The following is a 67,491-nucleotide window of genomic DNA, read 5'->3' as shown; positions in this document are numbered from 1 at the left end:
ATCCAAATTGGCAAAGAAGAAGTCAAACTCTCACTCTTTGCAGATGATATGATACTTTATGTGGAAAATCCCAAAGACTCCACCCCAAAACTGCTAGAACGCATACAGGAATTCAGTAAAGTGGCAGGATATAAAATCAATGCACAGAAGTCAGTGGCATTCCTATACACCAACAACAAGTCAGAAGAAAGAGAAATTAAGGAGTCGATCCCATTTACAATTGCACCCAAAACCATAAGATACCTAGGAATAAATCTAACCAAAGAGGCAAAGGATCTGTACTCAGAAAACTATAAAATACTCATGAAAGAAATTGAGGAAGACACAAAGAAACGGAAAAACGTTCCATGCTCATGGATTGGAAGAACAAATATTGTGAAGATGTCAATCCTACCTAGAGCAATCTACACATTCAATGCAATCCCCATCAAAATACCATCCACTTTCTTCAAAGAAATGGAACAAATAATCCTAAAATTTGTATGGAACCAGAAAAGACCCCGCATAGCCTGAGGAATGTTGAAAAAGAAAAGCAAAGCTGGCGGCATCACAATTCCGGACTTCCAGCTCTACTACAAAGCTGTCATCATCAAGACAGTATGGTACTGGCACAAAAACAGGCACATAGATCAATGGAACAGAATAGAGAGCCCAGAAATGGACCCTCAACTCTATGGGCAACTAATCTTTGACAAAGCAGGAAAGAATGTCCAATGGAAAAAAGACAGTCTCTTCAACAAATGGTGTTGGGAAAATTGCACAGCCACATGCAGAAGAATGAAACTGGACCATTTCCTTACACCACACACAAAAATCGACTCCAAATGGTTGAAAGACCTCAATGTGAGACAGGAGTCCATCAAAATCCTAAAGGAGAACAGAGGCAGCAACCTCTTCGACCTCAGCCGCAGCAACTTCTTCCTAGAAACATCACCAAAACCAAGGGAAGCAAGGGCAAAAATGAACTATTGGGATTTCATCAAGATAAAAAGCTTTTGCAAAGCAAAGGAAACAGTCAACAAAACCAAAAGACAACTGACAGAATGGGAGAAGATATTTGCAAATGACATATCAGATAAAGGGCTAGTATCCAAAATCTATAAAGAACTCATCAAACTCAACACCAAAAGAACAAAGAATCCAATCAAGAAATGGGCAGAAGACATGAACAGACATTTTTCCAAAGAAGACATCCAAACGGCCAACAGACACATGAAAAAGTGTTCAATATCGCTCGGCATCAGGGAAATCCAAATCAAAACCTCAATGAGATACCACCTCACACCAGTCAGAATGGCTAAAATTAACAAGTCAGGAAATGACAGATGTTGGCGGGGATGCAGAGAAAGGGGAACCCTCCTACACTGTTGGTGGGAATGCAAGCTGGTGCAGCCACTCTGGAAAACAGTATGGAGGTTCCTCAAAAAGTTGAAAATAGAGCTACCATATGATCCAGCAATTGCACTCCTGGGTATTTACCCCAAAGATACAAAAGTAGGGACCCGAAAGGGTACGTGCACCCCGATGTTTATAGCAGCAATGTCCACAATAGCCAAACTGTGGAAAGAGCCAAGATGTCCATCAACAGATGAATGGATAAAGAAGATGTGGTATATATATACAATGGAATATTATGCAGCCATCAAAAGGAATAAGATCTTGCCATTTGCAACGACGTGGATGGAACTGGAGGGTATTATGCTGAGCGAAATAAGTCAAACAGAGAAAGACATGTATCATATGACCTCACTGATATGAGGAATTCTTAATCTCAGGAAACAAACTGAGGCTTGCTGGAGTGGGGGGTGGGGTGGGAGGGTTGGGGTGACTGGGTGATGGACACTGGGGAGGGTAGGTGTTCTGGTAAGCGCTGTGAATTGTGCAAGACTGTTGAATCTCAGATCTGTACCTCTGAAACAAATAATGCAATATATGTTAAGAAAGAAAAAAAGAAGAAGAAGAATGTAGCAGGAGGGGAAGAATGAAGGGGGGGAAATCAGAGGGGGAGAAGAACCATGAGAGACGATGGACTCTGAAAAACAAACTGAGGGTTCTAGAGGGGAGGGAGGTGGGAGGATGGGTTAGCCTGGTGATGGGTATTGAGGAGGGCACGTTCTGCATGGAGCACTGGGTGTTATGCACAAACAATGAATCATGGAACACTGTATCTAAAACTAATGATGTAATGTATGGGGATTAACATAACAATAAAAAATTTTAAAAAAAAGGAAAAATAAATAAATAAATAAAACATCAGCATATTTTTGCAATAGATCAATCTCCAATTGGATTTAGGTGATCAGTTCTCTATCTTACATGCCTATAAATGGAAAGAAAAATTTCTCTGGTGAGTAATAATAGTGAGGCATGACGGAAAGAAGTTTCGGGAGACAGGTTGACCAAAGTAATCCCATTTTGGTCTTAGGCTGACTCTTAACTTAAAGGTCAGCAGGTCATAAACAAATTCATAAGATTTGGCTCATGAAAAACTGTAAGACTCCACTCCCTCTGGCAGTAGAGGCCAGATAGGCTGGACATTCTTGAAATTGCTCCCTGTGGGTAATTACACAATGCTAAGAGATTGGAAAAACTAACCACCTAATGTAAATGATAAACTTCAAATTAAAGAGTAAGTCCCTCCCTGTATGGTTAGCTAATTTTTAAAAACTTATAAAACCCTGTATTAGAAGCAAAGTAGGGGGGTGCTCTTCCTCACCTAGGAAGAGAGAGTGATACATTCTATGAAGTAGCTCCTGTCTTACCTCCATACTCAATAAATCTTTGTCCCTTACTCTAAATGGCTTGCTCTTGAATTCTTTCTCATGCAAAGCCAAGAACCCTCCTGGTGCTGGGCCTGGGGGTCCTCCGGGGGCATCAACCGCATCTATAACCTCTAGTTTTCTTTACTACACAATATCTAGAATAAAATTTTTAAAGTTACTAGATACTTAGAGACAAGAAAAAAATCAGTAAAAGTCAAGAGGTGAGACAGTAGAAGTAGGCACAAGGATAACCTAAGTATCACAGTAGAAGATGAGGACTATGCACTGACTAGGATTCATATGTTTCAAAAAGCGGAAGATAAAACAGAATATCTGAAAAATGGAGAATTTCAAAAGATAAATAGAATCCAATTTTTAAATGGACATTGTAGAAATGAAAAATTGAATATCTGAAATTGAGAATTCATTAGGTGAGTTTAAAAGCTGAGTGGAACAATGGACTACATGATTAAATAATTGGAGGGATGCCTGGATGGCTCAGTAGGTTAAGCGTGTGACTCTTGATATCCTCTCAGGTATTGATCTCAGGGTGGGGAGTTCAAGACCCGAGTTGGGCTCCACACTGGGTGTAGAGTTTATTTAAGAACAATAAATTAATTAATTAATTAATTAATTGGAAAAGAGATCAACAGAAAATAGAAAATATCCATGATGAAACAGAGATTAAAAACAAAACAAACAAAATACACACACACAAAACAAGGAGAAGAAATCAAGAAAGAACATGAGAGACTTATGTGGGACAGTCAAGATTTATCAGCTAGGATAAATATGAATGAAGGTGATAGAGGAATATGACGGAAGCAGTATTTGAGGAAATGATGGCTGGAACATGTCCAAGATTAAAGAGACAGCTCAGAGATTCAAGAAGCTCAGCATATTCTAGGCAGAAAAAAACCCACACAGGGGTGCCTGGGTGGCTCAGTCGTTAAGCATCTGCCTTCGGCTCAGGTCATGATCCCAGGGTCCTGGGATCAAGCCCTGCATCGGGCTCTCTGCTCTGCGGGAAGCCTGCTTCTCCCTCTCCCACTCCCCCTGCTTGTGTTCCCTCTCTCGCTGTGTCTTTCTCTGTCAAATAAATAAATAAAATCTTTAAAAAAAAAAAAAGAAAGAAAAAAACCCACACATATACAAACTTCATAATGAAACTCTTAAGAACCAAAGATCTAAAGAAAAGAAGCCTTACTAGCAGCCACAGAAAAGAAAGGAGGGGGGGAGGAAGCACACATTACCTTCAAAAGAGGAGCAATAAATTTATAAATGACTTATCTAGAAACTAGAAGCCAGACATAATGGAACTACATAAACAAAATGCTGGAAGAAAATGGCAACCTAGGATTTTATATTATAGGCAATGAAATGTTATTCAAAAATGAAGTTTATAAAACCATAGAATTTGATATAAGACAATAATACCAAAATATGTGAGAAGGGAAAAAAGAAATTAATTTATTGTAAAGTTTCTTGCACAGTTTAAAAAGTGGCTTTAAAAAAGAAAGGATATAGAAGATTTGAACAATATTTACCAACTTTACCTAATTGACATTTATCAGAGATTCCATAAAAAAGTACAGATTATAATTTTTTTTCAAGTGCATATGGAAATTTACTGGAAATGAAAACATACCCAGGGTCATAAATCAGGCCTACACAAATTTTATAAGACTAAAATCATATAGAGTATGTCTTATGACCACAAGGAGAAATGAAAATATTTGGATTTAGATGAATTGGAGAAAATGAAAAATACAACTTTAGAAGTGACAAAAAAAAATACAAAATCTGAATAATAATATAACTTTTTAAAGAAACTCAATTTATAATTAAAAATCCTCCACAAGAAAAATCTGAGCCTCAGGTGAATTTTAATATATCCCAGCACCTCCTTGAGAGAAGAGAGGGGACACTGTGCATTTTATGAAGCCACTATAAGACTGACACAAAAACCTGACAAGGATATGAAAATAAAAGAACATAACAGGTAAACCTATCTCGTGAACATGTATACAAAAAAAATTCCTAAACAAAATATTAGCAGAAGAAATCTACTGATATACAATAAGTAAATATGTAGTGAGTTTATCTAATAAAAGCGAAGTTGATTTAGTTTTAGAAAATAAATCAATGTAATTCACAGTAACAGAGTAGAGGTGAAAATCCACATAATAACTTAAAAGATTCTAAAAGATTCAACTTCCTTTTATGATCTTAAAAATTGTTGGTAAGGGCATCTGGGTGGCTCAGTTGGTTAAGCATCTGACTCTTGATTTCCACTAAATCTCATGATCATGATCTCAGGGTCATGAGACTGAGTCCCAGGTCAGGTTCTGAGCTCAGCTCAGAATCTGCTTGAGATCCTCTCCCTCTCGCCCCCCCCCCCACTCATGCTCTCTCTCTCTCTCAAATAAATAAATAAAATAAAATTTTTAAAAAGTCTCAGTAAATTAGTGATAGAAAAGAATTCCCTTAATTTGATTAAGGGCATCTACTAAAAAAATCTACAAGTAACATTATAATTATTAGTGAAATATTGAATATTTCCACCTGCATTTAAGAACAAGACAAAGATGCCTACCATCACCACTTCCAGTCACACTGTGTTGGAGGGGCTTATCAATGCAGTACAGCTAGAAAAAAGAAATAAAAGGTAAGGAGTTTGAAAAGAAGAACTAAAATTGACTTTGTACATGTAAATTGCATTTTTATATACCAGAGACAAAACATAAAAAAGAAATTTTAAAATGTCATTTAAAATCCCATCACTACATATAAAATATCTATCAATAAAAATAATGAAAGATATATAAGGCTATTAAACTAATAATCACAAACATGGAAAAATTAAAGACCTAAATAAATGGAAGGTATATGGAGCGAACTCCATATAATGCTTGCATGAGTCTAAATTTGTGCATTCTCAAATAAGGAAGATGTTGTATATATACAACGAATTATTATACAGCCATAAAAAATGATGAGATCATGCTATTTGAGACAACATGGATGGACCTGAAGGGTATTATGCTAAGTGAAATAAGTCAGACTGAGAAAAACTAATACCATATGATTTTACTCACACGTAGAACATAAAAAAAAAAAAAGAACAAACAAAAAAAAACAATCAGATCTATAAATACAGAGAACAAACTGATGATTGTCAGAGGGGAGGGAAGAGGGGTATGGCCAAAATAGGTGAAGAGGAGTGAGAGATACAGGCTTCCAGTTATGGAATGAATAAGTCACAAGAATAAAAGGCACAACTTAAGGAATATAGTCAATGATATTGTAATACTGATGTATTAGGACAGTTGGTTCACACTTGTGGTGAACACAGTACAATGTATAAACTAGTTGAATCACTATGTTGTACACCTGAAACTAAGGTAACATTGTGTCAACTATATCAAATAAAAAAATTTTAAATACAATAAATTTGTACATTCTCCTAGGAAAAACTTAGCAATAACTATTAACTCTGTAAGGCACATAATCTATAACCAAGCAATTGCACTTTGAAGTAAATACCCAAGAGAAATGCAAACTTTTGTGCATCAAATATAATACATAAAATGTTCATTCATACCAGTGTATTTGTAATAGCCCCAAACTGGAAATAATACAAATGCCCATTTAAGTTGAATTAACTAATAAACTGTGAAATGTATTTGTATATAATTATTTATTATATATAGATATAACAAAGAATAGAACTTCTGCTACACAAAACAACATGGATGAATCTCAAAGACATGCTGGGTGAAGGAGTTCAGAATAGTCTTTAGCTAGAGAGGCATATTAGCTGGAAGGAGGCATGTGGGGGCCTTCAAGGTCTGCTGGAAATGTTGTATATATGGCTGTAGATAGTTGTTACATAGGTGAGTATCTATCTATGTTTTCAGTTCTTGATTATTCACTCCATGAGACTAGAGCACCAGATCTTAAGATCCTACTGTTGTATCCTTAGTATCTGACTCATTGCCTGCCATGTAATATATATACAACAATAAACTTAAAAGATGATTGTGAGAAATAAATGTTATAACATTGATTATGAATATATAACCTAGTACAGTGTCAGGAAATAGCATGTTTTTAAAAATACTATTTTCATAGCAACACAAGCTAATTGTATGTTTAACATGCAGGGATTTACAGCAAACTGCCTCTTTCATTCTATAACAGAATTCTCTGGAGAAACGCACTGTGGTATATAATCCCTTTTAATAACATGACTTCCTTGTAAAGTATGATTCAAGGGTATAAAAGAATTACTGTGCTAGTGGTCAAATAGCAAAAGCTTGAACCATGATGAGCTTTCCATTAAGGTGAACCAGGACGATCTGTTTTAATCGTTGCAATACAATAATATCTGGGGCATAACAGTTGATTTTTTTTACTTTGTTTTTTAAATAAATATAGTTAAACAACAATAGCTAAAATATATAATAGAAAGTATTTCCAAACAGTTTAGGAGTGATGGAAGTCTAACTGGATTAGGCAATTCAATCCTGAAAGGATCGAAAAATGAATTTGTGAGTTGGAGACTAATGTTCTCAAGCCATTACTAAGATTCTTTCTGTTTCTATTATAATTACTTCTAGGGATAAACTTTGTCTTCTTTGCCTGGATCTAGGGCAAGGGAAGGTTACATTTAAAAGAGATAAGACAATTAACATTAAAAGTAGGAGAAATAGGAGAGGCTCTTGTATTTCCCAATCAGAAGTAAATGGCATGATTCCAATATAAGCCTTAAATTGTAATTCACAAGGACAGACAGAAAATTACTAGCATTGATTTGTAATTAACCTGCTGCTCACATGAGCAACTCGATGAAGTATATTTCTCTAGTGAGTAGCATCAGGAATATATTCATTTTATGATGGGAAATTATTTTCCTCCGAAATGGCTGGAGAGGTCAGCTAATCAAACATAAATTCAAATGGCTAATAAAAGAGTTGAGGGGTTTATAATTGTGTTATGGGAAAGAGCCATTCTCAAGGGTTTAGCCATCTATGAACACGACACTGTGTTGTTGGGTCACTTTTTAATAATATACAATGACTGGTCTTTAAAAAAAAAATTAACTGGACTTCAAAACACATGTAGCACAGAGATCTTATAACAACCACAATAGCTTGCCTAGATTATCCACATAATTTCACTAACTCTCTGGTTTACATTGAGCAAGTTGTCACATGTATGTGTATCTTCCAAAGACACCTATTTTACATATGTCATATAAGAATGTAGAGGTGAGCCCCCTGTTTGACACATCTCCACATATTTTTCTTCTTTTGAGATTTTTTACATCTTTATTTATTTTATTAATAAACCAGAGATAAACTAAGCCAAAACATAATCTGGGAAAGTTATTGCTACTGCCCAAAGAAAGAAAATAGTATGTGTTTTCATAAGAGAACTAATTGCTAAATTTTTAAAAAAGAGTTTTCTCATTTGCAATGGTCAGAATATCTTACCTGTAGTAGAATCTATGGAAAAAAGTAAATACCTTAAAACCATTTTCAAAAGGTATATAGCCTCTCTAGCCAGCTACAATTCAAAGGCGGAAGGAGTGAGAACCTTCTTAGCAGATGGGATGGTGTAATGTGTCTGGGGCTGGAGATTTGCATGAATATGAATTACAAATAGCACAGATAATATGGTGTTCAAGAGCTGTTACAAATCTTGAATGTCAAAGTCATTTAGCTGACATTTGGAGGGACATAATTACCTTAAGAACATGGAAATGGGTTGGTCTAAATTGCATGGGCAGAGAATCACAGGACACACAATGGCATTGCTTTGGCAATAATTGTGACAAGTGGGCATGGCCAAGGAAGCCAAGAATGGCACACATTAATGCAGTGACATTTTTTCAATGCATGCTGCCCTTTCAGAAATATGCATATGAGGACCAAGTAACCTCTGACCCATTATAAAATAACAGGAGACAAAAAAAAAAAAAATCTACCATAAGCTCTATCACTAGCGGTCCAAAGAAAAGAGTTCATTCACGTTTTATACACACAGTTTTACATATTTCAAACATTTAAAATGTATGTAATATTACTAGACTTCAAAGTTTCATCATTTGTAGTAGGTTTACTTGTAAGTCACTAATGGTACCTGGAGAATTTGCCTTGAAAAGACTGACAGTTCCTGATTGTAGAATATGATGCTAAAATAGTTTCCTATATTAACATAATTAACATAAATTATCAATCAAAAATTAAATATGCAGTTCTAAAGGAAAAATGTTTTCCATCAGTTTCTCATTTACTTAAGTATATATTTTTTAAAAAGATGTTTGAAAAGTGAGGCTCTGTGAGATCCTAAGAAAGTGTACCAGACAGTATATGCAATAACGTCAGTTCATGGTTCCCTGGAGGAGGTAATTTACTACGTGTGGAAGGGACCCACAAGACAGCATATTTTACTTTCGAATTTTTGCCATCGGTGCTAGAACTTCAGTATCAGCTATGATACCAGAGGACACTGCAAGAAAGTAATGCTCCATTAAAATTCCATCAGAAAATTCACATACCATTTCTGAACTACTGATTAAAATTCAACGCTAGTGATGTAATGAACATTTTAGTATCTACCCACTAAAAGGATATTTGTGAAATCTAATTAATATTTCATTTTCAAAAGTGAATGAGACACTTAATTTCTTTAACAATCAATATCCCAGGCTGTAATAACACTTGGAGCCCAGCAAGTAGACTTCAATTTACACTTCTATTTACCTCCATTCTGAGGGCAGCCCTGATGAATGCCAGCCTCCTCGATCACCAATTCCTCCTATCTTCAATGACACTTGTGTTCTATTCCATGCCATTTAACACTTATTCATGCCTATATTGTTTGCTAATCTTTCATATACAACAGTAGTTCCTCCTTAGTGGAGATATATAAATTATTTATGGAATAATTAGTATTATATTAAGGATATAATAGTTACTGATAGAATTTGTTGATAGGTTAGAAAAACACTGCTGTTTGGTGATGAAAACGACAAACAACTAGCCTATTGTATGCTACAGATCATGTTAAAATGTGGCATTAAAAGACAAATAATAGGTAGTCCCTTCTACCATGAAGAACACAGGCTGTAGAGAAGTCAGAAAGCAGATAGATGGCTACAAAGAAGTCAGAGTGATTGATGGACAGACTTGATGACAATTATCACAACAGAAAAATATTGTGAGAGCAAGCAATGTGGAAGATCCAAGGAGATTCCGGTTAATGAAAGGAATAAAACCACTCCTCATAGAGAAGCCTATTTGTTAATCATAAAATATGTCAAGGTCAAATTTCAAGAATAATTTAGCATCTCACAAAATTAAATTGATAAAACATCTGAAGGGATGATGTAAATAAAATCAACATGAGGTTAGTATATAATTCGAGTTGACACAATACTAAATTCATTGTAAGATATTTATTTGTAAGGTATTCTGGCCTAAAGAAGTTGATTCTGAAATATGATCATCAGAATCAAAGCTGGTTCTTTCAGTCAATGAACGAATACTGCAGCCATAGTTATTCTCCCCATAAATCTTCACAAGCACCACTGTTAATGCTTTTATATTATTCTAATTCATTCATTCAACAAATGCTTATTCAGGGCACACTATGTTCATGACACCATTCTAGATGCAAGTAATACAGCAGGGAACAAGCAGGTGAGATCCTTGTTCTTAGGGGTCTTGCGGGGGCTCATATGGCTTCACCATAATTAATTCTTTAATTCACTATTTTTGAACACCTATTTATTATTTATCACTAGAATAAGAAAGTGCAATAAAAGCCATATGTCATTGTATACGTGACTGTTACTTAATGATAGAGTTCTTGAAATGTCATGTCATAAATAAGCAGGTAAAGCTTATACGTTTGATACATAACACAAAATTTCTTTAAAGAAGAATTTCATAAGTATCCATTATGCCCACCTGCTGTGTATAAATGTGGACAGTATTACACACTCAGGGATATAAAGGTTTTTAAAGGCCTTTGCCAATTTAATCATAAAAAATGTGAAATTGTCAATTAATTGTATTGATTATAAGATTGCATAAATTTTCTTAAATTCTTACGTATTTCTATTATTTAAACTTCCTGGGGCGCCTGGGTGGCTCAGTTGGTTAAGCGGCTGCCTTCAGCTCAGGTCATGATCCCAGGGTCCTAGGATCGAGCCCCGCATCGGGCTCCCTGCTCGGCGGGGAGCCTGCTTCTCCCTCTCCCTCTGCCTGCCTGTCTGACTACTTGTTCTCTCTATCTCTCTGTCAAATAAATAAATAAAAAATCTTTAAAAAAAAAATAAAAAAAAAAAAAATAAACTTCCTGTGCAAAGCAGTTAGTCAGTTGATGGTATCTTTTATGGATTTATAAGTGCAATTTTATAGTTTAGTTTGTAATTTTTGTAAATATTTTCCTTTTAATAAAATGGCTGTGTGCTAGAAAAGTACTTTCCTATTTATGTCAATTATTTATCTCTTTTTAATAGAGATTTATATTTTACATTAACTACTTTAATCCATTTAATCTACTGTTCTTACTGATTCAGTGTATAAGATAAATATCTAATTTGATTTTCTCCCCTGTAGTTACCACCACCTGAGTAGCAGCAGCATCATAAACTTCTCTCTTTATTTCCAGTAAGTGTATGTTTTTTCTATTTCATGTCTCACTGCACTAGGCGGGAGCCCTATGTCTCACTGCACTGAGCGGGGAGCCTGATGCAGGGCTCTATCCTAGGACCCCAAGATCATGACCTGAGCCAAAGGCAGATTTTAACCGAATGAGCCACCCAGGCGCCCCTTAAATATGTATTTTAAATAAAGTTAAGGAAATATTGTTCTGTTATTCGGTAATCAAAATTTTATTTTGATCAGAGACAAGTATTAAATTTTTTTAAATGTCTTTTAAGCATTGACTAAGAACTCCATGATGTTTCTTACTTTTACTTATTAGAGAATATATTGTTAATTTTCTTAAAATTTTCTTAAAATTACATTCCCATTTGTATTTCTAAATAAATTCTTGATTAAAATGTATCGTATTTTAATAAGGTACTGGAATTTATTTGCTGGGTATTTTATTTTGAATTTTGCACCTTTATTCCTACATGAGATCGGTCTATAGTTTTGTTTTAATGTGCTATCTTTATGAGGTTTGGGGATTAAGAGATTAAATAGAGTTTCATGTAATAAATTTGAAAAAATTCAATGTTTATAGTATAATTTAGAATGCTAATAGTTTTCATTGATCTTAAATCACTGTCTGAACTTAAGTACATCTTTCTCTTTATAGATGAGAAATTTTATCAAAAGTAGAAAGATGTTTGAAAATATTTGGTGGATTAGTGAAAATCTACACAATGTGTTTCTGTGACAGAACACAACTGGGACTAGGATTATCCCAATTTTTCTTACAAGTTTTTAATAATCATAAAAATTAAGTTTATCAGGGTGTCCTAATCTCTCATCAAATACTAAAGAGGGCATTTGGACTCCAAAGAAATCTTCCTTACCTAAAAAATTGCTATTATTTAAAAATATGTGCAAAAATTGTTTTAAATAAAAAATAAAATTAAAATACATGCAGTATTATTTTGTATGGCAGAGAGTTTAGTCTCAGGTAACTAACAACCATAAATATGGTTATGTAATTATATAAAATATTTTTTTTACATTGAGTCAGAAGGTTTCTCTCTCTTTTTTCTTTTTTAGAAGGTATCTCATTAATGGAGAACTGGACTCCAAATAAGACATAATAAACATACACCACAGATTTTATACTTGCCTTTCTGTACCAACATAGTATTTGTTTTTTGTTTCATTTCCTTCCTTATTTATTTAACTCCCTGTACTCAATAGTGTGACACTTCCAGTCTGGAGTTATATAGAATGAGTCTATTTTTCTTAAAAAGTAATAGTTTCACCATATTCTTTTTAAATAACTAACGTGATTTCTGGATCAGCATTAATTATTCTCCAGAAGTTAATTGCTGTGAATGTATAATTAATGAACTAATATGAAGGTGAGGTATTGCTTAAGTAGTTGGCAAAATGTCCTTAAAATCAATAATCTGTTTCTCCAACTATTTGCACTTATTTCAAGGTGCTACTTTCTTATTAATGCCCTTAAATCTCAGATAAAGACCCAGGGAAAAGGCTCTGACTGGGTGCCTGACTGAGGCATGACAAAGTTAATTAGAAAAGAGGAAATATGATCCTGTTGGACTTGTGAGAACACAACCTTTTCAAAGTTTAAACTGGTGAGGGACTTTCAAACTTGTGAGGGAAACACAATATTGCATTCTTTGTCCTGCAGGTCATGGGTTAGTTGCACATAAGCGTGCGTACATAACTGACGTCACTTGGCTCAATGAACAATGCCAAGTTACCAAAGCATCCATGAGAACTTCATTTATGCAACTCAGTCAGTTATTTCCCTTTTGCATGTATTCCCTTGGCATTTCCCTCAATTTTAAAAAAGTAGAATGGTTTTAATTTTCATTCTTTGGAATTTCTCCAGTTTGAGTTGGTCAATATAATTAATTCCTTTCAAGTCTTTTGAGTCTCAGTTTCTTCATAATAAATAGCTTCCATGGATTCCACGGTTTCCAAGATCTGAAGAACCCTGTGTAACATACCATAATTTGTAGATGATAGAAGATACTGGCATTGAAGTTCACATGAATGACCTGAAGGCAAATTCGGGGTTTTTGCTTTTTGTTTTTTTGGTTTTTTTGCTTGCATAGCTTATTTAAATCCTCTAAATCTGTGTATCTTCATATGGAAAATAATGATGGTAATAGACTCAACCTCATAAGATTGTGGGAAAATTTTAAAAGACAGATAGGTTTGCAAATACTTTCATATTACCTAGCACATGGTGGGTGTTCAATAACTATTATTATCACTAGTCTTCCTTCATATTGAGGGGAATGCTCTTAATCAAGTACTACTGTCTGTGAGGGCATTGTATAAAGTATCTTTTTGCAAAAAGAAGCTACAGATACATAATCTGTATCATTATTTTTATTTTTTTAAAGATTATATTTATTTATTTGACAGAGAGTGAGAGAGGGAACACAAGCAGGGGGGAGTGGGAGAGGGAGAAACAGGCTTCCAGCTGAGCAGGGAGCCTGATGCGGGCTCAATCCCAGGACCCCGGGATCATGACCTGAGCCGAAGACAGATGCTTAATGACTGAGCCACCCAGGCACCCCTCATTATTTTTAGTTAAATTTTATTCAATTGTCATAAAATATCCTGTGTGCACAATTTTCTTTTTTTTTTTTTAAAGATTTTATTTATTTATTTGAGAGAGAGAGAATGAGAGACAGAGAGCATGAGAGGGAGGAGGGTCAGAGGGAGAAGCAGACTCCCTGCTGAGCAGGGAGCCCAATGCGGGACTCGATCCCGGGACTCCAGGATCATGACCTGAGCCTAAGGCAGTCGCTTAACCAACTGAGCCACTCAGGCGCCCCTGCACAATTTTCATAAGCATTTAACAACTCCATATTTTGATATCCACCTCTTTACTGGATTGTAAGATTACTAGAATGTCATAGGCATAGTGCGGCTGATTTTGAGTAAGTCCTTTTGATAAGTCTTTTTCCATCTTGCAAAAACTAAAATAATGAGTGCTGAATTAATGTTAAGTAGCTTTTCAGTGGCTGATGCAATGAGTCATTAAAACCAAGCAAGGTCTATATGGAAGAATAACTCTGTTCTAACTTTAACTATTAAAATTGTGTCAAAATTTTGAATAAAGAGAACACAGATATGTGAACTAAATTTACAAATAACATAGAACTGGATATAAATTCTAGACAATAATAGTTTCGACTTAGAATGGATCTTATCAGGCCATAAAAATTGGCAAAATTGAACAAGTGAAATATAACAGGAACGATCAAACACCAACAGCAGAATTCTAAGGTAAAAGAAATTTGAGGGAAGTGATTTCTCTATCAGTTACATGTATAAAGAATTCAGGTTTGGATGATGAGGCTGCTAAAAAAAAACAACACCACAATCTCAGGATTTATTTTAATTAAAGAACAGGATTAAAAAAATTGTGACAGAAGGTCCCACATTATTCCATGGTGGGATGAACATGCTTAAAGACCTGGACATAATTCTGGGTACCACAATTTAAATGGTACATTGACCTGAGGGAGAATGTTGGATAGATATCAACAGAATAACATAGTCCTGGAAATGGAATAGTTAAAAAAAAGCTATATATGTATGTATGTATATATGTGTATGTATATATAATCATGGAATAATCATGGAGAAGAAAGAAAACGGGTAGATGGGGGCCGATGAAGCTGCAGTGGCATCCCAGGTTAAGCTGCTCCAATCCTCTGTGATGCTGTACATGACACCATGGAGCAGAAGTTACTAAGAGACTTAATCTGTCTCTGTGGATGAACTTCAAATGCTGTACCTACAATAAGGGAAAAAAAAATCCCTGCTTCATTGCCTGTATCTGATTAGCTTAAGCCCTGGCTGGATAACTATTTAAGAAACCAGCTTTTTAAGAATTCCTCCAGGAGGGGCACCTGGGTGGCTCAGTCAGTTAAATGTCTGCCTCCTGGGATCTAACCCCTGCCCCCACCATGTTGGGCTCCCTGCTCAATGGGGAGGCTTCTTCTCCTCCCCCCTGCTCTTGTTCTCTCTCTCTTTCTCTTCCCCTTTCAAATACATAAATAGAATCTTAAAAAAAAAAACAAAAACAAAAAAGAATGCCTCCAGGATATTGTTGAAAACATTGTAACATACAATGTCTTTGCCCAATATGAAGCCCCATCAGAGAACTGACTTCATTATTATTGACAGAAAAACTTTCATCCTCCATCAGGAGAACTTTTCTTTATCGGACAATAAAATGTCTGTAACTAATCATATCCCCCTTTTCCCTTCTATTGCTTGCAAATGCAGAATTCACACACTCACTCATTTATTCTTTGTGGATTTATTATAAATATCCAGTACAGTTCAGAAACTGTTCTGGTCTGGGTACTGGGAATGCAGGAGTGAAAATGACAGGCAAGGGACATTCTCTTGCAACATCCATTTTTGTGGACCTGGAAAGCAGAAAGATGAAACAAACAAGAAGAGGAATACCTGCGCAAAATAATTTCAGTAAAGAGAATGTTATGAAGGAAATTAAATACGTTGACATGATTGAAAGAATCTGGCATTTCAGATGAGAATTGAGCCCTAATTCAGGGCGACTGTCAAAGCTCTGGACCAGAGTGTCTAAACAAAGCAAACAGCAAGAACAAAAGCCCCAAGGAAGTCAACAATCTAAACCATTGATAGAAAAGGGGAGGAGAGGAAAGAGGCCGCAGAAGTGGCTGGATTTAGTGTGCAATCGGGGGCAGAGAGATGGGCAGGAAAAGGCAGTGCCAGTTCTGTAGTGTGAAGGAGGAATTAGGGCTTTACTCCAAATGTGAGGAGAGATCATTTGAGAGTCTTAAACAGGGGACAGCATGATCTATCTCTTGTCCTTAAAATAATCAATCACTCTATAATGTTGTCAACTCTTTAGAAATCTCGGATATGTATATATAAGCATGTGCAGTCTTAGTTTCTCCATCTTGATCTTCTATTCTGATTTCTTTGCTCTCTAGTCTTGTCAGTTTAATATTTAAATCTCTCTCTCTCTCTATGTGTATATATATATATATATATATATATATATATACACACACACATATGTATATATATAAAACATATCACACATATTTACATATATGTATATTTATACACACACACACAAAACACATATCACGGCTGGCATCCTCATTTTCTTAGCTCAGAATGACTACCCAAAATGATGTGGCTTTCCACGTATTGTCACATATTGGGTATAGAAATATTAGGATCCTGTGATCCAAGTCCTACCTCCTTGGGTATACCATGCTACCAACCCCTGTGGGACTTTCCACCTTCCTTGTTTCTCCTTCATCTACCACTTCTCTCTTCTTCAACCACTTCTGAGGTACCCATTAATGCCTAGACAACCCCCCAATTTATATCCACACATCTCCACCTACCTTATTCCCTTACGTAATGCATCTTCTCCAACAGCTTCTTAAAGATACCCCCCTTTCTTCTCTCGCAGTAAATCAAATGGAATCCCTTCAATCCCAGAACCTGGTTTACTCAAATGTGAGGGAATAGAGAAATAAATAAAGATCAAATAAAAACTATTCCTTCAGGGGCACCTGGGTGGCTCAGTCAGTTAAGCGTCTGCCTTCAGCCCAGGTCATGATCTCCAGGTCCTGAGATCAAGCCCCGTATCAGGCTTCCTGCTCAGCAGGGAGCCTGCTTTTCTCCCTCTCTCTTTCTCCCTCTGCCCCTCCCCACTGCTCGTTCTCTCATTCTCTCTCTCTCTCTCTCAAATAAAATCTTAAGAAAAAAAAACTATTCCTTCAATAACATATTGTATATTTTACAAATCATTTCTGTCTGAAAGTATGGTTTTATTTTAAAAATCATACGAAAATTGTGGCAGCAAGTCACTAACAAATCACAATTGCCTTCTGAATTTCTTCCTATCAAATTTGTATTTATTATAAATGTCATTTACTTAAGAAAAAAATACAAAACATTATGTAAAAATACATAGTGGCAAATTAGTGAAGAAAGAATAAAAGGTACAGACTATTTTTTAGGACCAAGGAGCAAAAGGAATAAAACTACCCATAGGTAAGGTAATGAATGTAAAATCCCGATGTCTATGAGTTTTAGAGGAAATTAATCGTGAATTTGCAATTTCTGCCTTCAGTCTCTGATTATACGATTGCATAACCAATATCTGTGGTTCTTTGAATATTCCAGGGGCCTTCTGTAAATGGGTCAGCCATAGTATCCCATTACACATCAATTATTTTTAATAATGACTGGATGAGACGAAGAGTAATTTTCAAAATATTTAATAGCAGTGACAGAGCTTCACTGATCAATTGGACAGATATAAATAACAGAGTCCTGTAGTGCCTGGCTTTAATCCAGTACTTGTTAGATGGTGAGAAGGTATGCAGGGTCCTGAGAAAGGAGCTTAGTGGGAATGAGCTCTGGGAACTATCTGCCTATTGATAGAGAAATGTTTCAATGTTTTAGTAACTAGCAGCAACTGTACTGGTAGATAGCAGCTATTACGCCTGTAACCACATAAATATCATTCTGTGAGCTAGCGAAGCTGGGTCAGGTAAATTCAAGTGTTTCTTCTTTCTATACTGAAAGCAGAAAAATGAAATTAATTACCTATGTTACAGATGATATATGAAGGATATAATTTGAAATTCAGTGTAAGCAGCATTTTAACAGTTTTATATTAAATGCCACCTCTTCACAAAAACCTTCCTGATCTCCTCATTAAAAATGAAATAGGTTTCCCAACTCTCCCCTGTGATCTTCTTTCCCAACCCTCTGTTTCCTTCATACTGCATATCACAACTTGCAATGTTTTTAATTCATGCATCAGTTTGTTGAATTGTCAGGGTTTGGGACTTACTTTTTACTTGTTCTCTCTCTCTCTCTAGACTGTGTGTGTGTGTGTGTGTGTGTGCGCGCGCGTGTGTGTGTGCGTATTTGCACTGGTTCTTTTTCTAGAATACAAGCTTCTTGAGACCAAGGCCACTTTTGCACTGCACAAATCAGTAGTCCCTTTGCATTCACAGTGCCTAACATAGGTGATCAGTAATTTGTTGAAGAAAATAATAATCCTAGATCATTAACCAAAATTAATCACTCCATATTCTGTATTTCCATTTCTTTTGTCATTTACCTCCATTTTAGCAATTAATAATTTGTGCCTTTTTTTAATGATTTGAGCTCCTTTGGGAATAGAAGGCACACCTCATTTTCTTGTGTGCCATTCCATTACCCGGTGCCAAACCCATAGACAGAGTTACTAAATGTTAGCTGAAATGAGAACGGAAGACAGAGAAAGCTGCTTCTATTACTTTCCGACAACAAAGACATGATTATTTGGCCAGACATTGAGATACTTAACTACTCAGAGACTGGATCTCAGTCTCAAAACATTGGGCATATTCCAGGATCATATGAGTTACAGTGGAAAAGGAAGAAAAGAATGCAAACTATTTCTGCCTGAAAGCACAGTCTCACGGTAAAGTCATATGAAAAATCCAGCAATGAGTACTGACAAATCACAAACATTGCTGTCTGAGTTTCTCTAATTATATATTTTAAATACTTTGTATTAGGAGACAAAGAAAGAACACCATGACCTAAGTCTGATGTTTCTTCCAACTTCTAGAAAGCTGGGGAATTGATTAGGCTATGGAACTTACAGATAGCTTTAATCTTGCTCCGCCTCAGAGAACCAAAGATTTGGGACACATAGAAGGATAATGTTAGATATTTTAACAAGGTGACACAATGCAGCATCCACGGCAATGAAGGTGATGAATTGGTGAAAGTCCTACACTGAGGTGAATGCTGGCAGCGAAAGGGGCCCCGTGGTCTGTCTAGTGCTGTTATCACATGGGGGCTCAGGCCAAGTGGTGGCAGCTGGTTCTTTGCACTTCAGTTAAGGAGCAATGACTATATCAGTTTTATTCAGATCAAATTATCCACATTCTTTGTTTGAGAATAATCTAGAAGGATAATAAGCAATTCCTTCTTTACCTTTTGATCTGGAAAAAATTACATGGCTCTTCATGAAATAGCATCTACTCTGACTATGGAATCGTAGACACAGTATGTGCCTTGATGACTTTAAGTTAGGGATGATAGATTTAGCAAATAAAGTTAGAGGATTTCTGGGTAAATTTGCATATCAATAAACAACATTTTTTTTTTAGTAAAAAAGTATGCCCATGCAATATATTTACAATGAAAAAATTGTTGTTGATTCGAAATTCAAATTTATCTGGGAGTCCTGTGTTTTATATGGCAACTCTACCCTAAGTTCAAATTCCAATTTTTCTCCTGGACTACCTTTTGATAGTTATTTATAACCTCTCTGAGACTTACATATCTAGAAAATTAGAATGAACAAATCTTTCTTTCTTTTTTTTTTTAAAGATTTTATCCATTTATTTGACAGAGAGACACAGCGAGAGAAGGAACCCAAGCAGGGGGAGTAGGAGAAGCAGGCTTCCCGCAGAGCAGGGAGCCAGATGCCGGGCTCGATCCCAGGACCCTGGGATCATGACCTGAGCCGAACGCAGACGCCCAACGACTGAGCCACCCAGGTGCCCCTGAACAAACCTTTCTTGCATGGCTTTTGAGATAATTTCTTTTTAAGATTTTATTTATTTATTTGACAGAGAGACACAGCGAGAGAGGGAACACAAGCAGGGGGAGTGGGAGAGGGAGAAGCAGGCTTCCCACCAAGCAGGGAGCCCGATGTGGGACTCGATCTTGGGACCCTGGGACCATGACCCGAGCCTAAGGCAGACACTTAACGGACTAAGCCACTCAGGAGCCCAGCTTTCGAGATAATTTAACAAGACTTTGCTGTGTTATCAGCATGGATGCCAGATCAGAAGTAAACTCAAGCATACCTCTTAATGTGAAGGCATATTATTAGTCAAGATAAGGGTAAGCAGATATTGTGTAAACAATGTCCAACTCAGTCTCCTAACATGAAAAGAGTTTATTTCTCATGCCTGCAGTACCACTTTGGGTTCCAGGTATCCTCTGTAATCCAGACTGCCTGGATCTTGTAGCCCTGTCATTTATTTCAGTATGGAGCCTCCCTCATAAGTATCAGGCACAAGCAAGAAAGCTGTAAGAATTGTGCCAGTAATTGCACTACTGGGTATTTACCCCAAAGATACAAATGTAGGGATCCAAAGGGGTACGTGCACCCCGATGTTTATAGCAGCAATGTCCACAATAGCCAAACTGTGGAAAGAGCCAAGATGTCCATCGACAGATGAATGGATAAAGAAGATGTGGTGTATATATATATATATATATATATATATATATATATACAATGGAATATTATGCAGCCATCACAAAGAATGAAATCTTGCCATTTGCAACAACGTGGATGAAACTGGAGGGTATTATGCTAAGCGAAATAAGTCAAATAGAGAAAGACAGGTATCATATGACCTCACTGATATGAGGAATTCTTAATCTCAGGAAACAAACTGAGAGTTGCTGGAGTGGGGGGTGGGGTGACTGGGTGATAGACACAGGGGAGGGTATGTGCTATGGTGAGCGCTGTGAATTGTGCAAGACTGTTGAATCTCAGATCTGTACCTCTGAAACAAATAATGCAATATATGTTAAAAAAAAAAAAAAGAAGATAGCAGGAGGGGAAGAATGAAGGGGGGGACATCGGAGGGGGAGACGAACCATGAGAGACGATGGACTCTGAAAAACAAACTGAGGGTTCTAGAGGGGAGGGGGGTGGAAGGATGGGTTAGCCTGGTGATGGGTATTGAGGAGGGCATGTTCTGCAAGGAGCACTGGGTGTTATGCACAAACAATGAATCATGGAACACTACATCTAAAACTAATGATGTAATGTATGGTGATTAACATAACAATAAAAAATTTAAAAAAAAAAGAATTGTGCCAGTAATTAAACACTTCAGCCTGGAAGTGATACACTTCACTTTCATACACGATCCACAGACAAAACTCATCACATAGCCCTACTTAGCTACCAGGGGGCAGCTTAATATAAACCCCATGTCTGGGGGGGAAAGGGTACCAAGAGTGGGAGAAGGCTTCACCACAATATCCATCATGGTATTGCTAGGTAGAAGCCAGACAAAAGCAGTGGAAGGAATTCCCCGAGGCAGAGTCCCATGTCCTTCAAGGGGAGTGATAGAGACCTGAGCTGGAGGCAAGGACAATGATAAATAAACTACACGTTGAAAGCCTGGGGACTCAACATCCTGACTTTGTGGCTTCCAAGATCTTAGGCCAGAAAGATCAAGAGCCACAGGTGCAGAGCTTGCTCCTCTGCCCCAGGGTAACCCCTAGACTCTGGATAATGCATTTGCACTATGGGAACTGCCCTGCCTGATGGAAAGGGCTGCCAGGAGGAAGGGTCAGGTATAAAACTTGTAGGGTCAAAAACTCCCTCTCTCGGGCGCCTGGGTGGCTCAGTCGGTTAAGCGACTGCCTTTGGCTCAGGTCATGATCCCAGGGTCCTGGGATCGAGTCCCACATCGGGCTCCCTGCTCTGCGGGGAGCCTGCTTCTCCCTCTCCCACTCCCCCTGCTTGTGTTCCCTCTCTCGCTGTGTCTCTCTCTGTCAAATAAATAAATAAAATCTTTAAAAAAAACAAAAAAACAAAAAAACAAAAACAAAAAAAAACCAAAAACTCCCTCTCTCCCAAACTGCAAGAGGAGTGTCCCCAAATGACTGAAAGCAGCCTCCACTAGACACCACCCCACAGCTCCTCCCAGCCCAGAGAGACCCAATAATCTCCAATCCTGAAACAACCTAGGGCCAGTTCCACCTTGCAGAACCTGTGCCCTCTCCCACTTGGAGAGTGTGCCTTCCCTTTAATAAACTGCTTTGTGCTGCTACTTTCCTTCTGGCTGTCATTATTCACCTACGGATCCCCATTAAATCTTCTCCTAGGGAATCAGAGGACCAAGACCTCCATTTATATAACATAGATTAAGAAAGCTTAAGAAAAATCACAATATATAATCAGAGTTTTCTTCTTAATTTTTTATAAGTGAGTCTTCTGCGGGAGGTACTTAATGCCTTTCCTTTTGCTTTTCGTTTGGGTTGCTGAGTGTATGTTCTACTTTTATTTTGAAAGAATAGTTTTTATGTGGAAAATTTCCAGCTGAATAAAAAAATTTAATAGCTTTGGCCAATTTTAGGCTAAATTTCTTAATCTACTAGCCAGGTAAAAGGATTTAGTTTACCACATTATGTTTTAAAAATGATAATAAACTGCAGTGACAGAAGTACGTAATGTTTTAAGGACCTGACTTTTTTTTTAAAGGCAGGGATCAAAATAATAATCAGAGTATTTAATATATACCTCCATGAATAGAGAACATAAATTATTTTGGGACTGGATTACTATACTTCATCTATTCAAAGGAAAACTTCTCTTTGCTTCCATTTGATCTTTCCTACTGATTAGTATCTGGGCTTAATTTTCCTTCTCATCAAGTTCCTATTTTGTTCATTTAAACCTTTCATGCATGTTGGGGGAAAATCACTGAGCACTTCAGAAAGAATACAGAGCTCTATTTTTACTGACCTACTTGTAGTTCTGCATAAGAAAACAATCCAGTGGTAGAGCTTATTTCCAAATACAGGAAAACATTTAATAATGACCACTGACAGAAAGGAGACTCAAATAGCACCTGGAACATTGCACTGCGGTTAGACAAGGAGTTTGATATTAAAAGGTTATAGGACTATGACCTTTTATAGTTTTAAGAGCTCATAAATGAAAAACATGTCTTCTATCAACCAATATCTCAATCCCTTAGACCGCTTTTAATAATTCCCCTTGTGCTCCCTTCATCCCCATATCCTACCACAATTGTCCTGTTTATTTCAAGCTATATAATAATACAAACTATATAATAACACAACAGCTGTAATGTTATGGAAATATTGTTGAAAATGGGACTAGTAAAACACATTCAATCCCAGATTGCTTATTTACTGGTGTACAAACTTAAGCAAGTCATTTCAGTTTTATGAACTTCTATGGGTAAGGATATGTATCTTATAGAGTTGGTGTGAGGCTTAAATGTAAAATGGGTTACAAATGTGCCCCCAACGTTGTAAGTACTCTTTGAGTGTGAGTTCCTTTCCCTTACTGATGTCCACAGAAACGAAAGAGTAGATAATGAACGGTTAAGCAAGGCATGTTTTTACTACCAACAGCCCAAAGAGTTAAATTATGGAACAACAAAAGACAAATATAAAAATTGAAAAATGGCTATTAATAAACCCTTGAAGGATATAAAATATGAAATAAGCAGTGCTAATAGGTCATTTCCTAATAAAAACAAAAGACCTTTCCCTATAGAGTCTGTGTAAGCACTTTTCTTAGAATCCCACTTGGGAATTTTTACAAACTTTTTAAAAAGGTAAGAAGTCACTGCTGACGTTAACAAAACCTTTTTGTAAATCTCAAAAATTTCTAGATACTGGAAGCAATACATGTGAATAAACAGGTATGACATTTTTTTTTTTAAAGATTTTATTTATTCATTTATTTGAGAGAGTGAGAGAGCACATGAGAAGGGGGAAGGTCAGAGGGAGAAGCAGACCCCCCGCTGAGCAGGGAGCCCGATGCGGGACTCGATCCCGGGACTCCAGGATCATGACCTGAGCCGAAGGCAGTCGCTTAACCAACTGAGCCACCCAGGCGCCCAACAGGTATGACATTTACAATGAGTCGTGTACTACAATCTGCTTCACTTACTCAATGTGACCCATAAAATCAACAGATTTTTTTCTTCTACTTTTCTCTATGGTGTGCATTTCTGCCTGAAGACTGCTGTTCTCGGGGCGCCTGGGTGGCTCAGTAGGTTAAGCATCTGCCTTCAGCTCAGGTCATGATCCCAGGGTCCCAGGATCGAGTCCTGTGTCAGGTTCCCTGCTCAGTGGGGAGCCTGCTTCTCCCTCTTCCTCTGCCTGCCGCTTGCCCTGCTTGTGCTCTCTCTCTCTCTCTCTCTAATAAATAAAGTCTTTAAAAAAAAATAAGACTACTGTTCCCTACGTATGTCCACCCTCACACCGAACATTCCAGGAAAATAATCAAGTGCAGAAAATTCTTTTACATTAGATATAACAATTGTAACTCTGCTGTGACCCTAATTTGCAAGGGCAAGGTGGTTGAGCACTCCCAAATAAAAGCTTTAACTGATAAAACTCACTGAGTTTTAGACAGAACTCATTTTAACCATCTGCTTAATTTAAATATAAGGGATGTTTCTCAACCATACAGAGTCCATGGGGTGGTAGCAATTGGGAATGCCTTCTCCAGGGTAGAACATGAACTTCGGGACACCTTTCTGACTTGGTCCTGGTCCTCCAAGGTCACCTTACAGAACTCTGTGCACCCTTCCCTGCCACCCTCTACCTGGCCCCCAGCACTTCAGAGCTGCCAACTTCTTCTTTCCCTCCCCTTGTGGTGTAACTTCTGAGGTCCAGCCTCCGCTGTGGATTATCAGAGGGAGAATGGAGGGAAAAAGAGGGTGAATTTTGGTTCTGGGGAAGAAGTAGAAAGGGTATGGGAATACTCCACCATTGTCTCACATCTTGAAGGTTATCTAAAAGTTAAAGGGATATCTTTAATGTGAGTATTCACCAAATGTTAGTTGTCTCTTCAAACATTTTTTTAAACTTCTTATAATAAAAAACAAAACAAAACAAAAAAAGCAAATGGGTCTTCTTCTCTAAATATGATTCACATTACCAAAATCCCCTCAGACAAATTTCAGGGTAAGGAAGTTATGTGTCTACACATGTGTGTGTGTGTGTGTGTGTGTGTGTGTAAAGGGAAAAAGGGAGGAGTGATAACCCTTCAAAACATATCAAAACTACTTATAAGAAACAATATCAGTAATCACATATGCAACACAAATCCCTTGTTGTTGACAATGCTTTTAATTTATCTCTCTGAATCCCCTAATTTTAACTTTTTAATGTTTCATTTTCCCATTCTATAAATAGGAAAATTATAATGTTAATTCAATGAAAAGAATTATTTGAAATGCAGATAAGCTAGTTTGATCTTCCTCAATTCATGACTGCATATGGATTTCATCCTATTTTCTCAGTAAATTTGACACTGATTAGGATAAAACCTTTCCACGGCCTCACTTGTGCATCTGCATATTTCAGTTTAAATTTAATTTTTAAGGGAATGACTTTTTTAAAAAGCTTTAACCTCTTACAGGATTTCAAAGACTTTTTTTTTCAAAGGAAGTAAACAACCTGTCCCTAAAGGCAGTGAACTTCTCCCTCCAAATTCCTCCCATTACCTGCTCTGGAATATATTATTTCCACTTTATCAGTAAGTTCTCATGAACTGCTCTCTCTCTGAAAGTTTCTCTGACACTTTCCAAAGCTAGTCATTTTTTCTGGCCTCAGAATTATCTCATGTCCTTTAGCAGTAGGGGCAGTTCCTATAAAAGCCCTGTTAAGAAAAAAAAAAAAAAAATTACAAATTGTCCTTCCAAGTAGGCAGTAAGAAGCAGGAGTTGAATTCAAAACTCAGGGCATCTCCTTTGGTTAGCAGTATTTAATTTCTGGTAACACTCATTTTATTGCATTTTAGTGAAGATACTTCTAAAAATCAATGTAGCAGTCTGGTCAATGTTCCGAAGAGAACAGCCACAACCTTTCGTACATCTTTTAATGCTTGTCACTGCATTATCTGTGAAGGGGGACCAGAAGTATTGTGAAACAGGAACGTGATTCTGCCACCCCTGAGAAGTCTCACCCATCTCTGGGCTTCCGGTTTGGTAGGGGATTCCTAAGAGAATGAACATTGATTTCTCACAGTTGAAAATGTCCCCGGCTTCTCTAGCGCATAGAATTCCCCCCAATTTTACATACTTGTCCAGGCCTTGAATGTCACATTTTTTACTCAACATCTATTTGTCGCCTGGGTCACTGAGTTCCTCACCTCCTCCTGGGCTTCTTCCTCAGTGGAGACAATTACCACAGAAGCAGTTAGGTAGTGTGCTACCAAACGTTTAGTGATAGTGCAAGCATGTGATACCCATTCCATCGAAGTAACAGCGACATAAACTCAGAATATCATCTTGGCACCAGAGCAGGACTACAATCAATCCCCAAGCACCAGTACTGTTTTCTTCAGACTCTGCTCTGAAAAAGAACACTGATCATGCATCAATTCATAATGATCTCACTGTTTGCCAAATTTCCACGTCTTATGTAGTAACTATCAGGTATTTCAGCAAACGTATTTTGGAGATCATAATTCTCTCAGCTAGATGTACGCTCATTGAGGAAGAGGGGCAGTTCCTACTTTTCTTTTATGGTTTAGACATTGACTGGTATATGAAGAATTTTACCCATGAGATATATCCAACTATTTAGAAATTCTCTCACAGGACTTCTAATGAGTGGCATGAGCATAGGTCAAAGAAAAAAGGGTCAAGTGAAACACTTGAATCACTAATGAAATCTACATCTCAAAAATATGAATCTTCCATCTGCAACATTAATAAATTTATATTTATAATTATTATGCTGGCTCTTTTGGAGCGGTAAAAATACTTAATGGTTGGTCAGTGGAATATAGACTACTAGCTATGTGTACGTCCTCTTTTTCCTTGGCATATAGCTCATCTACATTCTCCCTTGTAGTAGTGTGGACCACTGACTAATGACAAATGACTAATTTCTAGCCAATGGAATTTTTCAGGAAGTGATGAAAATTTCAGGTCTTGCCCATTAAAAAAAAAAATTCCCATATAATACTCCATATTCCTTTCCTTTTCACTATATTAATGCAAATCATGGTGCTCTTTGAAGCCGTTGTGTTAAAGATGAAAGACTCACAAATGGAAGGGATATAAGTTCTCTCTCTTCAAGGAGAACCACTGTGGTTAGGAACATCCATTTCACACATCACATGAGGAGGAAATTGATAAGCTACTGACTGAGATTTGTCTATAACTGTAAGTAGAGTTAGAAAAATATACTGCGCAAGTTATCATATTGAAAGCAGAGAAGGAAGAAACGTTACCAAGCAGCTTCAGGCCTCACCCTCATCCATGAAGACAGATCGGTGTACCACAGACATTACCGGACCTCTCGTGTAAGCTGTATCTCAGAAAAAGCCTCGATGTCCATTTTACATGTGCATCAAATTAAATACAGAGACTAATTTCCAGAGCAGTCACTTCTACAAATTATATATAAACATATACATACATACATACATTTAATATACATATGTGTATATACACATACATATTATACATTACATACTATATTTACTTACTATTTATTTACTATATATGATATATAGCTATTATATAATAGACACCTATATATGTAATATTATAAATAGTACATTATATGTATAAATTAAAATTACAACATACACATTAGATTTTGAAGCAGTGAGCAAGAAAAATATGGCTTAATATTCATTATGAGCACATTGACATCTTTTCACTATGTGCATTCTTAAATATTTTTTTACTAGTAAAATTTATCACTATCCCTTTACTTTATATTATGAATATTGTAATAGTACTTAAAGCAGAAACAGTGTCAACATTATTGATATAGATTACACAAGCTTGATATTTTGCTCTTTTCTACATAATTTTAAAATATAGTTAAAAAGTAATAAATGAGCCAATATATGCACTCTCACTCACTCTCTTTCTCTCTATATATATATATAAACATATATACACACATACACATACATATATATGCACATTTAACTACTTTTATAAGCATTTGGAGTATAACGGCCATACTACCCATCATTTTCTAAGCATCAGCCCTGGTCCAGCTTCTTGCACACAGTAGATGCTAAATAAGAGGAAGATCATTATGATGATGACCACAGAGATAGGTTTAGAAATGTCAAGATAAAAGAAACTTTATATTTTACCAATATTACAGTGCAGACATAATCTTTGGAAATAAGCACAATAATTTTAACTACAAACAAATGCACTGCTTAATTCAAGTCCAACATAAGCATCTCTGATTATTTTGACTTGGTGCTTAACACACAGGTTTTTAGAAATTTTTCTGTGGGGAACTCTTACAATATCATTGGCTGAAACAAGAAGAATACAAACCATCAGCAAAAGAAATACTTTAAATGTTCTAAAATTAACTTAGCAAGAAAGGATTTCACCAGACAGAAATCAAATTATTGTTAACTGTCCTATGCCAGTATTTGCAATATTGTGTAAAGGTCTGAAAATTCAAATAAGACACTAATGGCAGGTTTTATCAGAGACCACTTTATCTGAGACCTCAATTTCAAATATTCTGCCCTAAAATAGAAATGTTATGTTTGACTGAAACTCTTCTTAGTGACACAAAGACACAGGCCTAACATTCTTCCCCTTTGCTCTCACTGAATTTAAGCTTCTCCATGAGGTAAAAGCACATGACCAACCTAACAGATGACTTGGAGTTGCCTTAATGCCTTTGGAATTCTAGCCATTAATCTAAGCTTAGTACAAGTAAGCACACAATTTAATAACATGTAATCCAATTGGACAATGAATATATTCAGAATCATTTGCCACAAATGATCACGAAAGATATTAATATTCATTAGCAATTTTTATGAGAAAATTAAGATGCTCCTAAAACTTTTTTTCTCCTCAATTTAACCTCAATTCCTGGTCCTTATCATTTAGATTTCTGATAACTTCTTTTATAATTGACATTCATAAGACTTGAAAGGAAAGACAGGAAGTTCAGGTCAGTCCTTTTTCCTGAGATATGATTTTCACATCAGCTAAGTGTATGGTGATTCCTGACAAGTTTTCTTATGCTGGTAACATGTGGATTTCTGAACAGCCCAGTTCTTAAAAAATTACTGTATAAAGTTTAATTTCCATTAAAGAAGCCCAAGCAATAATTTCTGTAGTGGGTCAAGGAGTATTGCACATATATTTTAACATTCATTTCTGACCTATGCTGTGAATAATTTTGCCAGATGATGGCATTTTAACCACTCCACAATGTTCAAAGAGGAAAGACATAAGTACATTTTTTCTTTTCACATTTTGCACCAGCTTCCCACATTAGAAAACACCAGTAAGCTAAGAAATGATGCCAGCATGCAGTAAAACATACTTCTTGTCATCTGCTTCCAGGTTTTCACAATTAATAGACACTGCCATTTCAGCTTTTCCTTTCTTCAGTGCCTGAAATTCTTGTTCCACAGGACTACTCATAACATTGATTGGATATGTAGTAATAATGAAGACACTGTAAAATGCATTCCAGTCTACTAAGATAGTTATGAATAAGGTATTAATTTCAGTATTTTTCATCTACTTTAAGATTTCTACCTTTGATTCATGTACTTATTAAACTAGTATTGATTGATTGTCTGCATCCTGCTGGTTATTTTTATCTGAGTTTATCTGCCCCAACAATATATCTTTATTACATATAACTTACAGATGAAGGACTGAGACTCAGAGAAATGAAGGCACTTGTTTACTAAGGCAAAGTTGGTATATTTTATGATTCAAAGTACAGTGCGTTTTCCATTCTCCAGCCTTCTTTTTTTAGAATGTGAGCAGTACTTGCAAAGCACAAACATTTAGTTTTGGAACCAAACTAAGTTGACTTCAAAACCTAAAACTGCCACATACAAACTACATGATTTTTAAAGAATTCTTAATCTCTGAAAGTCTCTGTGTCTTCATCTGCAAAACAGGAATAAAAGTAATATTTTAATAATATTTTTAAAAAATGATATATGCATGTGTAACATTTAATGTATAACATACAGTGTATATAATGTGTAACATATAACGGTGTATGTAACACATTTAGGAAGTAATAGATGTGCATTAATAGTAAGTAATAAAGGGGAGCCTTGGTGGTCCAGTCTGTTAAACGTCTGCCTTCGGCTCCAGGTCATGATACCAGGGTCCTGGGATTGAGCCCCACATTGCCCAGATCCCTGCTCAGCAGGGAACCTGCTTCTCCCTCTCCTCCCCACTTCTGCTCTCTCTCTCACTCTCTGTCTCTCTCTCTCAAATAAATCAATAAAATCTTTAAAAAAAATAGTAAGTAATAAAAATACTGGAGGTAGATTGTATCTACTCCTTTTAGTGGGAATATGGATTAATCACTAGGCTGGGAGTAAATAAATGAGATGTTTAGTCCTTCTTCACTTAAAAAAAAAATGGTTCTCTAAAGATCTCTCAGGTCAATATTGAAAAAGAAAGACAAAAACTTGTCTTCTGATGAGAGAGAAACAATGAAAATCTACGATGTAATAAAAATTACAGGCAGTGTTTGGTACTATGAAGGCTAAGTCTTAAAAAGGAAATGGTGAACGATGGGGTTAGGATCTAGCAGGTGGGGTTGTCAGAGAAGTCCTCTCTGAAGAAGTAACATCGGAACAGAGACCTGAATGAAGTGACACAGCGAGTCATACAAAGACCTAGGGCCATGGCAGAGGGGGTAATAAGCTTGCGATTGAACAAAGAAGTAACAGGGAAGATGGTAAGAGGTTGTCAGAGATAGAAGAGGCCAGATCATGTAGACTTCTGTAAGCATTTAGATTTTATTCTATGTGTGTTTGGAAGCCATTGGAGGGTTTTATTGAGAGCGGTGGTAATTGGGTATCAGCAATAAAAGGTCTCTCAGGCTGCTAAGTGGAGAATAAAATCTTGTGTGGAGAATAGACTCCTATGTGGTTAAGCATGGAAGGTGAGGAGATAAATTAGTTGCCACAGGGCAGGAAAGAGCTAATGACGGCTTCAAGTTAGACTCTGTTAGTTCAACTAACGAATACAGTTTGCATGAAACAGAGAAGAAAAAACAATGACTTCTGTGTGTTGGTTTTTTCCCAAAGCAACGGGATGAACAGTGATTCCATTTACTGAGATGGGAAAGATAGAGGAACACATTTTATAAATGTCTGATGAATCTCTTAGGCACCAAAGTGGATTTAGCGAGCAGGCAGTTAGATATCTAAGTCAGGACCTCTGGGGAGGGAGTGTTATTAGAGCTCCCAATTTGGGATCCACCAGCCCATAGATGGATTCCATGTGACAGGATGAGATCACCCTTAGTAGTGATCTCCAGGGTGGGGTTCTCACAATTTCCAAAAGAGGTCCAGAAAGAAAAGATCAGAGCGTCATTTTTATATTTTATTCTTGTATTTAATTAATACTACGTGATTTGATACCATGCCCTCACGTTGCGCCTATCATGCATCACACTGCACTCAGGGTACCCTGAGCTGACTGTAGGAATTACATAACAAGGAGGCGCAAAGGGCAAAGCCTCATTTTTTGTCTTTCAACATAATGTGACACTGGGTGTACTTATATCATGAATATATATGTGGATATACATGAATAGATTACCTAGTTTTAAAAATAGCTTTTTAAAATAAACATTGTATTTTTGTATTAACTTTAGATATACAGAAAAGTTACACAGAGGGGCGCCTGGGTGGCTCAGTCGGTTAAGCGACTGCCTTCAGCTCAGGTCATGATCTCAGGGTCCTGGGATCGAGCCCCACATCGGGCTCCCTGCTCCATAGGGAGCCTGCTTCTCCCTCTGACCCTCTCCCCTCTCATGCTGTTTCTCACTCTCTCAAACAAATAAATAAATAAATCTTTTTAAAAAAAAAAAAAAGTTACACAGATAATAGAGTTTCCATATATCCATCACTCCATTCTCCTAATGTTACCATACAAGGCCTCAGTTCCTTTGTCGAAACTAAGAAACCGCCAATGGTACATTACTACCACCTTTATTTGAGAGAGAAGAATGATAATCTACTTTGATCCAGTAAGAAGTCAGACTAAAAAATCAAAATAACCGAAAAGATTATCTAAATATCATTCTATATACCTTATTTTTCACCCTTAAATGTGCCAAGTGCATATGAAAACTTGAGATATTGACTAATGTTTGTATGAAGCCATTAAGATTCCCACAACATATTTAAAATTTAAAATTAGTGCCATTGGTTCAAGACTGCTTGCAGAGAAAGCAGGGAAGAAGGAGACAGTCAGTGGTCATCTAAACAGCAGAAGTAGCGGTACCCCTGCGATGTTCTGCCACAGAGAGGGACCCTACCCCAGTGGAGGGAAGGGAGCTGGAGGACCCGGTGGTCAACACCAGCAGGCACCACGGAAAGCAAAGCCATGTGATTTGATGTCATTGTATCTGGTGACTTTTCTACTACAATTATTCTCCATAGAAACTATAAGAACGGTAGCATCTGTTTCAAGACCATGCCCAATCAAAAGCGACCATCAGATACAAGTACAACTCTAGCCCTGTGTCACTGAGAAAACGTAACTAATCTCATTTGAGCCTCTGAAGATACAAATCAAAGGGGAAAAACCTAAATCTCTACAATGCAAACAAAAGCTCTCTAGTTTCTCTGACTTGTATTCCAAATTAGTGCCTCTGACCTTTGCTTAAAACCTTAAGCATCACAAGGAAATCAGTGGGAAGGGAATCATGTGCTAACCAAGTACTTAAAGGGCAGAAAAACTCATTGGAGTGAAAGGGGATTAGTAAAGGGTGGGGAAGAGGACCAGCCCCTCCCAGTTTGGGTGAGCAGATTCGGGATTAGTTATCAAGCAGAAACCCACATGGCATTAACAGCTCTGACATCAGGGGAGAAGCAAATATAAAACACAGCTCTAAGAGGGGCTCATCAGAGAATCCCCTCCGGAGTGTAAGGTACTGGAGAGAAGCTCTATGGGGAGTGGGTGGACTCGCGCCAAAGCTCCATTAGGACGGGAGACTTCAAGTCACGGAAATTAACTTGCTGAAGATCTGCTTCCAATTCTTCTTCCAGCTTCATGGTTAAATGTAATTAATGGCTGTGACCTGCTAATGAGTGCTTTCGATAAGAGACACCTATGATGAGTATTTTTTTTTAATAAATAGAAATCTAAGATGAAGAAAGCTGAATGCTAGGACAGGGGATTTAATTATGTAGGTATTAAACATGTCAAGTTTTTAAAGGTAAATGACTATTTTTATGATTTGCTAGAAATGTCATTTTACAGATATAAAAAGCATTTTGAAGGGGGCTGGGGAGGGCTCATGCCTGTTTATAACAGTACAGAAAGAAAACTTAGGTAATTCATTGTGTTTTCTCCTTTTCAGCCTGGTTTTTATTTATGTGCTTCAGTCTCTGCGCAAAGGGCTGCAAACCAGAGATTTGTTCTTCACTCTTGCTTAGAGCAGAATGAAAGCTCATAAACTCCTCTCTCTGGGATGCATCTTCTTGCCCTTGCTTTTTTTTCATCAGACCTGGGCTCAATTCCCAAGAGAGTGTGCGACTGTTGAGGCCTTAAGAAATGGTGTGTGCTGCCCAGACCTGTCCCCCCTGTCTGGGCCCGGGACTGACCGCTGTGGCTCCTCATCGGGGCGGGGCAGGTGTGAAGCAGTGACTGCAGACTCCCGACCCCACAGCGCCCACTACCCCCATGACGGCAGAGATGATCGGGAGGCTTGGCCCACACGGTTCTTCAACAGGACATGCCTCTGCAACGACAATTTCTCAGGACACAACTGTGGGACTTGCCGTCCTGGATGGAGAGGAGCTGCCTGTGACCAGAGGGTTCTCATAGGTAAGTGGGGATATGAGTGGAGACACAGTTCTTCCGGAGACTCAATGCATTTAAGAGAAAACTAAATCATCGGAACTGGAAGAATACCTGGAAATCCTATAACTCAACTGAGGAAGCTGAGGCCTGGAGAGGCTAGTAAGTTTATACCGTTTAAAGAGTCAAGGCTCAGATCTGAGTAATGGGATTTTCTTCTGAAACATTTACTGGGCAATCATGCTATTCGAGGAACTGTGCTAGGTGTTTACGACTAGACCTTTCAGAAACATCTCAAGGTAGTTATGTTAATTGTGGTAAGTGAGGTTCAGAAAGGTCTAATCCATATAGCCGGGACCTGGAAACCCTGGAATTCACCCCTGAGGTCAGTCTAGCTCTAAACCATGAGCTTCTTCCACTGCCCTTGCTAACGCACGACGGACCTGCCCACTGTTATGATCAAGTTCAGCCATTTGAGATGACAAGTCTCGTCTGTGCCCTATTAAATAGCAATAAATAACAAGGCTCTAAAGAGTAAATCCAGCAATACTTGGTTGTTTTCTATGTGCCAAACATTGGACCAAGGGTTTAACAAGACTTTTATTGAGTCTTTGTTATGAGCCAGGCTCTGATATAATTTTTATGTGTGTCCTCTTTAATCTTTACAACTATGTAAAGCAGATATTGTTTTTACATACACCTTACAGATGAAAAACTGAGACAGAAAAATGTGTGCAGAGTCATAGAATAAGTCTCTGGTCTTAACCACTCTGCCATGTTTCTGCAAGGTTTATGATTTTAAGAAGGCAGAAAGTTCCCCAAATATGCCCATGATGAGCAGAAATAAATATAAGATCACAGAATCATAAAGTCCACAGTCAGATTAAAGAAAGCTAACAGAAATCCTCGGGGGATGGGGGCGTGCAAGTAAACAGGCCTAAAGAAGGCATTTTAGTAAGGGATATTTTAAAAAGTATAACATGATTTAAGCATGCATGCAAATTATCATTAGTGGGTAAATGGGACATGGTGTTATGATTATGCTCACGAAGCCGATGTTTTCATGTTTGAACCTTCTTGAAGTCAGGAGAAACCTTCTGGACTTAAGTGCAGAAGAGAAGAACTACTTCGTCCAGGCCTTAGATACGGCAAAGCGCACAGTTCACCCTCAGTTTGTCATTGCGACCAGGAGATCAGAAGAAATACTGGGGCCCGATCGCAACACGCCACAGTTTGAGAACATTTCCATCTATAACTACTTTGTTTGGACACACTATTACTCAGTCAAAAAGACTTTCCTTGGGCCAGGCCAGGAAAGCTTTGCAGTGGATTTCTCTCACGAGGGACCCGCCTTCCTCACGTGGCACAGGTACCACCTCCTACAGCTGGAGAGAGACATGCAGGTACGCAGGAAACGTTTCAGTTCTCAGGTCCAGTTTGCAAGTCATCTTAACTCACTGGTTCTCAATGGTCTAAACATGTGATTACTCTGCCTTTGACATTCTGTGAAGTTTCTCCCTGTACAGATTACTTACTCATTAATTAATCTTTATCTTTCGTGAAGGGAAAAGAGAATAACATCAACAACGAGGGAGCCAGTTGGGACATTTGTAGGTGTGATTTCAAGTGTTAGGCGTATTCTACAGCTCTGTAATTGAAAAAAATGATCTTCATATAGCTTGCAACAAAAGACTCTCATTTGCTATGTCTTCCTTCTCGAATGTAAACCAATACCCCCTCCTCCTGGTTTGGATGAAACAAGTGTACATACACTTCTCAGGCTACCAAGTCCCAAATACATCCCCCATTAGACCACCTGATGATTCTAATATGGTACAGGGTTTAAATTATGAAAAAAAAAATCTTTTCCATTTATACTCTCATATTTTCATTGAATGCCATTTTGTCCCCATGGTCCGTACCACTTCAAGGCTTGTGGAAGAAACCTAATAAAATATCTCATCAATCAGATAGCATTTTTACTTAAAAGGCATCAACATTTTTGGCATAAAGTGAACCTCAACCCAAACATAAGTATCTCCTGCTTATTTTTAAGCAGAGAGGCTCAAACCACATTAAAGCATCCCGCTAACACAGATACTTTATTATTATAGTTTCTTTTGCCAATTGCTTTTTCTTGAGAAAGGTATTGGAATTTTCAAATGAACTTTTAAATTATTAGATCTCAACTAGGAAATCCACAAAGTGAACCTGTTTTCTAAGTAAAATGGATTCCTTCCCTCAAATTAAAATCTAAAAATTAATCTGAAAATATCTGAGGGCAGAAAAGGTGCTTAGATTCATCTATTGATTTGCAGTATGCCTGTGTTCAGCATTATCACAAGAAAATAAATGGTTAGAAGAGAGAGAATTAATGCCCTAAAATACAGAATAAAATATTGGTATGAAAGCAGTCCAAACATATGCAGTTTGAGAGTGATTAAATTAATTCATCTGCTACTCTCAACTTCATATTTTATAGCTCTGATTACAAGTAAGACATTTAGTAGATTATGAGTAGATAAATCTGTCATTTGTAATCAACTCCAGATCTCCGTGCCTTCAAGTCATTTTCCCACGGGCACACCAAAACGAAAGGGCAGGTGGAAAGTATCTGAAAGCTTCGATTTTTCCTGTGTAAACTTCGACCTCTATGACTTACATTTTTAAAACCCAACAGCACAAGGGATCCAACAAATTACAGTCTAAATGTAATGCACAGTTGAAATGCCACATGAATATGCTCCAGCTCCCAAATGTCAGTTCTGAACCACAAACTGACTCTTAATGATCCCTTGGAAGCTGTCACTAATTTTTGTGAATCAGAACAATGGCTTCTAAACAAGGACTCTAAACCCTTGGAGCTCAATAACCGAGGATACCTTGGAAAGCTTTTGGTCCTCTAAAATACCCCGAGGACAAGGAGATGCTTCCTAGAAAGGGCTTAGAGTAAAAAAGCAGAAATGTACTAAATGCTTTGGAGGTGAGATAAAACAATGGCACGCTCTACACTCTAAACATAACTCCCCAAAGGCCTAAGGGAATGAGAACAAGTACAATAAATACATGTTTTAGGGAACTCAATAAAATAAGCATGTGATCTTGAGTCCAGTACTTTTAAAATTGTTGAGGTCAGCTCTGAAGGGAAACTTGGTTCCTGGGCTAAAGAACAGTATGCACAAAGAAATATTTTGCTTCCGTTTAATATTTCCTGACAGTATTTGTTTAAAGCAGAAACCCAAGGCTTCACAGTTTAGATTCTAAAGCAGTGGTCTTTAAGTAAAACACCTTCAGTGCCCAGGCAGATAAGGTAAGTGTGAAAGAGCCTATGTAACCCGTGAAAAGTCAAATCTATGTATCTGGTGCTTGGAAAACCTGGAACGTACAACTGAGGTCTGCCTCGTTCTAATCCGTAGGTGTCTTCCACTACGCTTGCTAACCCCCAAAACATTTTAAAGACCAGACTCCAAATGCCTAAAGTCATTTAAGTTAAATTTTAAAAGACAGACACAAAACAAAAAGTACTGCTCTACGTAACATATTTAAAGGCTGGATCTGGCTACAGACCCAGACTTAGTGATGCTTGAATTAAAGATATGAAAACAGAAGGAGATAAAGTGTCAAGGAGTGAAAGTTATTATTGAGATTTTTTGGTATAACCAATAGAACTGTAATTACCTGCCTAAAAAGGAAAGGGAAGACTTCCCCCCCTAAAAAAAATCATATGCAGAAACTTCTCTATAATGAGCTGAGTTTCATTCTCTCTAGTGCCTCAATGATTGCTTGTGGTATATGAGAAGATTTGCTAAATAAGGTATTTAATTCCTCTGGCTCCTCAGACACCACGAATATACTCACTGGTTCTAATTGCCCCAAGAGAGCTGATAGAAACAGACTGCCAGGGAGAAAACCAAGCGAAGAGGGAGAATTTTAAACAAAAGCAGAGAACACTAATAATAGTTTCTGTGATCTAGGAAATGTTGCAGGATCCTTCGTTCTCCCTTCCCTACTGGAATTTTGCGACTGGAAGGAACATCTGTGACATTTGCACCGATGACCTGATGGGATCCAGAAGCAACTTTGATCCCACTCTTATCAGCCTGAATTCTGTCTTTTCTCAATGGCGAGTGGTCTGTGAATCCTTGGAGGATTATGATACCCTGGGAACCCTTTGTAATAGTAAGTTCCAAATGACATCCAGGATTCAGAATTCCCTACTAGATAAAGAGGTTAAATGTGTTGCCTGAAGGCCCTTCATTCTACTAAGGACTTCAGAAGAAAATCTACTTTTACTTTAGAGAATCAATGTACAGATATATTCCTTGAACACTGGGGCTATTCAAGGCAATCTCTAAGATTCCAGGGCAGACAGAAAGTGTCTATACACTTTTATATTGCTTCCCTTAAGCAATTTGGTTAGTGCATTGCTCACTCTCTTATTCTGTAAACGTTCACTCTCTTATTTTGGAAATGTATAGTTATATAAAATTCATCATCCTCTTAGCACACTCAGCGCTGCTTAGTAGTCATGTGTCTTGTGCTAGAATTTCATAGAAAATTGTTTCCCTGGGAAATCTGAAATGTGCAGAAAGAGTTGAAGTGCCCAAAGAGTACAATTCTAGTCTGAGGGTCAAAAACAAAAGGTGATGTGAAGGATATCTTTAAGAAAAGGAAGATTCTGGGGCGCCTTGGTGGCTCAGTCGGTTAAGTGTCAGACTCTTGGTTTTGCCTCAGGTCATGGTCTCAGGGTCTTGGGATCAAGCCTGGCATCAGGCTCTGTGCTCAGAGGGGAGTTTGCTTGAGATTCTCTCTCTCTCTCTCTCTCTCTCTCTCTGCCCCTCCCCCTGCGCGCTCTCTCTCTCTCTCAAATAAATAAAATAAATAAATAAATCTTAAAAAAAAAAGAAAAGAAAAGGAAGATACTACACAGAAAATGTCTGCCTGCTAACTACTTTCCATCTCTCTCAAAGCGAACACGTAGAGAGAAAGTTTAACCAGCTGTCTTAGCTAGCATCCTTTCTCCAGTGATTTAAATGCCACTTCTGCCTTAGGCCAAGTTTCTGTTATATGTGGATCTGTTTCTGAGTGTACCATTCTCTTCCTTGGATCACATTATTAGTCTCTGTGGTACTAACACAAGGTCTTAATTATTAGAGTCTCCCGACCCCGTCTTATTTTTCTTCTTCAGGCATGCTTGGTTATTTTAAACTTGTTCTTCCATGTAAAAACTAGATTTTGGGGAATTTATTTTATTAACATCTTCATAGTACATTTTACATATATTCTCTTAAGTTTAAAATATTAAATTCCTTTATAAACTTAAAAAAGGATATTCTTAAAAAAAGAATATTCTAAATAGAACAAAAAAAAAATCAGTAGATTTTTTTCACCATTAGAAGATTGTTTACCTGTGTATAGGAATAAGGGAAGAGAGAAGTGACAGTGTATTAAGTTTTTTCTATAGAAGTTTAAAACTTAGAATAAATTTCTTATTTGTTTGGCATGCTGAATGAGTGATCCCCCCCTTGAAATAAAATTGAGAATCAATATATCTTTAGATACCAAAATATTAATCTCTGAGCAGGCCATTGTATTTTGGCCTGGGATTTTTTCCAGACATTTTCTGGTCATACAGATGATTGGATACCAAAGTATAGCACAGCTTACGTGGGTAAATAGGAGAGAAGATACTGTTTCATCACAGTCTTTTGGTCAGTTAGTCTAAGTCTCATAACAGGACACATAGTTTCATGAAAAATTAAGATTATGTACTTTAAATGAAACAAATTTGAAGATTACTCCTTGTCTTAGCTCAAGATATAAATACCAAGCATTTTACTTATTAGGCCAGTGAAAGATAAAAGGAAACTAATAGTTGATTCAACACATACTATGTATCTGATATGGTGCCAAATACTTTAATATGATATCTTATATAATTCTCCTAGAAAGGGATGCCTGGCTGTCTCTGTCAGTTAAGCCTCTGTCTTCTGCTCAGGTCATGGTCCCAGAGTCCTAGGATCTAGCCCTGTGTCTGGCTTCCTGCTCAGCGGGGAGCCTGCTTCTCCCTCTGCCTTCTGCCCCGCCCCCCTGCTTGTGCTTGCATGTTCTCTTTCTCTCCCTAATAAATAAATAAAATCTTTAAAAAAAAGTAATTCTCCTAGAGATTCTTTCCTTTCTCTACTGTTTTTGGATGAAATGATCCATTCCTGTGGTTCCATTGATCATCTTTTACAGGACAGCCATGAATGAACATTTTTAAGGCAAATCTTCCTTGCATATCCCATGCCTGTGTTATCATGGGCTTGTTGCACGATGTCTCTCCAATGTCCCATTAATGCACCAAACTTGGTAACTTTGAAAGAGTGAATTAGTGACACCTAAGCCTCTTCTAACCAGTAAAATATCATCGCTGATCCATCACAAGAAAAATGTTGTTTCTACACAGTATTTCCTAAATCTACTTTCTCCTTCAGACACTCAGAACTTTTTATTCCTTCCTGCGTGAAAACTCCACAAGACTCCAATCCATACGATGTTTTTAGGTGCATTGGCAGAGGTTGTCCATGTGCAAACAAATCTAAATAGCCCTGGGTTAAATTAAACTGGTTTAAACTAGTTTCTTTACTATCGGAATTCTCCACTATGAAACTCCATGAGAGCAAATTAGAAATGTAGTGTTTTTGAAACCCATGTAATTTATAAATTTTTCTTGGAATTTATTGACACCTCCCGAACAATAATCCCTAAAACATAAACTTGAATTGATAGTTTACCCAGTGGTATCTGAAAGTATTAATAATAATGTATGCCTAAAAAATGTACATCTACTTTCCAATCTCAATCTTGGCATATGTTTTATTTTTATATTATATAAATAAATTTGCTATGCTAATTCATCAGGTACTAATCATTATGTTAATTATAATAAACATTACAACAGAGTAAGCTTTATGAGTGAGGTAAAATGAATACAAGTTGAGGTTGTAATATCACCTCTCTCACCCCAGTGGATTATTCTGCATATACTCTCAGGACACACACGCTTCTCTGGAGACCACCGGAACAGACAAATGCAAAATGCTCCTAACCAATCTCCTCTCCTCCCACCTACCTAAGACTTCTCTTCACTTCCTATTGAATTAAATATAACTTTCTCCTATTGCTCTGTAGCTTTTCATTGTTCTCACCATCCACTACTCTCTTACATCGCCCTCTACTCCAGGCAAGCCATTTCCCACACGGACCTCTTTTATAGCCAACACGATCTTTCCATACATCAGCATACAACAAATGATGATTTAGCATCTATTCTATGCCAGGCACTGTGCCAAGATTAAGGGATGTACAGATAGAGTTCTTGCTCTGACAGAGCTTATCTTACAGATAGGAGAAAGCTTAGCATCTCTCGTTATTACCTCTGCCTAAAATGTTTGACTTGTAACATTTCTCCTATTTCACCTGAAAATTCTCCTCAGTCCTTCAGGGCTCTTTGCAAATCTCTCTTCTTTAATGGCGCCCTTCTGGAGTCATCCAACTGGAAAGGATTGATATTCTCTCTCAGTCTCTCTTTGTCTCTTTGTCTCTCTCTCTGTGCCCCTTCTCTACCTTCCTGTCTGCCTCTTCCCCTCTCTTTCTCTCCTTCCCTCCCTCCCTTAAGGCACCTATCCTATTACCCCTAGTATCACAGCTCTTTGTTTGCCTGTTTTTCTTACTGCCTTTTAAAAAGTTTAATTATTTGCTCACATCAATTGCTGTAAAATATGAATCTATTGAAATATAGACCACCTCCCAAAGAAATTTTAGATTGTTTTTCTTTATTTCTCTGAAGGCTTGAAACAAATAGCATTTGAGTACAAAATTTCACATATATGTGAAATATAGATTTCAGTGTGGAATTTAGGTTTATGAGATTATTTTGGTAAAATTCAATTTTCCAAGGAATTTTGATGTTAATATATTCTCATTACAGAAGCATACATTGATTAAACAAATACCAGAACCTCTGTTTTGTGACCTTTTTTTTCTTCCAGTGATTTTATGTATCACAAATCTAACTCTGCTTGCATGATAACTTAAATTTTCTCACTGTAATGCCCCTAAGTATGTATTTTTTAAAACTTTCTCTTCTACCAAGGAGAACCTATCTTTCCATGTTCTTGCTATGTATAAAAATTAAAGAGCAAAGATAAGATCTCTAAATATTCTATAAATGTTTACATAGCCCATCCTTTTTCCAGGTACCGAGGGTGGGCCAATTAGGAGAAATCCAGCTGGAAATGTGGCTAGACCAATGGTGCAACGTCTTCCGGAACCACAGGATGTCGCTCAGTGCTTGGAAGTTGGTTTATTCGACACCCCTCCTTTTTATTCCAATTCTACAAACAGTTTCCGAAACACTGTGGAAGGTAAGTAAAAGAAATCAGCGCTTTGAATTCATCTGGTTATCACAGCCCCACAATGAACTGTTCACATTCAGATCTCTTTGAAAAATCTTTGAAAGACACACTGATCCTGTGAATTTACATGAATGTTGCCTCCAATTACGATGCAGTCACAATTCTCTGCTCAATAAAGAACTTGTTAAGTAAAGTGTCAGACCATGAAACTCTTTTTAATTATCATAGGAGAAGCCCTTGGAAATTATTCTTCAATCTCTTAAGTACCTAAAAAGTATTTAAACTCAAATCTGTTAGGTGGCTGATCATTAGGTGTATAACTATATCAAATTCTAATAGAGTCAAATAATATTGAAGACTTTGAGAGCTTATTAAAATTTTTCTTAAAAAATAACAATAAAAAATTCTAAACAATTAGCTGACAGCCAATAAAGCCTGGTTGGGGCATATATTTCATTTAAGTTTGTATCATCCTGTAACTTTTTTTAAAGGTCTATAAAAATTCAACTACCATATAATGATATTTAATTTGATTTTCCTTATTTAAGTCAAAGCATTTTAAAGCTGAGGAAACTAAAGACCAAAGAGCTAAAATGAATATCCCACGATACTCAGTAACAGAGCACAATTTCAAATCCAAATTTTCTAAGTCCAGTGTCTTTAATGATAAATTTTGATATCTCTAAATCATTATTGAAACATATTTAAAGTTTTAAAACAACAGAATCACATTTAACGTATTATAAACCTCTTACTGTCAAAATTCACATTATATACAGCATTAAATATGTTAGACTCTTCCCCCTAAAGAAGAATGGGAATGGATCTCTCTGTCCCCATGATCTGAGATACTTGATATAGGTATCTCATCATTATTTTCAATTCTCTCCCCTTTTATCACCAAAACTGCATGCCATTCTCTTTTATCTTTATGTTAATTTTAATAATTAAATATGAATGCACTGATTCGGGGATTATTCAATAAATAATCACTCTATTTTGACTAAACTGGTATATATAAACTAAGGCCATAAGCGCTAATTTCTAAAAGAATGTGTAGATTGCATCTTATTGAAGCCCAATCAAAAGACAAATTATTCTGATTTCCTGACAGAATGTATGAAAGGACCAGAGCCTACCAGCATGCCCTGTATGTTACAGGCAATCTTTAAGCATTTTGTAAATAAAATAATGGAATAAATGTATGAAACATGGCTAAATAGTGAGAGTAATTATACAAATGGGTTAATGTATTTTAAATTCTAATTTTATTTTATAAAATGTAACCTTTCCCTGCTCTCCCACCTCTGATTCTTAAAGCCAAACACGCACACTTATAACTCCATCCCACATCATAGACCCTCCATTTTTATTTGTGATCTATCCTCACCTTCTGCCCAATATATATAGACATGATATATATAATATGTATAATATATATGAAAATATATATGGAAAATACATATAATATATAATATGGGATATATAATATGAGAAATATATAATACATGTAATACGGAATATGTACATATTATATGGGAATAGCATATATATGTATCATATAGAATACTGGAAATGTATTATATATATAGAATACCAATAATTACCAGAAGTTATATAAATGTTTCAACAAATAGGCTCTCCAGATGTTTAAAACTAGTACAGACATGGTAAGAATGCTCTGAGAAATTGTGACTTTTCCACAAAAATAAGATAACTTTCCAAAAATAAATCTGCTGACAGTCAAAAGGAATAAGGTAGGAAACTAAAGTAACATCTGACAATGTAAGTTCTAGGACAATCAGAAGGATGTTCTCCCAATTGTGTCAGCAGTTTTTAGAAGGAGCTAGAGACTTCCCTTGTCTTTATTTCCACTAGACCAATGTTTGCCTTGTCAAAATAGTGTGTTCTATATATTTTGACTGGTATCCTTTGCAGGTCATTATTTTTCACCTAGAGGCTACATTTAGCATGTCAGGCCACTGGCTTAAAGCTAACCTAGCTCTGGGCATAGCAGGAAATGTCACCAACCATAGGTCCAGAGAAGCGATGCTATTATATTAAGGTAAAAATTGGCCTGACAAGCTTAGGAAAAATTGTTTCCCTATACAATCACTGTTGCTGATTTGAGAAGTAAGATATTTGTGACGGTTTTTACTATTCTCACCCCTATTTTTATATCTAGGTTACAGCGATCCCACAGGAAAGTATGACCCTGCTATTCGAAGCCTTCACAATCTGGCTCATCTATTTCTGAATGGAACAGGGGGACAAACCCATTTATCTCCAAATGACCCTATTTTTGTCCTCCTACATACTTTCACTGATGCGGTCTTTGATGAATGGCTGAGGAGATATCATACTGGTAAGATGTTTTCATATGATTTTTTGCAGGCTCACCAAGGAGACTGCTTAGGTGCTATAGTTATCACTATAGAGCAAGCACTTGACACATCTAAACTGCACTTCAAAATAAGGACAAAACAGCTATGATATCTAGCCGTTTCCAAATATCCCAAACTACTTTGAAAATGCCGACAAAACATCCCTTACAATGGTTAGAAGAGGATATTTACTAGCATTCACTCGGACTAAGCACGTAATCTCTTCTCATTTTTAGTATGAAAAGATGACTATCATGCTGCCCAATTTTTTCTTCCCCATATCTTCCAATGAACATTGGCATTGCCTTTTTTTTTTTTTTTTGGAACATTTTTATTGTGAATAAAAAAATCTTACTGAGCTCTTCTTCGATACCTAAAAGACAAAAAATTATACTCACAATCCACAGTTTTGATTTTTATTACTTCTGGCCTCCTATAAATGGAAATTTTGTCCAACTTGAAAAGTTAATATTGGTTTTTTATCACAGCATAGAAAATCTCTTTCAACTTCATTTTAATGCATTTAAAAAATATATTATTTAAAAGGCCATTTTCTCTTCACTTCTGTTTAGCCGAGAGGCTCACATTACTTTTCAAATAATGACAGTGCTTCTATTGGTTAAAACATTATACATTTTCATATTTCAAAACTGTTCTAAATTTTGCCTTCTGTGCCTTTACTTCATCACACACACAAATATAATGTTGGGGATTAACTATCTATTGATTTATCTATCCAATTCGACCAGTCTCTTATTTCTTTGTGTGTGTGTGTGTGTGTGTGTGTGCAGTAGAAACCTCTAATCCAACCTGATTATGGGAATTAACTAATGTGTTGATCAAAATCGTATGTTCCATCAGAAAATCACTGAAGAAACAAATAACTTACACGTAAATATTCATTCATCACCTGCTATGAATTCACTGATTGGAGTGCCACCTATTTCATATGTATTTACATACATACCTACAACCATAATGAATTATCTACAATTTACAATGTCTATTTTTTAAGTGAAACAAGAAATAAACAACCCTTGAGATGCAATGAGTGCAGTATTATTCTAGATTATCATAATGTCTACCTTATCTTTACAACCATAGTGCTCACTCCTAATTCTTACCCAATATCTCAGGCATTCATCTTCAACAAATATTTCCTAAGCATTCATATATTTAATAGAACACAAAATCCCTCTCTTTCCACAATCATAATTATCATTTTATGTATGTTTAGCTATATTACTTTTATGACAGTAACAAGTAAACTGGAGTTAATAGGTTTAGGAATGAACAAAAACTTCCGTTAAACATACACTTCTGGGAACTAGACAACAATGTACGAATTGTAGTTATGCAGCCCTTCAAAATGCCAGGGCTGTCAGTAAGTTTTTCTTACTTAACACTTACTTAAGAAGTAAGAGGAAGTGGAGAATCTTGGTTACTCTGGCAAGTCTTTTAAGGGGAGCTTTCTTTCAACCATGAAAACAAGTATTCCTTTGCCTTACATATCTTGATTGAAAAGATCATTATTTCACATTCATAACAATCCATTAAAGGTCATTGACGAACCAGATAAACACCTTTCTTCTTAGTTATTTTCTTCCTGCTCCCTTTGTTTGTGCTATAAATAGCATAAGATCTCTCAGTTACCTGGAGTGTAGTGGAGGGAAAAGCACCATAAACGAAAAATAGGGTACCTGGAGAATATTCTGACAAAATATGGCCATAAAATTATAGGACAAGCCAATGTAAACACTTACAAATTGCATGAACACTAAACACTAACAATTAACCACCTGCTTAAATAGTCCATGTATCTGCAAATGTCCCTTGAAAAACAATGTCATAGAACAACTATATTAGAGAAAAAAATAAAACGATTGGGAAGATTTCTAAAATTATCCTTATTGTAGAAGTCTCTATTGAAAATAAGTCTATGAGTGGAGGATGGAATTATTTTTCAGGGTGTATTAAACCGTTTTTATAGATAATGAGAACTCTTCAGAAATCATAGGATTATAAAATTATTAGGGTCAGAATGGAATAAGAGTTACATTTTACAGCTGAAGGAAATTATAGTCATTCACAGGGTAATGTCAGTTACAGAATCCTCTCATTAGACCTGAGGTAGAACAGTACAGAACATTCAAACTTTATTTAATATAATGTTAATTTTTATTCACTAACATTTTGTATCCATGTGCACATTTAATTCAAGTCTCTTTTTTTTAAGTGAGAATTATGTGAATTAAGTTTTAAATATAGTACTCCAGAAGTTCAGTTTTTTCAGAAGAGGCAGTTTATACATTTCCTAGGACCAATCACTACTATTTTGCCCTGAGAGAAACGAAGTAATTACACATAAACTCAAATCCTTTCACAAATATTATCTGATTCCATATCCTGGCTATTGTGAATAATGCTGCAATGAACACAGGTGCAGACATCTCTTTGAGATACTAATTTCATGTCTTTTACATACACCCCCAGAAGTGGCATTGCTGGATCATATGGTAGTTCTATTTTTAATTTTTCGAGGAACTTCCATTTCTGTTTCCATAGTAGCTGCACCAAGTCCCACCAACAGTGCACAACAGCTCCCATTTCTCCACACTCTTGCCAACACTTGTTATCTCTTTTCTTTTCGATAATCACCATCCTAAGACGTGTGATCTCTCATTATGGTTCTAATCTGCATTTTCTAATGATTAGTGATATCCAGTACCTTTTCACATACCTGCTGACCATTTGTAAATCATCATGTCACACACCTTAAATATAGACAATTTTTTGTCAGGTGGACCTCAGTAAGGCTGGAAAATAGAGTATGAGCACCTACTGTTCTTACGTAGTCTTCTAGGTACCAGAAATACAGTAGAATAAAAAACGCACAAAAATATTTTCCCTCCTGGGACTCTCCTAGTTGTTAGTAGAAATGACAGTAAAAATATGTAAATAAATATATAGTATGTTAGATTGGGGAAAGTCTTTGTAGACAAAGAAAAGCAGGAATGGGGTTAGGGAGTATGAGGTAAATGCATGAGGGAAGATCATCCCTAGATGAACAAAGGAGTCCACTGTGACTGGAGCAGAGTGGAGAGTGGAAAGAAAATGATGGGAAATAAGGTCAGAGGGACAACAAGGGGAGATCCTGAGGGATGTTGGATGAACCTCTGAGATGGGGAGCCACTGAAGGGTCTTGCATAGGAAAGTTTCATGACAATTCTACTGTTATTGTTTGTTATTTTTATGATTATTCCTCCACTCATTTTAATGGGTATGACTTTATCACACAGCTGATGCTGAACTGAGTTGAGGCTGATCAAGTCAGGTTCTAGTAGAAAGGTGAAATGGAAAGTTAAAAAATTATCTAAATTATTAACTTTAATATCTAACTTTAATAAATAATTAAAAATAATACACCAAAATGTGAGTTCCTTGAGACCAGGCATTTTGTCTGTTTTGTTCAGTGCCATCACCTCCATGGCTAGACCAGTGTCTGGCATTGGAAAAAGCTCAACAGATTTGAATAGATAAATATTTAATTAGCATTAATACATAGTAAATTTAAAGTCACAAAAATATTAACACTACATACCATTTTTATGATCAATTGTTTTTTCAAAGTAGATGCTAAAACACTCTTCTGTGCTTCCCAGGATCACAGTGACTGTTCAGATAATATACTTCTTGCAAACAGAAAAATCTAATACTCCGTTAGCCTTCTCACATATTCCAGCTCTTCTAAATATATTCCCACTTATGTCCTGCCCAAGCCCACTTCCAACTCTGGTTTTGAGTTATCCCATCTGGTTTAGTTGCATCAACATAAATGCACAACAACAATAGCAAAAAAGAATAATCTTTTGCCACAAAGAGCATATCACTCCTTTTATCCCTGATGACAGAAACTCACTAATAATATAAACACCTGTAACTTGCATTTAAGTAGAAAGAGGAGAGGTGGCAGGAAGTAAATAATATTCCAGGACCTTGATTTGAAATTGTAAGTGTTTTTTCTAACAGAGTAAAATCTGGAGATAAGTTAATATTTATATCTCTGAAGATAAACAGAAAAAGTGAAGAATACTAAACAGATATATTCACATTCAAGGACAAATTTCCATTAGATACAGTACCTCTCAAATTTAAATTTAAGATGAAGCTACAGCAAACTACAGGTCCATCTTTGGAAAAATAAGTTCAATGAATTTTTTCAAATAAGTTTCTGTAATTTAAAAATCAAACAATTAGTGATCATCATAGATGATAAAATACTAAAACTTCCCTGCTTTTAAACTTTTTTGATCTATTGAATGATATGCTAGTGCCGTATTCAAAGCATTTGAACTCTGTTTTATGCAATTCCCTTTTCTGCTGTAGTGAAACTATGTTTATGTCTTTATGCAGTGTAAAATATAAAAGAAATTTTTATGTTATCCTAGAATATTTCAGGTCACCTTCAGAACATAATAATCTATTAATACTAACTTTATTATGTCTATTAACAAGATGTCTTTGGCATATTTTAGATGCATCCACGTTTCCACTGGAAAATGCCCCAATTGGGCACAATAGACAATACAACATGGTGCCATTCTGGCCCCCAGTTACCAACATAGAAATGTTTGTTACTGCTCCAGATAATTTGGGATATACTTATGAAGTTCAGTGGCCAAGTGAGTATTGAAAATGTACCTTTACTGTGGAAACTTCCCAAAGCAAATTTGTTGCCTTTTAAGGTAGTCACAGTATTCTGTGGCCTGTAATTTCCACTTAGATTTAGAAGGTGTTATGTGGATTTTTATTTCGGGATAAAGAGATTGAATTTAACATTTGTTGAGAGCTTGCTCTGACCTGGAATTAAGTTGATTATATAGCACACTATCCCATTAATCCCTACCACTCTCTGAGGTAACAATTGTAATCCTCACTTTACAAATAAGGTAGAAGGGGCTAGCCATGATTAGCTTAGAAAGGGTAATTGTCAAAGATCACATTTTTAGTAGGCAGGGAGAATGAACTTTGAGCTTAGGCCCATGTAATTTGCCCCAATTTTTCTACTACATAATTGTGCCTTGTTATCTTTATTATGAAAAAAAAAAATGGAGTGAGATACTTCTCATTGCTTTTTCTGAGATTTTGAAATTGAAGTTTCTTGTTTAATTTCCAGTCCCTTCTCAACAAAGGCAGTAGGGTGGAAGAGCGCACAGCACATGGATTCTGAAAGACTTGTGCTCCAAAACCAACTCTAGTGCCTACTAACCAAGTCACCCAAGTGGCTCAAACCCTACAGCACCATTTTCTCAACCTTTAGAATGGAATTAACAATAACTATCCCAATAGGGTCCACTTATTATGAGAAATTGGGACGTGCCTTCAAGATGACCAGTGCTATCCTCAGCAATGCGGCCAGTAAAAATTATATATGAAGAATTTGGTAAAATGCCTGCAACACTGCCTAAGTTTAGGGTATCTGATTTTCGGTGGCAACTATTTTACTGTTTATTCTTTGTTTTCCTTTTATTTTTCCAATAGGTCGGAATTTTAGTATTTCTGAGATTGTTACCATAGCAGTAGTCGCTGCTTTATTACTGGTTGCAGTCATTTTCGGGGGTGCTTCTTGCCTGATTAGGGCCAGAAACAACATGGATGAAGCAAATCAGCCTCTTCTCACGGATCAATATCAACACTATGATGAAGACTATGAAAAAATGGAGAATCCTAATCAGTCTAGGGTCTAATGATAAAACCAATTCTCTTATGTATTAGTATCACAAAAACACCTGGTTGAAAAATAATAGGTTAAATTTCTTCCTTTATTTACTTTCCCTCTGTTACTTTCTTCCTTATGCGTGCACATTAGAATTAGAGCTCTAAGTATTGTTTTTCAAAACTGGGAAGAGTCAAAACCTTTTTTAATGGGTTCTATGTTTCAACTCTATTTAAAATGGTAGGTTGTATGTTAACTAACCAAAATTTAAATAAAAACTTGAAACATTAAAAAAAAAAAATAAAATGGTAGGTTGTAGGCACATACCCTAACCCCTCACCCTAATCCCTAACCCTAAGCCTAACCCTAACCCAAATTCTAACCCTAACAGTAACCCTAACTCTAACCCTAACTCTAACCCTAACAGTAACCCTAACCCTAACCCTCTGGAGAGGTCCCTGAATGGCAAAATACTAAGCACATACCCTAACCCTAACCCTGAATCTGAGAAAGTGGCTTCCTGAACACATGATAAGAAAAGCTGAGAAGCAGCCTAGTTATCCTAGAGAAGACCCCAACATTTAAGAACTGGTAGTATTTCTGAAAATGGGTGTGAAGGTAGAGATTAAAAAAAAAAAAAATGGTAGTTTGCACCAACTCCATGGTATATAAGCAGAGAGTGTGAAGATTTGGGGCACGTTTTAAAAGTCAACTATATGACAATGTAAATCAGCTATTGTGCTTTGTGTATGAAGAAAAATCATGATAGTAAATCTCTGATTAAAATACAGGAGTAGGAATTTCTACAATGTTAAAATGCAAATACCTTTCCGTTTGTTGACATTGAACAACAGGAAGACACATTTATTAATTTATTAATTAAAATCAATTACGTGGAGCTACAAATGGGATCCCAATTAATTTTTTGAAACTAGAATTCCCCCTGGGCATCGGCATACATTTTAGTGTAAGGGTCAAAGTCACAACAAAATCATAATCATTGTCACATTTTGAAGTGATAAAAACTTCACTTTGTTTAAAAGACAATTGATACTGTGTCTGATTGCTACTATGTTCTACCTCTCAATTCATTGAAAAAGGAACTACCCATTTATACATTTCACCTCCCAGTTCCTCTTCCAGTATCTTAGAGGTCCACAAGCCAGACACAAAGGTGGAGAACACACGATACGGTGTTCTACAGTTACCATTCAATTGATTGTGTTGACTCCAAATAGCATTCTCTTATCACTTACCAGCCTTTTGTATGTTTTCAAAATAAAATATTAAAAATATTATTTCCTCAGCCCCCTTTTCTATGCACTCGTGCAAGACTGTCATTAATTTTTTTCTTCTTCCTATCTTCTAACATAAAATATTTTTACTATTTTTGATCTTGGGCTACTGAAACTATATTCCCAAAGAAGAATTTTAAAGTCTGGTCAGTCTGAACAAATATTTTCAATAAAATCAGCAAAAGAAATACTAACAATAGTAATCATACACTATAGAAAATGGGGAATCTGATATTCCCAACTCAAGAAATAGAAACAAGATTAACGTTATATACACACAGGTGTGCCTGGGTGGCTCACTCGGTTAAGCGTCTGCCTTTGGCTCAGGTCATGATCCCAGGGTCCTGGGATCGAGTCCTTCACTGGGCTCTCTGCTCAGTGGGGAGCCTGCTTCTCTCTCTCCGTCCACCTCTCCCCTTGCTTGTGCTCTCTCGTTCGCTCTCTGTCAAATAAATAAATAAAATATTTTTTAAAAACTTAAAAAAAGGTGATGTACAAACAATTGATTACTGGTTTTCCCTATACTAAGCAATCTGAAGGCTATGTACACAAGGTAAGTAGACAAAATGTGATAGTGAAAGAGAATGCATGTACTAATAGTATCTTTTAAATTTTCAAATAGCATTACTGAATTGATTTTCTGAATACATTTGATTTACTAAAATATTATATACTCATAGCTTTTCAGATAACTTATTGTATAATGTAAGGTTTCATTTCATATAAACTTCAATAAAACCAAGTCCACCACATCATATTTTTAGAGATTTTTTTAAAGATTTTATTTATTTATTTGACAGAGACACATCAAGAGAGGGAACACAAGCAGGGGGAGTGAGAGAGGGAGAAGCAGGCTTTCTGCTGAGCAGGGAGCCCAATGTGGGGCTCGATCCCAGGACCCTGGGATCATGACCTGAGCCGAAGGCAGACACTTAAGGACTGAGCCACCCAGGCACCCCAGAGATTTTATAAACATTTATTAGGCTCATCCTGGATTTCAGACATAGTTCCAGGTACTGTGGATTTGGGGAGGGGAAAGTAAGGAATATAAAATTGAGAAGGTCACATTTGATGTGGGCTTCAAGGAAAGCTAATGGATTTACCAAATTCAGGAGTAGAGAAGGGTACTCCATGCAGAAATGACAGCAGGAGCAAAGTGACAGAAGTTTGGATGAGCATGGAACATTCAAAAATATAAAAGTAGGTCAGTGTGGTTAGAGCATAGTTTTCATGGGGAGAGTAGAAAGATAAATTGGGAATAAAATTGGTGTCATATATGAAGTCCTAAGAAATTTGAAATTCATTCTACAGGTAAGAGGGAACAGGGAAGAGTCACAAATAAAGGATGTTTTACAAAGATAATGATGGTGGTGATGTTTGTAAATAACGTCTATTAAGAGTAATTTGGAGGGGGCGCCTGGGTGGCTCAGTCGTTAAGCGTCTGCCTTCGGCTCAGGTCATGGTCCCAAGGTCCTGGGATCAAGTCCCGCATCGGGCTCCCTGCTCCGCAGGAAGCCCGCTTCTCCCTCTCCCCCTGCTTGTGCTCTCTCTTTCTCTCTCTGTCAAAATAGATAAATAAATAAAATCTTTAAAATAAAATATAAATAATTTTAAAAAACTAATTGTAAGAGAAAGCTACACCCATTATATTGTAACTGTAGCTTTGATTATTTCTCCCTAAATATGTTGCTTTATTTTTCTTCCATTCAAGGACTTCTGTTTCTTTTACAGCACTGTCTGATCTTATGACTTATCTTGATCAGGTGACCATTACTTTTCTGTAATATGTCATATATGATCTTATGTGTTATCTTGATCAGGTGACCATTACTCTTCTGTAATATGTCATATATGATCTTATGTGTTATCTTGATCAGGTGACCATTACTCTTCTGTAATATGTCATATCATTCTCTTCAAATAATAGTCGTTTGCAATCTTGGATATTTTCTACTGTTCTCAGTCCTTCAGTTCTCTTATAAAACACAGTCAATGAAGTTATTATGCACTCACTAGAAAGCCCATTCCACACCACTTAAATAGATCTTGCCCTGTTGCATCAGCACCCATTATTTGCCAGGGCCACAAACTGAGCTAAGTGTTATAGTCTAAACAGAGTGAGAAGCCTGACTGGATCTTCTTATATAATCAAAGATGAAAAGCTATTACCTTTGTGCCCCTCTGAAGGTATATACTATCTTCATTCCTAGAAGCAGACCTCAGAGACAGTGCTCACTTTAAAACTGGATGCAGGGAAAAAGATTTTGACTGTTAAAATATCTATTCCAAGATTCGGTCATAAGACCTTTGTTCTGAGCTCAGCCCATGACTATACGTCAATGTTATGTATTTTGTCCTTTGCCCAGGCAAAATTTTTATTAACCAACCAGCCAATGGAACATCATGTTGGGCAGAGAGAGCTAATATGAAATAGAGAAAGAACAAAAAAATTTAAAATATATTAGCAAACCAAGAACAGAGCCTGATATAAAAGAGATAAAATGTAAAAAGGAAAAATGCAAAATCTGGCACCTCAAAAGCACAAGTGCAAAATTAAACAATGAAGGAAGACAGGAACTAGCAGGATTCTTTACAAAATAACCAGGAGATTTTAGTAGATTTCAAGTTCGGTGTAAGCCAATAGTGCAATGCAACTAATAAAGGGGGGAAATGCTATGCTACTGAAAAGTGAGGAAAAGTAGTGTGCAAATGAAGATATGCTGTGCTTCATAATACAGAAACAGAAATCCACGGTGTTAGAGTCACATCTGGAGTATCTATTCCACTTTAAAACCACAGTTTAAGGGAAACATTGACAAACTAGAAGGTGCTTCCTCATCTTTCACGTGATACAATGCTATAGTTACCGGCCCAAGAGAGAACCTTGGAAGTCACTCTTAAATTCTACCATCCCTCTCAATCCTCACATCTAATTAGTTAACAAGTTTGTTAATCCTGAGCATTGAACCCATCATCTAAAGTAGGGGTTCCCAACTGGAGGGCAATTTATACCCTGGAGTCATTTTGGTGTGGGATAGTTACTGGCATCTATTGGGGTGCTGCTAAACATCCCACAATATTCAAAATTGCCTCCACATTGAAAAATTAATCAGCCCAAGATGTCAATAGTGCTGAGGTTAAGAAAATGTGATCCAGAGCTACAAGGATAAACAAGTTTCACAGTGTTCCTGGCTTCCTAGAACTTAGTACCTAAAAGGGAAAGAGTGGCAAAAAACAATGTACTTTATTAGCAATACATTATAGCCTCAAAAAATAAGTTTAAAAGGTAGAGAGTCCAAGCACAATGCTACTTTCAAGGATTCAAGCTCTTTCTAATTTTCTTCCATTACCCTTAGTGTGTGGTCTCTATCCTTTTATTTATACTGTCAGGGCCGCAAAATGGCTACTCCAGAAATAAAAGGCATCCAAATCGGCAAAGAAGAAGTCAAACTCTCACTCTTTGCAGATGATATGATACTGTATGTGGAAAACCCAAAAGACTCCACCCCAAAACTGGTAGAACTCATACAGGAATTCAGTAAAGTGGCAGGATATAAAATCAATGCACAGAAATCAGTGGCATTCCTATACAGCAACAAGACAGAAGGAGAAATTAAGGCGTCAATCCCATTTAAACTGCACCCAAGACCATAAGATACCTAGGAATAAATCTAACCAAAGAGGCAAAGGATATGTACTCAGAAAACTATAAAATACTCATGAAAGAAATTGAGGAGGACACAAAGAAACGGAAAAATATTCCATGCTCATGGATTGGAAGAACAAATATTGTGAAGATGTCAATGCTACCTAGAGCATTCTACACATTCAATACAATCCCCATCAAAATACCATCCACTTTTTTCAAAGAAATGGAACAAATAATCCTAAAATTTGTATGGAACCAGAAAAGACCCAGAACAGCCAGAGGAATGTTGAAAAAGAAAAGTAAAGCTGGCGGCATCACAATTCCGGACTTCCAGCTCTATTACAAAGCTGTCATCATCAAGACAGTATGGTACTGGCACAAAAACAGACACATTGTATAATGGAACAGAATAGAGAGCCCAGAAATGGACCCTCAACTCTATGGTCAACTAATCTTTGACAAAGCAGGAAAGAATGTCCAATGGAAAAAAGACAGTCTCTTCAACAAATGGTGTTGGGAAAATTGGACAGCCACATGCAGAAGAATGAAACTGGACCATTTCCATGCACCACACACAAAAATAGACTCAAAATGTGAGACAGGAGTCCATCAAAATCCTAAAGGAGAACACAGGAAACAACCTCTTCGACCTCAGCCACAGCAACTTCTTCCTAGAAACATTGCCAAAGGCAGGGGAAGCAAGGGCAAAAATGAACTATTGGGACTTCATCAAGATAAAAAGCTTTTGCACAGCAAAAGAAACAGTCAACAAAACCAAAAGACAACTGACAGAATGGGAGAAGATATTTGCAAATGACATATCAGATAAAGGACTAGTATCCAAAATCTATAAAGAACTTATCAAACTCAACACCCAAAGAGCAAAGAATCCAATCAAGAAATGGGCAGAAAACATGAACAGACATTTTTCCAAAGAAGACATCCAAATGGCCAACAGACACATGAAAAAGTGCTCAACATCTCTCGGCATCAGGGAAATCCAAATCAGAACCTCAATGAGATACCACCTCACACCAGTCAGAATGGCTAAAATTAATAAGTCAGGAAACAACAGATGTTGGCGGGGATGCGGAGAAAGGGGAACCCTCCTACACTGTTGGTGGGAATGCAAGCTGGGGTAGCCACTCTGGAAAACAGTATGGAGGTTCCTCAAAAAGTTGAAAATAGAGCTACCCTACAATCGAGCAATTGCACTACTAGGTATTTACCCCAAAGATACAAATGTAGGGATCCGAAGGGGTACATGCACCCCGATGTTTATAGCAGCAATGTCCACAATAGCCAAACTATGGAAAGAGCCAAGATGTCCATTGACAGATGAATGGATAAAGAAGAGGTGGTATATATATACAATGGAATATTATGCAGCCATCAAAAGGAATGAGATCTTGCCATTTGCAACGACGTGGATAGAACTGGAGGGTGTTATGCTGAGCGAAATAAGTCAATCAGAGAAAGACATGTATCATATGACCTCACTGATATGAGGAATTCTTAATCTCAGGAAACAAACTGAGGGTTGCTGAAGTGGGGGTGGAGTGGGAGGGGCTGGGGTGGCTGGGTGATAGACATTGGGGAGGGTATGTGCTATGGTGAGCGCTGTGAAGTGTGCAAGACTGTTGAATCACAGATCTGTACCTCTGAAACAAATAATGCAATATATGTTAAGAAAAAACAAAAAGAAGAAGATAGCAGAAGGGGAAGAATGAAGGGGGGGAAATCGGAGGAGGGGACGAACCATGAGAGACGATGGACACTGAAAAACAAACTGAGGGTTCTAGAGGGGAGGGGGGTGGGAGGATGGGTTAGCCTGGTGATGGGTATTAAAGAGGGCACATTCTGCATGGAGCACTGGGTGTTATGCACAAACAATGAATCATGGAACACTACTTCAAAAACTAATGATGTATGGTGATTAACATAAGAATAAAAAATTAAAACAAAATCCAAAAAAAAAAAGATAAGGCAAATCTTTTGAAATGTCAAAAAAAAAAAAATGGCTACTCCATTGTCAGACCTTATATCTGTCTCACACAGAAGTTTTCCTTTTGTTCAGAAATGGATATCCATCCAAGAATTCTGCCTGTATCTCATTAGAAGTTTATTACATAGAAAGGGAGTGTAGAAGATTGAGGGTCTTTTTTTCTCCTTTGTTTGTTAATTGGTTACTATCCTGAATAAAGTCAGAATCCTAATAGTAAGGGATAAGAGAGAATAAATTTGGGATTGTGGTAACTTGGAGTATTGCCACAACAAATAAACAAGCTAAAAAGCAAGACAATAATTACAGCAGTATGAAAGAAGCAGAGAGTGTGCTTTCCATAAGAAAAAAAAAAAAAAATCTAGGGGAAGCTCTTTAATTTAGACAGGTGACTGAAAGAAGAAGTGAAGTTAAGCTGAACTAGGGGACAAAACACCACTGGAAGAGTTAACCAAACAGGGCTAAGATAAAAGCCGAGTCCTCATTATCCACAGTAGAATATGAAAACATGCTACCTCTATTTTTTTTTAAAGATAAGAAATAGAATTTTAAATATACTATTTAGAAATATGCAGACAAAATCAGAAGCAACTTGAAGAGATGAAAATGATTATTTCCAGGAAGGATGATTTGTGTGGGGGAGGATTGGGGCAGCAGAGGACCTTTGTGGTTCTTTATGAATCTTGACTATTTGAAAGGAAATTTTAAAGAAGAGAGTGAGTCTTCTGGAAATCTCAGTAAAGAATTATTAATTTCAAAATTTATATCACTGAGCAGAACTTTATTCTTAATTTTTTCCTCTATGAATAGGAAACTTTAGACCTTTGACTTTGGGGAGAAGGAAAGAAAGGACAATGAATAAAATCTGTCATACCTTTCTAATAGAAACTGTTAGCAAAATGAGTAAGACCGTTATTAATCAAATAGACTAAATACGTTACACGTGGAAATACACTCTTGTCGTCTTTGTATGTAGGCTTCAAAATACAGGTTTCTGACATGTCCTAAAATGTATTTCCGCAATGTACTTTCCTTCTAGTCTTCAGATTTAGTCAGACTTTTATCAATATATCTGCTAAAAATTGAATAGAACATTACCACAAGATGGCAGCTTTGAATTTGAAAATGTTGATTATGAACATCAGATGCCTCCAACTGAAATGAACAGTGAGACATCTGCTCTTCCTCTTCTGGTTTAAAAAATGGTCATGTGATCCTTGAAAGCAGAAGAAATGCAATTTTTCATTTGCATGAAATTTGGTGGAAAATTGGTGGAAAAATTATTTGTGAGACTAGTTATCTGCACGTAGCTGAGATTTTCAACCAAATAATAATGACCAAAATGTGTCTTCTTATTGACTAGAACTCGCCCGTATACAATATCCTCCTTCATCGTGATCGCTTATCATGAGGCCCTTCCAGGCCACAATGTGAAGAGTGAGTGGCATATCCCCCAAATGGTTTCACATCCAATAGACGATTATGCCAGCACCAAAGACACTGACAATTTGTGACAAGAGTGAAAGGGCTAGTCAGCTATGGGAATCGGCTCCATTCAGCCACTGAGACTACCAATAATGAAAGTCACGGTTAACTTTGTAAATGTACACCTAAAGCTTTCAAAGAAAAACCAGCCTAATAGAAGGTTAAAAAACAAAGAAAACTCATTTTTAAATGACTTTGAAAAAAATCCAATTTATAGAATAGTTGCAAGAATGCAATGAACTCCCACATACACTGCACCTAAATTTACCAATTGTCAACATTTTGCACATTTTCATAGTCACACTATTTTCATATATATCTAGTATATATTTCTTTGTTCCTGAACAGATTGAAAGTAGCAGATACCATGACCTTTTCTCTGTATTTACATGTATCTCCTAAGACTAATGGCATTCTCTTCAATAACCACAACACAGTTGTCAAATTCAGAAAATTTAACATGATACAATACAGTTTTCTATTATATAGTCCATATTAAATGCTCTCATTGTTCCAATGGAGTCCCCTAGGCTAATTTTTTAAAAATACAACCACTTGAACACTTTAAAAAAAGAAATAAAAGTAGCATGACATAAAAATATCAAAAACATAAGAAAAACTTCTATAACTCCAGATGAACAAAGCCGAGAAAATCCAAAGAGGAAGGGAAAAAGGAAAGGTGAGGATCTTCTACGGAATTCCCTTTAAAAAAGAAGAGGACGAAGAAGAAGTAGTAGTAGTCAGCATCTGTTTGTGATAGGCAACATGAGAGGACCAACCAACTTTGTACCCAAACAGCCCTAGGTTGGTTTCATGTCTTTTTATTAGCAATGTGTCATTGAACAAGTTCCAATACTTCTATAAGCCTCAGTTTTCTTAACCATAAAATAAGGGCCGTTCTTACAAAACAGGGATTTTTAGAACATTAAAAATGCGGTGTATGGCAAGTACGTCTCCCGATGCCTGGAATGTAGTAAGTGCTCAATAAACTGTAACTTTCACCCGTACAATCATGAAAATGTAACGCTTTCCAACGACGTCCGTAAAACATGGTCTGGCCAAAAAGAATTTACACCCGAAACTTAAATCTCACGATTCACGATGCCATGTTGCACACTGGTTTCCAAATGAACGCTCTCACCCCACTGCCATCGAGGGGCATGTCACAGCTAATTATCTGTCATCACGCCCTGTTGCATAGGCAGTACCTTGCCTGCTGCTGCTGGGACCTCCGTGCTGTCTGTTGATTCATTTGCGTTGCCTCCTGAGTATCTCTGCTGTGTACAGATCACACAGAATGAAGCCCAGGGGCCAACTGGCAGGCCCATCTGAATTGTGGAACATATCTAAGGCCCCTCCTCATTACTTCGTGAGTAATGTGGGGGATGTTCGCTGGTTCACACACCCTGGCAATGTAAACGGTCATCTGCTGCCTCATCTGCTTTTCTGCGTCTGGGGGGCAGGACCAGATCGGCTGAGGAACTTTGCGAGCGCTTATGCAAATAGCTGTGGGAGCTCCTGGGTTTGGCAACATTTCCTTTCAGAAGTCTCATTTGCGGCTGCACCGTCTGCCTCTTTTGTGCTTTCAGAGCTTTGTGAGGCAACCTCAAAATAGATCTCTCCCATACTCTTGTTGTATTTATGTCCCTTTACCAGGGAAAAACTGAAACTCTTCTTGGTACGTTTAATGCACCCTATTCAGTGACTGTGATGTTTCTGTTTAAACTCCAAAAGAACATATATTTAAGACAGAATCAGACTATGCATATCTAATTCTCCACGCTAACGGGAAATGCATTTCCTTGACTGACTCCCCAATTTAGTTTTAAAATATATAAATAAGTTCTTCAAGCATGTGGAGACATAAAACAATGAATCCTAAACTGTCAGGCATACATACATATTATAATTTTGTTCCAATACAAACTTTATTTTTCCAAATATACTGCATAATAGATACTTAAAAAAAATAAAACTAACTTGATTCAAATTTTTAAAATTATCTTCAAATTGCTAACTTCCCAGAGCACAGTGGAATCTGCAATAGTACATTATTAAGTAACAAGGATACAGTTTAATTTCGGTATGAATTTCTATTCATATAGCTCAGTCAATCAATAGATCAGATTTCTTAATTTTTCCTTCTCTTTTCTCTGGCTTATGCTTTAACTTATGGTATGAGACACTTCTACAGAAACTAAATTTGAAGTTTGCTTAGAAAAGAAGGGGAAAAAAAAATAAACCATGGTAAATAAGCCCCAACTGTGGGAAATTTACCTAACAAGGGACCAGAAAACCACAGGAGATAAGTGATACTTAAAACTGATTTCCTCTAGGTGTCAGTCTAGTCCCAGAACTTACAAACCTTAGCCCTAATGAAAAAATAAGAGCACAGTAAAATAAATATGTTTATGCCAGTCTATACTATTTATACATTTGAAAGATTTTTCTTTTGAAAACTGAGCTAAATTTGCAACTGTGAATGTTCATCTGCAGATGACAGAATGGATTTTGTCCTAGAAGGAACAAAATGTGGCAATGATACATTTCTGCAAACACACATTATTTTCCATATCTTTTTTTGGCATTGTAAGACCCTATCATTCGTTACTCGGTAGTGTAACTTACCTACTCCTGTCCAGACACATAATGTTTTAAAAACACACTAAATGTTATCTGAGGTAACTTTTGATATATATTACAATAATTGGACTCGATTCAACATGCTCATTGGCATGGAGTCTTGAATTACATCTTTATCACCAACACTGCAAATTTGTTTAATTAGACTAACACAGAATTTTAAAAAGTAATACAATAAGGCGAAGGGGATTAAGACTACACTTATCTTGATGAGCACTGAGTAATATATGGAAGTGTTGAATCACCATGTGTTTCACCTGCAACTAATATAGCACTGTATGTTAATTACACTGGAATTAATATAATAAGGAAATAAACAAATAAAAATATTTTACATTAAAAAAATAATACAACATGCAAAGATTTGAATGAGTATGTACTCGATATATATCACAATATGCTCTCTATTAAAACACTCATTCCTTCAGTCAGATCATTCTTTTCTCTCCAACTGAAGTTTCTCAGTAGGCTATATAGGTCATCTGGATGCCTCCCATGGATTAAACCAGAGAGTAGTGACATCTCTATACTTACAGATTTAGTGCATTTCAGAAATTCACTACACCCTCCCTCTTAATTTTTCTCCAAACTCTATTTGGAAAAACATCAAGCCCTCAGAGAATTGAAAAAGCAAAACAATGAATACTGACATGCACTCCAATTCTTATACTGCAGGACACATGAAGTCTTCATGTGTGTATGTGAATAATTGCCTAGTGGTATGATTTGTGGCACCCGAAAAAAGCTGGAGATCTGGATCAGGCAGATAATCACATACAAAGCAGTCAGGAAACAATAAGATGATGGGATTTGCAGTCTCTTCCCCAGTTCACGCTACACAGCCAGCCCAGCCTTCTTCTCCTCCAAACAGTCAAGGCGCTTCCCGCCTTACATCACCCACATGACCCTGTCATCTTAGGAGGGAAAAAATTATGGAGAAAGTTAGATGGCCTGGGTCACCAAACTCTAAGGGTGTGGAAGACATCACTGGAAAACTCAGAAATATGGTTCTAATGACCTCACAGACAACTCCTCTCATTTACGGCAAAATGTAAATTGGTCCCTCTCTGATCAAATGTGAGAGAAATTTCAAAAAGAACAAGAACAAGAAGAAGGAGGAGGAGGAGAGGAAGGGAGGAAGGGAGGAAATAAACGAAATTCTATGATAGAAGTGACAACTGCCTATGAAATAAATGGATATATATTTATTCATTTATCAGTTTGAATGGCTGAAAAATTATTACCCTATCCTGGACACCAAATCTTATGCTACTCAATTTGCTTTCTTTTTTTTTAAATTTTATTGTTATGTTAATCACCATACATTACATCATTAGTTTTTGATGTAGTGTTCCAGGATTCATTGTTTGCGTATAACACCCAGTGCTCCATACAGAACGTGCCCTCTTTAATACCCATCACCAGGCTAACCCATCCTCCCACCCCTCTCCCCTCTAGAACCCTCAGTTTGTTTCTCAGAATCCATAGTCTCTCATGGTTCGTCACCCCCTCCGATTTCCCCCCCTTCATTCTTCCCCTCCTGCTATCTTCTTCTTCTTTTTTTTTTTAACATATAATGTATTATTTGCTTCAGAGGTACAGGTCTGTGATTCAACAGTCTTGCACAATTCACAGCGCTTACCATAGCACATACCCTCCCCAATGTCTATCACCCAGCCACCCCAGCCCTCCCACCCGCCCCCTCACTCCAGCAACCCTCAGTTTGTTTCCTGAGATTAAGAATTCCTCATATCAGTGAGGTCATATGATACATGTCTTTCTCTGATTGACTTATTTCGCTCAGCATAACACCCTCCAGTTCCATCCACGTCATTGCAAATGGCAAGATTTCATTCCTTTTGATGGCTGCATAATATTCCATTGTATATATATACCACCTCTTCTTTATCCATTCATCTGACGATGGACATCTTGGCTCTTTCCATAGTTTGGCTATTGTGGACATTGCTGCTATAAACATCGGGGTGCATGTACCCCTTCGGATCCCTACATTTGTATCATTGGGGTAAATACCCAGTAGTGCACTTGCTGGATCGTATGGTAGCTCTATTTTCAACTTTTTGAGAAACCTCCATACTGTTTTCCAGAGTGGCTACACCAGCTTGCAACCCTCCTACCCTATTGGTGGGAATCAATTTGCTTTCATAGTCCTGTGGTCAACTCTACTGATCATGCCATTCTTATAGTTGAAGGTTGAAGTTCATTTATCAAAAAATTTTGATAAATTAGATTGGAACTATGCCCACATTTTGTGAGGCTTTATTTTGCACTTTGTCAAGACATTTGTATAAATATTTCTATCTTTGCTCAAGTAAAGGACTTTTTTTTTCTTATTCAAGAATATTTTGGGAGAGCTCTAGAGAAACTATCTCTATAAGCTTAAAATACTGCTTTAGTTTCCTACTTGCCACAGTAACAAATTACCAATAAACTTGATGGCTTACAACAATGCGTATTTTCCTAAGGTTCTGGAGACCAGATGTCCAAAATCGGCTTTGCTGAGTTGAAATCAAGGTGTAGGGAGAACTGTGCTCCCTCAAGAGGCTCTAGGGGAGAATCCTTCTCCTGGCCTTTTCCAGCTTCTAGAGAACATCATTCCTTGGTTTATGGCCCCTTCCTCCATCTCCAAAGCCAGCAGGGTTGTCTCTATCTGATTTAGCTCTGTTATATGGCTCTCTTCTATTTGTCAAATCTTTCTTTGCCTTCCTCTTAGTAGGATAGTTGTGATTGCATTTAAGGTCCAGATGACCTAGGATAATATCTCCATCTTGAGATCCTTAATTTAATCAGGACCATAAAACCCATTTTGTCATATGAGGTAACATTCATAATTTTCAGAGATTAGGACTTAGATATCTTTGGGGGCCATTTTCCAGCCAACCATAAATACTTCCTTTGTGTGCCTATTTTGAGAAATTGGCTCAGTTACTACCAATAAAGAAAACTTTAGCCAGTTCCAAATTCTTCATTTTTCTTCATTAATGTGCCATGAAAAGTTTATCCTTAGCCTCTCCTTTGGCAATGATAGAAGGCACTGAATCAAGACTATAAAACCAACTGAGGATTTCTGCTCTACCCTCATAAATCTTCCATGAAATTTCCTGCTCTCCAATTATTTTCCCTCCTCTCTACCTGGAATCCTTATTTTCTGCTGTGTTTCTTTTCTAATATTTCTATAATAAACATTTTGGTTTAACCATATAGCAGAAATTTTCAAATTCTTCCTCTTAATCCTAGTTTTCCCCCCTTTTCTTTAAACTTCCATGTAATCAAGATGGCTTTATATGTCACAATTTTCACAAGAAAAGTAATCCACTTGCCCTTGTAAAAATATGTTTCAGACTTAAGAAGTGTCCCTGGGACACCTGGGTAGCACAGAGGGTTAAGCACCCAATTCTTGGTTTCAGCTCAGGTCATAATCTCAGGGTCCTGGGATGGAGCCCCATATCATGCTCCACACTCAGCATGGAGTAGGCTTGAGATTCTCTCTCCCTCTGCCCCTTCTGCACATGCTATCTCTCTCTCTCTCTCTCAAATAAATAAATAAATCTTAAAAAAAGAAAAAAGAAGTGTCCCAGAGGGGTACCCTCATCCCATTGTTCTTTGCAGACTACAAACTCTCCTAGGTGTCTCAACCCTTTTCATAGTTTTAATTTCCCTCTTAATGCTGATAATGCCCAAATCTCTATATTTAGCCGTGGCCACTGCCATGAGCTTCCATTTCACATATTTAACTGTGGGCTAGACAAATCCATTTGACTTGCTCTCAAGAACTTAAAATTCTATGTATCCAAAATGGAACTATTTCATTTCCCTACATTAAAATGCTCCTTCCTCCTTTAACCTTTGCCTCAGGTAAAAGTGCCACTATCCACGAGTCACTGAGAAGCATGGCAGTCACTTTGGATTCCTCTTTTCTCCTTCATCTGCTAATTGGCTACCCCGTCTTTATAATTAATCCACACCACATTTGTTCATTCGTCCTCCAAAATATTTTTCATTTCCCTTTCTTTTACCACTGCCTAGCTGAATTTTTTCCGGAACTCAAGAAAGGCCTTAGAGATATTTTCATTTTGTGAGACTTTCAGAACGTTAACAGGCCAAATCAGTTATAAAGCATAAAGTATATATTAAATTCTTAGGTTGAAGAATGTTCTCAATACAAGGAAAACAGTGAGAAATTAATAGGATTTATGAAAAATACAGATTATATTACAGGAAATATGGCTGATGTTTGAACACAAGTTTAAAATTGCTTCATAATGTATTCTTCCAAACCCATCAGTGTTGGGGCACCTGGGAGGCTCAGTCGTTAAGCGTCTGCCTTCGGCTCAGGTCATGATCCCAGGGTCCTGGGATTGAGCCCCACATTGGGCTCCCTGCTCAGTGGGGAGTCTTGTTCTTCCTTTCCCTCTGTCCCTACCCCCACTCATACTCTCTCTTCTCTCAAATAAATAAATAAAATCTTAAAAAAAAAAAAAAACGTGTCAGTGTTTACCTGAGTCTGAATGCATAATTTTATTTCGAGATGGTATCAAAAATCTATCTTTGAGGTTCTTTGTGAGTGTTAGTCTGATATAACACCTCCTTCCTATAATTTCCTTCTGCCCAGCTTCTCCCTCATTGATAGGACCCGAGGTTTCAGTAACCACAGTTTCCTTCCCCCTCTCAAATCTATCCTCCTCTCTACTAACAAACTGCTTTACTAAATCTTAACTGTCCCCCTGCCCCCACCCAAAACAGTCAGTAGAGTGCCATCTTCACGTGTCTTCTGCGACCAGTCTGGGACAGGTTTACAGGCTCATTTTTGTCTCGTTCTCCTCCCAAATTTTCAGTTCCAGGATTACAAACCCCTTGCTTTTCCTAAAAACTCATATGTTTTTTCTTACTTCTGTGCTATCATTCATGCTGTTCTCTCTGTTCCACCTTTTCTGCCCCTGATCAGTCTTACTCTGCCCAGCAATTTGCCCAAGGCATATATCCTTGGCAGTTTCCATGCTGGTAGCCTTGCAATCCTACTACGTATTCTTTGAGAACAGAAACTATGTCTTCCTTATTTTTATGACCAGATACTCCACAGAGTAGTGCAGGGTAGATGCAAGTAGCTATGTATTAAACTGAACAAAATTGAATAGAGTGAAATTAAAGGAGCTGTGCTAACGTCTTCTAACTTCCATCAGGTGGCACTATTTTATTTTCAATAGAGACTAAACCACAAAAACAGGAAGTGCAAGGATGGTGTTTAGTGTATTTCTATCTATCCCCCCGCACATATATGGGCATGTGCAGAGTGGAACTCTTCTCACTGCTACCCATTTCTATCAATGCAAAATACAAACTGTCAATTTTGGTATCTCCTTTTTGATCTTTACAAAAGCAGAGTTTTAAAAAATATTAAATTACTGGGCAGTTATTGTAGTCAATCTTCCTGAACAGAAGGGACTCAGTATATTTTTTTTCTTTTACAGCATTACCACCCTAGGGTTTTCAGAGTAGAGATGACAGTGAATTTCCACCTCTGAGATAATTCAGGTTAGTCCCAACTAGAGAGACTGAATGGAAAGACTGGGGGCTTATAAGCAAAGAGCCTTTGCTGGGTACAACTTTAACCCTCTGAGATTTATGGTCTCGAGTATAGAAACTGGACAATAGTGCTTGCTTACCTTTAAATTCTGATGTAAAAGATTAAATGCTGCACAATCTATAAGACATTTAAAGTATTGGCCCAGTGAAGAAACAGAGGAGGTGGTAATGATTATTATTAGAGGAAGTTAGATGGATCAGGAAACTTATAAATTTCATGTGGCTTTAATGTTT

At 37.0% G+C, this 67,491-nt stretch overlaps 1 protein-coding gene across 1 annotated transcript; it reads left to right on the top strand.

Moving 5' to 3' along the window:
* The first annotated feature begins 33,157 nt into the window (after window positions 1–33,157).
* TYRP1 (tyrosinase related protein 1) lies at window positions 33,158–50,885 on the top strand. The gene is made up of 8 exons (XM_032392425.1): window positions 33,158–33,496; window positions 33,641–34,107; window positions 35,164–35,483; window positions 38,055–38,259; window positions 42,321–42,488; window positions 44,665–44,844; window positions 49,399–49,545; window positions 50,405–50,885. Exons 2-8 carry the CDS (start codon window positions 33,723–33,725, stop codon window positions 50,608–50,610), a joined length of 1,611 nt encoding a protein of 536 aa, XP_032248316.1. The 5' UTR covers window positions 33,158–33,496; window positions 33,641–33,722; the 3' UTR covers window positions 50,611–50,885.
* The last annotated feature ends 16,606 nt before the right edge of the window (window positions 50,886–67,491 follow it).

The sequence above is a fragment of the Phoca vitulina genome, unplaced genomic scaffold (assembly GCF_004348235.1).
Source record: "Phoca vitulina isolate PV1807 unplaced genomic scaffold, GSC_HSeal_1.0 scaffold67, whole genome shotgun sequence".
Classification (NCBI taxonomy): Eukaryota; Metazoa; Chordata; class Mammalia; order Carnivora; family Phocidae; genus Phoca; species Phoca vitulina.
This window is presented reverse-complemented; position numbering and strand designations above follow the sequence as displayed.

Bases quoted from the DNA above. Each gene is read 5' to 3' on its own strand.
- TYRP1 (XM_032392425.1), top strand. From the start codon at position 33,723: ATGAAAGCTCATAAACTCCTCTCTCTGGGATGCATCTTCTTGCCCTTG. The intron at 42,489-44,664 runs GTAAGTAAAAGA...TTTTATATCTAG, and splicing joins TTTCCGAAACACTGTGGAAG to GTTACAGCGATCCCACAGGA. The intron at 49,546-50,404 runs GTGAGTATTGAA...TTTTTCCAATAG, and splicing joins TTATGAAGTTCAGTGGCCAA to GTCGGAATTTTAGTATTTCT.